Genomic DNA, 72,089 nt, shown 5'->3' with positions numbered 1-72,089 from the left:
AAGCCTCTCTTTCTTTATTACTTCATGTCGATTTCAACAATGACCAAAACTATGTTTGTCAACTCTCAACAACTCGTATTCATCATACTCTTTATATGTGAAGTCATTACTCACCATAAGATCAATATATGAACCTTTTTATTTCTTTTTTATTCTTTCTTTTATTTAACTCCCTCAAGATCATAGTAAGAAAGCAAAGCCCTTAACTCAAAACTACTCTTTATTATATATCTCACAGACTCGATTACATAGAGGGAACACAAAGAAAAATTCAAAGCTAGATCATACCAGAAACTTTATTCTACTAGATAAATATATAACCAAAATGATCGAACTAAGAAAAGCAATAAAGATAGAGATGTGATGGTGATACGATACCGGGGCACTCTGTTGGGGAACGTAGCATGCAATTTCAAAAAAAATCCTACGATCACGTAAAATCTATCTAGGAGATGCACAGAAATGAGAGGGGGAGAGTGTGTCCACGTACCATCTTAGACCAAAAGCGGAAGCATTAGGTTAACGCGGTTAATGTAGTCGAACGTCTTCGTGATCCAACCGATCAAGCACCGAACGTACGGCACCTCCGAGTTCTGCACATGTACAACTCGATGACGTCCCTCAAACTCTTGATCCAGCAAAGTGTCAAGGGAGAGTTTCGTCAGCACGACGGTGTGGTGACGGTGATGGTGATGTGATCCACGCAGGGCTTCTCCTAAGCACTATGAGAATTGTTGGGGAACGTAGTAATTTCAAAAAAATTCCTACGCACACGCAAGATCATGGTGATGAATAGCAACGAGAAGGGGAGAGTGTGATCTACGTACCTTTGTAGATTGACAACGGAAGCGTTTGGTTGATGTAGTCGTACGTCTCCACGGCCCGACCGATCAAGCACCGAAACTACGGCACCTCCGAGTTCTAGCACACGTTCAGCTCGATGACGATCCCCGGACTCTGATCCAGCAAAGTGTGGGGGAACAGTTCCGTCAGCACGACGGCGTGGTGACGATCTTGATGTACTACCGTCGCAGGGCTTCGCCTAAGAACCGCTACAATATTATCGAGGACTATGGTGGAAGGATGCACCGCACACGGCTAAGAATATGATCACGTGGATCAACTTGTGTGTCTAGGGGTGCCCTCTGCCTCCGTATATAAAGGATCAAAGGGGGGGTGCGGCCGGCCAGGAGAGGGCGCGCCAGGAGGAGTCCTACTCCCTCCGGGAGTAGGATTCCCCCCCTTCCTAGTTGGAATAGGATTCGGGAGGGGGGAAAGAGGAGAGAGAGAAGGAAGGGGGGCGCCGCCCCCCTCTCCTTGTCCTATTTGGACTAGGGGGGGAGGGGCGCGCGGCCCAGCCCTGGCCACCTCTCCTCTCTTCCACTAAGGCCCACTAAGGCCCATATACCTCCCGGGGGGTTCCGGTAACCTCCCGGTACTCCGGTAAAATCCCGATTTCACCCGGAACACTTCCGATATCCAAATATAGGCTTCCAATATATCAATCTTTATGTCTCGACCATTTCGAGACTCCTCGTCATGTCCCCGATCCCATCCGGGACTCCGAACTCCTTCGGTACATCAAAACTCATAAACTCATAATATAACTGTCATCGAAACCTTAAGCGTGCGGACCCTACGGGTTCGAGAACAATGTAGACATGACCGAGACACGTCTCCGGTCAATAACCAATAGCGGAAACTGGATGCTCATATTGGCTCCTACATATTCTACGAAGATCTTTATCGGTCAGACCGCATAACAACATACGTTGTTCCCTTTGTCATCGGTATGTTACTTGCCCGAGATTCGATCGTTGGTATCTCAATACCTAGTTCAATCTCGTTACCGGCAAGTCTCTTTACTCGTTCCGTAATACATCATCTCGCAACTAACTCATGAGTTGCAATGCTTGCAAGGCTTATGTGATGTGCATTACCGAGAGGGCCCAGAGATACCTCTCCGACAATCGGAGTGACAAATCCTAATCTCGAAATACGCCAACCCAACATGTACCTTTGGAGACACCTGTAGAGTACCTTTATAATCACCCATTTACGTTGTGACGTTTGGTAGCACACAAAGTGTTCCTCCGGCAAACGGGAGTTGCATAATCTCATAGTCATAGGAACATGTATAAGTCATGAAGAAAGCAATAGCAACATACTAAACGATCGGGTGCTAAGCTAATGGAATGGGTCATGTCAATCAGATCATTCACCTAATGATGTGATCCCGTTAATCAAATAACAACTCTTTGTCCATGGTTAGGAAACATAACCATCTTTGGTTAACGAGCTAGTCAAGTAGAGGCATACTAGTGACACTCTGTTTGTCTATGTATTCACACATGTATTATGTTTCCCGTTAATACAATTCTAGCATGAATAATAAACATTTATCATGATATAAGGAAATAAATAATAACTTTATTATTGCCTCTAGGGCATATTTCCTTCAGTCTCCCACTTGCACTAGAGTCAATAATCTAGTTCACATCACCATGTGATTTAACACTAATAGTTCACATCTTTATGTGATTAGTTCACATCTTCATGTGACCAACACCCAAAGGGTTTACTAGATTCAGTAATCTAGTTCACATCGCTATGCGATTAACACCCAAAGAGTACTAAGGTGTGATCATGTTTTGCTTGTGAGAGAAGTTTAGTCAACGGGTCTACCACATTCAGATCCGTATGTATTTTGCAAATTTCTATGTCAACAATGCTCTGCACAGAGCTACTCTAGCTAATTGCTCCCACTTTCAATATATATCCAGATTGAGACTTAGAGTCATCTGGATTAGTGTCAAAACTTGCCTCGATGTAACCCTTTACGACGAACCTTTTTGTCACCTCCATAATTGAGAAACATATCCTTATTCCACTAAGGATAATTTTGACCGTTGTCCAGTGATCTACTCCTAGATCACTATTGTACTACCTTGCCAAAATCAGTGTAGGGTATACAATAGATCTGGTACATAGCATGGCATACTTTATAGAACCTATGGCTGAGGCATAGGGAATGACTTTCATTCTCTTTCTATCTTTTGTCGTGGTCGGGTTTTGAGTCTTACTCAATTTCACACCTTGTAACACAGACAAGAACTCTTTCTTTGACTGTTCTATTTTGAACTACTTCAAAATCTTGTCAAGGTATGTACTCATTGAAAAAAACTTATCAAGCGTCTTGATCTATCTCTATAGATCTTGATGTTCAATATATCATCAGCTTCACCGAGGTCTTTCTTTGGAAAATTCCTTTCAAACACTCCTTTATGCTTTGCAGAATAATTCTACATTATTTCCGATCAACAATATGTCATTCACATATACTTATCAGAAATGTTGTAGTGCTCCCACTCACTTTCTTGTAAATACAGGCTTCATCGCAAGTCTGTATAAAACTATATGCTTAGATCAACTTATCAAAGCGTATATTCCAACTCTGAGATGCTTGCACCAGTCCATAGATGGATCGCTGGAGCTTGCATATTTTGTTTGCACCTTTAGGATTGACAAAACCTTCTGGTTGTATCATATACAACTCTTCTTTAATAAATCTATTAAGGAATGCAGTTTTGTTTATCCATTTGCCAGATTTCATAAAATGCGGCAATTGCTAACATGATTCGGACAGACTTAAGCATAGATACGAGTGAGAAACTCTCATCGTAGTCAACACCTTGAACTTGTCGAAAACCTTTTGCGACAATTCTAGCTTTGTAGATAGTAACACTACTATCAGCGTCCGTCTTCCTCTTGAAGATCCATTTATTCTCAATTGCTTGCCGATCATCGGGCAAGTCAACCAAAGTCCATACTTTGTTCTCGTACATGGATCCCATCTCAGATTTCATGGCCTCAAGCCATTTTGCGGAATCTGGGCTCACCATCGCTTCTTCATAGTTCGTAGGTTCGTCACGGTCAAGTAGCATGACCTCCAGAACAGGATTGCCGTACAACTCTGGTGCGGATCTCACTCTGGTTTACCTATGAGATTCGGTAGTAACTTGATCTGAAGTTACATGATCATCATCATTAGCTTCCTCACTAATTGGTGTAGTAGTCACAGGAACAGGTTTCTGTGATGAACTACTTTCCAATAAGGGAGAAGGTACAATTACCTTATCAAGTTCTACTTTCCTCCCACTAACTTCTTTCGAGAGAACCTCCTTCTCTAGAAAGGATCCATTCTTAGCAACGAATGTCTTGCCTTTGGATCTGTGATAGAAGGTGTACCCAACAGTAACTTTTTGGGTATCCTATGAAGACACACTTTTCCGATTTGGGTTTGAGCTTATCAGGATGAAACTTTTTCACATAAGCATTGCAACCCCAAACTTTAAGAAACGACAACTTTGGTTTCTTGCCAAACCATAGTTCATACGGTGTCGTCTCAACAGATTTAGGTGGTGCCCTTTTAACGTGAATGCAGCTGTCTCTAATGCATAACCCCAAAACAATAGTGGTAGATCGGTAAGAGACATCATAGATTGCACTATGTCCAATAAAGTACGGTTATGACGTTCGGACACACCATTATGCTGTGGTGTTCCATGTGGCATGAGTTTGTGAAACTATTCCACATTGTTTTAATTGAAGACCAAACTCGTAACTCAAATATTTGTCTCCGCGATCAGATCGTAGAAACTTTATTTTCTTGTCACGATGATTTTCTGCTTCACTCTGAAATTCTTTGAACTTTTCAAATGTTTCAGACTTATGTTTCATCAAGTAGATATACCCATACCTACTCAAATCATCTGTGAAGTTCAGAAAATAACGATATTTGCCGTGAGCCTTAACACTCATCGGACCGCATACATCAGTATGTATTATTTCCAATAAGTCAGTTGCTCGCTCCGGAGAACGGAGTCTTAGCCATCTTGCCCATGAGGCATGGTTCGCAAGCATCAAGTGATTCATAATCAAGTGATTCCAAAATCCCATCAGCATGGAGTTTCTTCATGCGCTTTACACCAATATGACCTAAACGGCAGTGCTACAAATAAGTTGCACTATCATTATTAACTTTGCATCTTTTGGTTTCAATATTATGATTATGTGTATCACTACGATCGAGATCCAACAAACTATTTTCATTGGGTGTGTAACCATATAAGGTTTTATTCATGTAAACAGAACAACAATTTATTCTCTTACTTAAATGAATAACCGTATTACAATAAACATGATCAAATCATATTCATGCTTAACGCAAACACCAAATAACACTTATTCAGGTTCAACACTAATCCCGAAAGTATAGGGAGTGTGCGATGATGATCATATCAATCTTGGAACCACTTCCAACACACATCGTCACTTCACCCTTAACTAGTCTCTGTTTATTCTGCAACTCCCGTTTCGAGTTACTAATCTTAGCAACTGAACTAGTATCAAATACTGAGGGGTTGCTATAAACACTAGTAAAGTACACATCAATAACATGTATATCAAATATACTTATGTTCACTTTGCCATCCTTCTTATCTGCCAATCACTTGGGGTAGTTCCGCTTCCAGTGACCAATCCCTTTGCAGTAGAAACACTTAGTCTCAGGCTTAGGACCAGACTTGGGCTTCTTCACTTGAGCAGCAACTTGCTTGTTGTTCTTCTTGAAGTTCCCCTTCTTCCCTCTGCCCTTTTCTTGAAACTAGTGGTCTTGTCTACCATCAACACTTGATGTTTTTCTCGATTTCTATCTTCGTCAATTTCCGCATTACGAAGAGCTTGGGAATCGTTTCCGTTATCCCTTGCATATCATAGTTCATCACGAAGTTCTACTAACTTGGTGATGGTATCTAGAGAATTCTGTCAATCACTATCTTATCTGGAAGATTAACTCCCACTTGATTCAAGCGATTGTAGTACTCAAACAATCTGGGCACATGCTCACTAGTTGAGCGATTCTCCTGCATCTTTTAGCTATATAACTTGTTGGAGACTTCATATCTCTCAACTCGGGTATTTGCTTGAAATATTAACTTCAACTCCTGGAACATCTCATATGCTCCATGACGTTCAAAATGTCTTTGAAGTCCCGATTCTAAGCCATTAAGAATGGTGCACTAAACTATCAAGTAGTCATCATATTGAGCTAGCCAAATGTTCATAACGTCTGCATCTACTCCTGCAATAGGTCCGTCACCTAGCGGTGCATCAAGGACATAATTCTTCTGTGCAGCAATGAGGATAAACCTCAGATCACGGATCCAATCCGCATCATTGCTACTAACATCTTTCAACACAATTTTCTCTAGGAACATATCAAAATAAACACAGGGAAGCAACAACGCAAGCTATTGATCTACAACATAATTTGCAAAATACTACCAGGACTAAGTTCATGATAAATTTAAGTTCAATTAATCATATTACTTAAGAACTCCCACTTAGATAGACATCCCTCTAATCCTCTAAGTGATTACGTGATCCAAATCAACTAAACCATGTCCGATCATCACGTGAGATGGAGTAGTTTCATTGGTGAACATCACTATGTTGATCATTCACGCTTGACCTTTCGGTCTCCGTGTTCCGAGGCCATATCTGTATATGCTTGGCTCGTCAAGTATAACCTGAGTATTCTGCGTGTGCAACTGTTTTGCACCCGTTGTATTTGAACGTAGAGCCTATCACACCCGATCATCACGTGGTGTCTCAGCACGAAGAACTTTCGCAACGGTGCATACTCAGGGAGAACACTTCTTATTAATTAGTGAGAGATCATCTTATAATGCTACCGTCAATCTAAGCAAGATAAGATGCATAAAAGATAAACATCACATGCAATCAATATAAGTGATATGATATGGCCATCATCATCTTGTGCTTGTGATCTCCATCTTCGAAGCACCGTCGTGATCACCATCGTCATCGGCGCGACACCTTGATCTCCATCGTAGCATCATTGTCGTCTCGCCAATCTTATGCTTCCACGACTATCGCTACCGCTTAGTGATAAAGTAAAGCATTACAGCGCGATTGCATTGCATACAATAAAGCGACAACCATATGGCTCCTGCCAGTTGCCGATAACTCGGTTACAAAACATGATCATCTCATACAATAAAATTTAGCATCATGTCTTGACCATATCACATCACAACATGCCCTGCAAAAACAAGTTAGACGTCCTCTACTTTGTTGTTGCAAGTTTTACGTGGCTGCTACGGGCTTAAGCAAGAACCAATCTTACCTACGCATCAAAACCACAACGATAGTTTGTCAAGTTGGTGCTGTTTTAACCTTCGCAAGGACCGGGCGTAGCCACACTCGGTTCAACTAAAGTTGGAGAAACTGTCACCCGCTAGCCACCTTTGTGCAAAGCACGTTGGGAGAACCGGTCTCCCGTAAGCGTACGCATAATGTCGGTCCGGGCCGCTTCGTCCAACAATACCGCCGAACCAAAGTATGACATGCTGGTAAGCAGTATGACTTATATCGCCCACAACTCACTTGTGTTCTACTCGTGCATATAACATCAACACATAAAACCTAGGCTCGGATGCCACTGTTGGGGAACGTAGTAATTTCAAAAAAATTCCTATGCACATGCAAGATCATGGTGATGCATAGCAACGAGAAGGGGAGAGTGTGATCTACGTACCTTTGTAGATCGACAACGGAAGCGTTTGGTTGATGTAGTCGTACGTCTCCACGGCCCGACCGATCAAGCACCAAAACTACGGCACCTCCGAGTTCTAGCACACGTTCAGCTCGATGACGATCCCCGGACTCCGATCCAGCAAAGTGTCGGGGAAGAGTTCCGTCAGCACGACGGCGTGGTGACGATCTTGATGTACTACCGTCGCAGGGCTTCGCCTAAGCACCGCTACAATATTATCGAGGACTATGGTGGAAGGGGGCACCGCACACGGCTAAGAATATGATCACGTGGATCAACTTGTGTCAAGGGGTGCCCCCTGCCCCCGTATATAAAGGATCAAGGGGAGGAGGCCGGCTGGCCTCTATGGCGCGCCAAGGAGGAGTCCTCCTCCTAGTAGGAGTAGGACTCCTACTAGGAGGGGGAAAGAAGTGGGGAGGGAGAAGGAAAGGGGGGCGCCGCCCCCCTCTCCTAGTCCAATTTGGACCAGGGGGGAGGAGGCGCGCGGCCCACCTTTGGCTGCCCCTCTCTCTCTCCACTAAGGCCCATATGGACCATTACTTCTCCCGGGGGGGTTCCGGTAACCCTCCGGCTCTCCGGTTTTCTCCGAAATCACCCGGAACACTTCCGGTGTCCGAATATAGCCATCCAATATATCAATCTTTATGTCTCGACCATTTCGAGACTCCTAGTCATGTCCGTGATCACATCCGGGACTCCGAACTAACTTCGGTACATCAAAACTCATAAACTCATAATATAACTATCATCGAAACCTTAAGCGTGCGGACCCTACGGGTTCGAGAACAATGTAGACATGACCGAGACACGTCTCCGGTCAATAACCAATAGCGGAACCTGGATGCTCATATTGGCTCCTACATATTCTACGAAGATCTTTATCGGTCAGACCGCATAACAACATACGTTGTTCCCTTTGTCATCGGTATGTTACTTGCCCGAGATTCGATCGTTGGTATCTCAATACCTAGTTCAATCTCATTACCGGCAAGTCTCTTTACTCATTCCGTAATACATCATCTCGCAACTAACTCATTAGTTGCAATGCTTGCAAGGCTTATGTGATGTGCATTACCGAGAGGGCCCAGAGATACCTCTCCGACAATCAGAGTGACAAATCCTAATCTCGAAATACGCCAACCCAACATGTACCTTTGGAGACACCTGTAGAGTACCTTTATAATCACCCATTTACGTTGTGACGTTTGGTAGCACACAAAGTGTTCCTCCGGCAAACGGGAGTTGCATAATCTCATAGTAATAGGAACATGTATAAGTCATGAAGAAAGCAATAGCAACATACTAAACGATCGGGTGCTAAGCTAATGGAATGGGTCATGTCAATCAGATCATTCACCTAATGATGTGATACCGTTAATCAAATAACAACTCTTTGTCCATGGTTAGGAAACATAACCATCTTTGATTAACGAGCTAGTCAAGTAGAGGCATACTAGTGACACTCTGTTTGTCTATGTATTCACACATGTATTATGTTTCCGGTTAATACAATTCTAGCATGAATAATAAACATTTATCATGATATAAGGAAATAAATAATAACTTTATTATTGCCTCTAGGGCATATTTCCTTCAAGAATATGACCGAAGGAGTAAACCGTGCAGCGAGATGCCGCACACGGCTTGGAACAATTTGTGTGTTCTAGCGGTGCCCCCCCCCCACATATATATATATATATAGGTGGGAGAGGGAGAGGGGCTGCAAGGGGCGCCCCAAGTATGAGTAATCCTACTTGGGCGCCTCCTCCAAGTCGACCTCCCCTTTCCATATCCATCGGAGGGGGAAGGAAAGAGAGGGAGGAGGGGAAGGAAAGGGGGAGGCCGAATCCTCCCCTTTCCTTCTCCCTTCCCTTCCTTTCCTTCTCCTCCTATTCAGCCTATAGGGGGAGCACCAGCACCTTTTGGGGCTGGTCTATCCGACTCTTGGCCCATTAGGCCCATATAGCTTGCCGGGGGTTGCCCGGAACCCCTTCTCGTGACCCGATACGTACCCGGTACCCCCAGAACACTTTCGGTGTCCGAATACTATCGTCCTATATATGAATCTTTACCTCTCGACCATTTCGAGACTCCTCGTCATGTCCGTGATCTCATCCGGTACTCTGAACAACATTCGGTCACCAAATCACATAACTCATATAATACAAAATCATCACCGAACGTTAAGCGTGCGGACCCTATGGGTTCGAGAACTTTGTAGAAATGACCAGTCAATAACTAACAGTGGAACCTGGATGCTCATATTGGTTCCCACATATTCTACGAAGATCTTTATCGGTCGTACCGTAATGACAACATACGTTATTCCCTTTATCATCAGTATGTTACTTGTCCGAGATTCGATCGTCTGTATCTTCATACCTAGTTCAATCTCGTTATCGGCAAGTCTCTTTGCTCGTTCTGTAATACATGATCCTGCAACTAACTCATTAGTCACATTGCCTGCAAGGCTTATTATGATATGCATTACCGAGAGGGCCCAGAGATACCTCTCCGATACTCAGAGTGACAAATCCTAATCTCGATCTATGCCAACCCAACAAACACCTTCGGAGATACCTGTAGAGCATCTTTATAATCACCCAGTTACGTTGTGATGTTTGATAGCACACAAGGTATTCCTCCTGTATCTGGGAGTTGCATAATCTCATAGTCGAAGGAATATGTATTTGACATGAAGAAAACAATAGCAATAAAATTGAACGATCATAATGCTAATCTAACGGATTGGTCTTGTCCATCACATCATTCTCCTAATGATGTGATCCCGTTCATCAAATGACAGCACAGGTCTATGGTCAGAAAACTTAACCATCTTTCATAAACGAGCTAGTCTAGTAGAGGCTTACTAGGGACACAGTGTTTTGTCTATGTATCCACACATGTATCAAGTTTCCGGTTAATACAATTCTAGCATGAATAATAAACATTTATCATGATATAAGTAAATATAAAACAACAACTTTATTATTGCCTCTAGGGCATATTTCCTTCACACTCCCCCAAGCTTGATAGTTGCCAAGGGGAGTGCCCATACCCATGTATTTAGATCTCTTTCTTCGGGGATGTTGATGAAGGAGTTGTTGATGAAGTAGGTTTGTCATCCATCTTCCAAGGCATAGGCTCACCATCATAGAAGGATGATCGAGTCTCCGGGATCCTCAAATCTACAGCCAAACTCATCCTCTTGAATCTATATTCATACTCACAGTTTTGGTTTTGCACGTCATAGATCTGGGCTTGGAGATGCTCGATTTTCTCATGAATCCTGAAGATGGCCTCCTCAATGCTCTTGGGATCCATCTTGTGCTTGTTGGTGAACTCCGCGATCATCATGTGATTTGCGTTGATTCCACGTTCCACCATCCCTTGGCACTTGAAAACTTGTTGCTCCATTGCTTCGAGCCTCATCTCCATGCTTCATGTCTTTTTCGGCCCCTCAACATCGCGGATGTGCAGCATCCCCTCACGCAACTCAATGGCTTGAGGGTGTCGCAGCACCTCCGCAAGGTAGGGTTTGATGACCTTCTCGAAAAACTTGTCCTTGGGGGCGCTTGGAGACGTCATGATGATCTAGATCTGTCAGAAAAGCAGCTCGAAACAAAAACATGAGATATTGTCGTGGTACGGTGGTCAAAACCTTCAGGAGATTATATAATGAAATTTTACCAACCATAAGAAGTATTGTGCAAGAAAACGGAGTCCGGAGGGCACGTGAGGTGGCCACAAGGATGGGGGGCGCGCCCAGCGCCCTCCCCCCTTATGGTGGCCTCGTGTCTCTTTCGGGCTACTTTTAATTTTCCTAATTTTTTAAATATTCCAAAACGTGGAAAAATATCATTGGAAATGTTTTGGACCCGGTTTACTTACCGTACCACATACCTATTCTTTTTCGGAGTCTGAAACGTTCTGGAAAGTGTCCCTTATGTACTCCTCCAGTGTTACGGTATTAATTATATTGGTCTCAATATTTATGGGAGTACCTGAGATATAATTATATTGATTTTTATGGCACCGGAACGATAGACCTCCTCGATAATGTAAGGACCTTTCCATTTAGAGAGAAGCTTTCCTGCAAAAAAAATCTTAAACGAGAGTTGTATAGCAGAACATTATCACCTACATTAAACTCACGCTTTCGTATCCTTTTATCTGCCATCTTTCAACTTTTTTCTTTAAACAACTTGGCATTCTCATAGGCTTGGGTTCTCCATTCATCAAGTGAGCTAATGTCAAATAATAACCTCTTCTCACCGGCAAGTTTGAAATCATAATTGAGCTCTTTAATAGCCCAATATGCCTTATGTTCTAGTTCAAGAGGCAAGTGACATGCTTTTCCATAAACCATTTAATATGGAGACATATCCATGGGATTCTTATAAGCAGTTCTATAAACCCATAATGCATCATCAAGTTTCTTAGACCAATTCTTTCTAGATCTATTAACAATCTTTTGCAAAATTAATTTAAGCTCTCTATTACTCAATTCTACTTGACCACTAGACTAAGGATGATAAGGAGATGCAATTCTATGGTTAACAACATATTTAGCAAGCGTTTTACGGAAAGCACCATGAATAAAATGTGAACCACCATCAGTCATTAAATATCTAGGGACTCCAAACCTCGGAAAAATAACTTCTTTAAGCATCTTAATAGAAGTGTTATGATCAGCACTACTAGTTGGAATAACTTCTACCCATTTAGTAATGTAATCAACATCAACTAAAATATGTGCATACCCATTAGAGGAAGGAAAATGTCCCATATAATCAAAGTCTCAAACATCAAATGGTTCAATAACAAGTGAATAGTTCATAGGCATTTCCCGACATGTACTAATATTACCAATTCTCTGGCATTCATCAGAAGACAAGACAAACTTACGAGCATCTTTAAAGAGAGTGGGCCAATAGAAACCGGATTGCAATACCTTATGTGCAGTTCTATCTCCAGCGTGGTGTCTTTCGTAAGACTCGGAGTTACACTTGCATAGGATTTGTTCCTGTTCATGCTTAGGTACACAACGTCTAATAACACCGTCTACTCCTTCTTTATAAAGGTGTGGGCAATCCCAAAAGTAATGTCTTAAATCATAGAATTTTTTTTCTGGTATGTGAAAAACAATTTATCAATTCCCACCGTCTACTCCTTCAGACCTTATATTGGAATCGTTATTAAAACTAGACAATTACTTTTTCTTTGGAATCAACCTTTTCTTTTGGAATCAACAATCAAGAACATTTTTCTTTTGTAGCAAGGTGGCCCAATCCTTTTTGTAGCAAAGGACAAGCCTGGACGAACTCTTATATAAAGCAAAGCGCTCCTAAGGACACATGAGAATTGTTATCAATCTAGTTTTCATCATGCTCATATGATTCATGTTCGTTACTTTGATAATTTGATATGTGGGTTGACCGGTGCTTGGGTAATGCCATTCCTTGAACAAGCCTCCTACTTATGATTAACCCCGCTCGCAAGCATCCGCAACTATGAAAGAAGTGTTAAGGTAAACCTAACCATAGCGTGAAACATATGGATCCAAATCAACCCCTTACAAAGCAACGCATAACCTAGGGTTGAAGCTTCTGTCACTCTAGTAACCCATCATCTACTTATTACTTCCCAATGCCTTCACCTAGGCCCAAATAATGGTGAAGTGTCATGTAGTCGACGTTCACATAACATCACTAGAGGAGAGATAACATACATCTCATCAAAATATTGAATGAATACCAAATTCACATGATTACTTATAACAAGACTTCTCCCATGTCCTCAGGAACAAACGTAACTACTCACAAAACATATTTATGATCAAGATCAGAGGAGTATTAATTACCATTAAGAATCTAAAAATATAATCTTCCATCGGATAAACCAACTAGCATCAACTAAAAAGAGTAATCAACACCACTAGCAACCCACAGGTACCAATCTAAGGTTTTGGGACCAAGATCGAATACAAGAGATGAACTATGGTTTGAGAGGAGATGGTGCTGGTGAAGATGTTGATGGAGATTGACCCCCTCTCGATGAGAGGATCGATGGTGATGACGATGGCAACGATTTCCCCTTTCTGGAGGGATGTTTCTCCAGCAGAACAGCTCCGCAGGAGCCTAGATTGATTCTACCCAGGTTCCGCCTCGAGACGGAGGCGATTCATCCCAAAAGCTTCCTTTTGATTTTTTTTCCAGGTCAAAACACACCATATAGGCAAAGATGGGCACCGAAGTCATACCAGGGGGCCCACAAGGTCGGGTGGCGCGCCCAGGGGGTAGGGCGCGCTCTGCACCCTTGTGGCTGGCTGGTGGCCCCCCTCTGGTTCTTTCTTCGCTCAATATTTTTTATATATTCCAAAAACTTGCTCTGTGAAGTTTCAGGACTTTTGGATTTGCGCAAAATAGGTCTCTAATATGTGCTCCTTTTTCAGTCCAGAATTCCAGATGCCGGCATTCTCCTCTTCATGTAAATCTTATAAAAAAGAGAGAAAATGCATAAGTATTATGATATAACGTGTAATAACTGTCCATAATGCATTAAATATTAATATAAAAGCATGATGCAAAATGAACGTATCAGGAGGCTCTGCCAAGTGGTGGCAAGGGCGACCACCTCGCGCTTCAGTTCCATGGAAAGGCTCTCCCACAGAGCTTCGCCGCCTGCAATCATGGCCAATGCAGTGCAAGGAAAGAAGATGGGAAGCGGCTTGTGTTGTGGCATGAAATTTGCCGGGTGTGGCCGCCTTTAAATAACAGATTTCGGTGAGGTCAGGCGTCTGGATACATCAATGCGCACCGTCGGAGTGGGTTTCTCGACCGGCGAACCTGCTGAATGACGACATACGGGCGGATGGGGCATTCAACGGGCGTGGTAGATATCCGTCCCATCTCGTCCAGTAATGTGTCTCCGGCAGAACAGGCGCGGACACCGGAGCCGCGTCGCGGGCAACGCCCTCGGCCAGCGTGCCACTTTAATGGCGGAGGCAGTGAGAGGTCCGTCCACTCTGAGCCGTCTTCAATGTGGAGCGGCGCGCTCTACAGCAGCACGAATGCGGGCGACTAGCGCCGGACGGAAATGCGCGCGAGCGAGGGAGAAGGGGGTTTGGAGGGCCAGGATAGTCAGGAGCGGACGTGGTTGCTGTCTGGAGGCCCGCAAAGCCCTCACATTTACCTTCGATTTACGAGAAAAAATATGTTCAGAGTATGCAGACGGTTTGAGAATCGATGTTGGAGATACCCTTGAGCTTTGACCTAAGTAGGTCCAGAAGTTTGGTCATCTGAAGGGAGCACGAGACGTTTTGCCAAGCCGACCTCCAAGTCCGAGAGACCCAGATGACGGACGCGGTTTCTTAGTACAGACAACGGTCGTCCGGCTAAAACGAGGTCAGCTCGGAATATGTAGCCGTGTAGCCGTTGTGTCCTCGCCCTCCGCCGGCCGCCAACTGCAGGGAAGCAGTCAAGGAGTGGCTGATCAACTGCCTTGGTCGTTGCAGAGAGTGAGAGTGGGTTGGTGTTTGCAGGCGCATCGTGTGAGTTGGTATATTTTATTTTATATTTTTAAAATTGAAGGAGTTCAATTTTATTCCCTCAAAATTAACTCCCAATAAATCTAAGTCCCGTGTGGAAGCTGTTGAAATATATTATTATTAGTGCCTCTCGTTGTCCCTTCTAGTTTTTGAAGCAACTAGCTACAGAATGAATTTATTGTAATGAAGACGTCTCACCGTGTCAAAACAATATTAGAAAAGCGCATCGATCTCACGTTTAAGACCTAAAAGAGACTAGATGTGAAAATAGTGTTGAAACATATTGCCCACCTCTCTTCATCAACTCAGACTTTCAAGTAACTGGTTGGAGTATGGATTCAATTCAATATAAACCTCTCTCATTCCTTTTTTTTGGGTGCCTCTCTCCTTCCTTGCCGAGCGTGAACTAAGCTAGGTCGCTCGTCTGCAGCCCGGACTCGCCCATCTCCGGCTACACCCCTGCCGCCGCCTTCTAGCTCGTCAAAGATGCCAACCCGAGCCATGTCATCCCCTACCGCCTTCTTCTCTTCTCCCCTCCAAGCTCCCACACATCAATCACATCGTCTCACCCTACAAGCCCAACTTCTACCTGCGGGATTTGATCATGTTCTTCCTCAACAACGACAACATCGCCATGGACCTGGATGTGGCGTCTCCGGTGACAGAGAGGTGGGCATGGAGGTGCGGTCCGCAGAAGGTTGGAGGCGCCGTCAGGTAGGAGCTTTGCGATGACGAACGACATTGAGGGTGTGTGGGGTCACGTCGATTGGTTTGAGAGAATTTGGGAAGCCTGCATATTCTGCTCGAATTTGAGCAAAGATGGTTGGATTGATGAGTAACCTTCCAAATTTTGAGGAGTTAAAGGATTTGAGGGAACGTCTAGGTGGGATTTAATTACCCAAACCAAAATTCAAGGAGTTATAGGAATTTGAGTGAAGGGCTAGAAGTGCTCCTGAGCCATCACCGACACTGCTAATCCCGTGTCGCAGCTGCTCTGCTTTGAACACCACTGATCAATCTTTTCAGGTGTGTGTTTGCGCTTGTCGCTCTCCGCGTGAGCTCTAGCACTATTTCACCATGTTTCTCGAACATCAGTTAGGCCTTAAACATATTTGGAGCCTAATTTGTATCTTGCAAGTATATTCTGCTCTCATTCACTAAAAAACATCAATTAGACCCGGGGCATATTTGGAGCCTAGTTTGTTTCTTATAGTTTAATTTTGTCCTCGCTCACTAGAAAAAAGGAATCGGTAAATGTACTCGTAAGGTTGGGATTTTGAAATTTTCATTTAGGTGGACAAATAATTCACCTATTTCATAGCAACTTTGGCAGTCTTTGAGGCAAAACTCGCCATGGTGCTTATCTTGCTTTGAGTTCACGTGGGATTCCTTGTTACTTCTTATAGCTCTTATATGTTTGTGGTTATATTAGCAGCTTTGACCTCTATGATTGAGATTACCGAGGGACTCTAATACCAGTCTTTGTGCAATTTTAGGGTCACCCGCCAATGTGTTTCACTAATCTTTCCCACTTTTCTCATAAGGCGGCCATCTTACTTTTCCGGTCTCCATTAGTAATTGGTGGTACCATGCTCCATCTTCCTCACCTCAAACCCGAGTTTGGAGAAAAGGAGAAGGCGGTAGAGGCACATGTGTGTTTGTTGTGTGGCCACAAATGGCTCGAGGGGTGGTCGTGGCTGCAAGCTGACAAGAAGCCATCTAGTTTGTGCAGGTGACGTGATATAGGCCCAGTTCTTTTGCCAGAATCCGGGGATTCTCCCAGAATCTGACCCCTACCCAGCTTCTCCCAGAATCTATGAGCCCCATTCGTTTTACAATCCTATCTAATTAGATCCTAACTAGATAGGATATGAAAACAAATGAGGCTCAAAGATTCTAGGAGAAGCTGGGTAGGGGTTGGATTGTGGGAGAATCCTAAGATTCTGGCAAAACAACTGGGCCCTAGTTAGGTTGGACGGTGGCTCCACGCAATGTATTGCTTTATATCATGGAAAAGGGGAGGAGGGTGGAGAGGCAGTGGTGACAACATGCGAGGACAGGAGAACGTTATGTGGCGAAGACGAAGTATGGTTCATAAAAGAAGAGTACTTGGAGTATTTTCTTGATTAGATTGCTTGCGGTGGAATCAACCCATCCTATTGAAGTCTTAGACTTGGAACGGGTACTCACATATTTTCTGGATGGGTGTGGCTAGGTCTCACTCGGCTGAGATTTAACCAAGTTTAAGTCAAGTGACATGACATGCAATAGAGAGAAATAAAAACCTGATTCTTTTGCTCAAATCTCAATGTAGATCTCACGGATATTGCATGGATTGAGACTACGTTAAGTCTTAGTTGACTGAGACTTAGCAAGACTGTTTCTGGATTTTTTTTCAGCCTATTTGATGCTATTTTTCAATGGTATGACATGCTCCTTGAGTACAATCTGTTTGTGGTGACTTCCCAGAATCCGCCGTTTCGATCTCTCAAAGATGCTCACAATAGTAGGTTGTGCTTGCGTATATGTTCATAGGGTTTGGCACACGTGTTTGTTGTGAGTGTGCGTCTATACTGTGTTTCTAAAGGAAATATGAAATGATGAATCTAGATCTAAATACTATGCATACATATGCAACTTGTTCAATTTTTAAGCAAGATTTTTGTGGCTTTAGAAATGACAAATCCAATTAAAACCTTGTCCGGCTCCCATGAATTGAGTCCATACTCCAAGAACTGAAATGCATTCCACAAATTTGAGCACAAGAATTGAAACCATAAATTTACTACATACAATTACATGGGACCCACTTGCACGAGTTGATCTGGGAATAAGCTCAAGTTGCTCCTCGGTAAGTAGACAATGCCCATCAAAATTTTGAATTATTTTCATGGAAACTTTATAGCGTGAACACAACCTTGAACTTTTAAATACCAAAGTTCTACGAAAATTTGGACGTCGATTTACTTTTACAGTTGGATCCCCATCCGAACAACATTAGCCAAATTTCAACTGATTTTGAGCAATATTTTATGTGTGAAAACGATATTAAATTCAAAGCACAAAAAATAATACTCCCTCGTTAGCTAATTAATTGGATCGGAGGAAGTAGATTGATTAACTTTTACTTCCGTTTGACATCCAAACATACTATATGTATGGGAATGTTAACTGAAATATTTTGCATCTAATTCAAATGATATGAGAATGGGATTTAGAATCTAACTGAATGAGTTCAGTTCATTTTGGGGTGACAAACGACGTGCAAACAAATATACGTGGAGTTCAGTGAAAACATTAGTAACGTCACTCAAAAACATGCAAAACTTTGAATTAAAAAACTTCATGTAAAAATCAGTTATTTTTGTCATGATATTACACCTTACACAACTCAAACACCCAAATAAAAACAGATGCCACGAGTCATCACTCTGTGTGTACGGGTACGGTCAAATGAAAGAATCAACCAGGTCAACACAAGGAACAAACTTGAGCTTGCAGCGCTCAAGCATCAGACCGTCGTCCATCGCCTAGAACCGGCGGCCGCTGTACCCGCTCGCCTTCTGCCGCCGCTCGGACCGCGCCCGCAGCACGCACAGCTGCGCCTCCCACACGTCCCTCGCGAACCCATCCGCCGGCGGCCTCGCCTCAGCCCGGCCCGTCCTCAGCTCAGCGTCGTACCGCACCCTCGTAGCCGGGTCGGACAGCGTCTCGTAGGCGCGGCGGAGCTCGACGAAGAGCTCCGTGGACTCGGCCCTGCGCGACGGCGGGCACACGTCGGGGTGGTACTGCAGCGCCAGCCGCCGGTACGCGCGCTTGACCTCCTCCTCGCCCACGCCCGCCGAGTGCTCCAGCGACAGCACCTTGTAGTAGTCCGTGGCCCTGCCCGCCGGGCGGCGGACGCCAGCGCTCGCAGCCGCGGCCGCCTTGACAGTGCGGCGGCTCCTCCGGCCAAAGACGGCACCGCCGCTAACACTGACCGTGGCGTTCATGGCTGGTCGAACGTTCCAAGAAAGAAAGAAGTCCTTGCAGGCGGTGTAGAGCGAGGTGCGTACTGGCGGTGACGAAGAACAAAATGTACGGACCATGTATATATAGGCCGGACCGGAGCGGCGCGCCGGAGGACGAGACAAATAGTAAGGAGGTGCGCGGTCGGCCGGTGCGGTAACGCGTTTTAGGTTTGGGTAAATTGGTGGTGAAGGTATACCGTATACGGATGCGCCATTTGGACGGAGACAAAGAGAGTGCGCGTGCGGAAGGTGGCGGTCGACCCGGCCGCACGTAGATTCGCCTGTTTCCGCCGTCTGAGGTTTGACCGTGTGGCTGTTACAGGAGATCATAGTTTATGATGATGGAAGATTCTCCTCCTCACAGACCCGTACGTGCAAATGGTGCAAGAAATTAAAAATCCAGGCGAGCGACAGCTCTGATTAGTTGGTTAATTAATCCGCTCCGGCAATGGGAATAGTTCACGCGCTATTCCTTGTTTCTCTCGGAGCATTGTCTTGGGTGTCATGGCAAATATTATCAATACCTGATGTGCGTAAGCGCATAGCTAAGTTTCACCGTGCTTCCCTCCGTGCTCAAGCCATGCGCTATGCAGCTGTGCCCATACTTTCCTCCTGGCCCTGATGCCACGAGGGAGGGTGGAGCTCCAGTGCAGCGTCCGTGGTACCCAACCATGGAGGGTTCGTCCGACAAAGTGGCTCACCAAGATTCCATCAACAAAACATCCTTAAATATTATGAATGTAACTTCAAATAAACTAACAGCATAGACATATATGCAGCTAATCGATCCAATGTCGCATGCAACTAATTTGACCAATGGCATAGCGAATAACGAACGATACAAAATGGAGCAAAAAATGTACCGTGTCAATAAAGGACTGTGGGGCTTTGCCCTACAGGAAATAGTCAAAAAAAAAAGGTATCATGTCCTACTATGACATTCAGTTGAACATGACATGTGCAGACCTGGCGCCGCCGCTGCCCGTGCTTGTCCACGCCCATTGGAGCTGCGGCGAGTCACACACCTTCTCCGACCCCTCTATTTGCATAAATCCCTCTGGAATCACCCATCCAGACGTCGAATCGTCATTGGTCACGGGTGGTGCAGATGAAGGCTTCCTTGTCGGCGGAAGGGCGGACACGCGCGGGGTGGCCGGGCGCAGCGAAAGGGACACATCCTCCTTGACGTCCACAAGCTCCTTGGCCGGAACATCCTTCGTCGCTGCTTCCCGCTTGCGCAACTTCCTTCGCCACCGCTTCCCGCTTGCGCTGCTTCCTTTGCCCATGCAGCTCATCCTCATGCACGATGACGATGCATCTTCCGTGCCAACGATGGTGATGGGGTACCCAATGGTGACATCTATGGTGGCGGACGGACTGAGCTACAGTGACATAACTGCAGGTGCAGTTGGGTCACTGGCATGTGGGCCAGATGCCTGTTGGGCCCACATGTCAGTGACCCAACTGCACCTACAGGATGGGGAGCAAGGGTGGAGGACAACTATGACTCAGATGCGAGACATGGAGGACAGATGATGAGGAGGGCAATGGACTTGGTCAATTTGGTGAAATTTGAGGTGGGTTTGGTCTATCTTGTCTGGCATGACGGATGGGGCCGGTTGCGTCCGGCCCTCCTCATATTTGTCCCAGATACGAGCTGGATATAAGGGGTGCGATCAGTTCAGACGTATAGGGCCGATTTGAGGGGACCGGATGGACCACCATTTCATGATCGATCACTGACTCAGCCATCCGTCTGGACATATAAGGAACGTTTAAGGAGCTGACTGTAGATGCTATTACTGGCTTATGCGTTTGTAGTACTTAGCACGTTCACATAAATACCGTTCCTATGCCTAGTACACACTTGCTTGTTTACCTAAGCTCAACTCTGGGCGGGCTGGACCAGCCAAAATGAAAGAAATAGCCTGTGGGCCGGTGTTCTAAGGCCCAGCAGTAAAAAAGGTTGTGGACAAATTTTAAAATATTGGGCTGTCCATGGCCCATCCGGCCTTGCTTTAGTTCCACCATTGTGTACCAATACGAATCACCCCTCAAAAAAAAACCAATACGAATCAATACTGCAATTGTTGTCAACGTGATTTATTTATGGATTAAATCAATCAGAAATTCGCTTATTTATCAAACAAAAGTGAACTTTTTGGGGGAGAACTTCAGCTTTATTGATTAAACAACGACATTATACAAAGTTCCGCAGATACAATCCGAAACAGAACGTAAAACACTAGAACTAATAGAGTGCATAGGTGATTTAGCAAACAAATGAGCTTGACATTTAAGTGCACACGAAACATGTTTGAATATCACCGAGTCAAATAGCGCAGAAACACACTTGATATCAGCAACAAGTGAGCCAACAAGGGAATGATCAAAGCAATCAGAGACAAAGATCACATGAGAGACATGTTCATCTACTGACAACTGAACAGCACACCTCAGGGCCATGGCTTCAACCATTTCAGGCTCCAACTCTGTAAAGATCGCCTCGCTGCATGCCACCACGCATCGGTGAGCATGGTCATGCCCATAAGCCTAATACCCGATTTATTCAGCTTAGTGAAAATGGCAGCATCAGAATTAAAGGAGTGAATTGCAAGAAACCACCATATTTGAAGCTTCTCTTGCAGAAAACAACCTGGTCGCTAATCTTTTACAAAAGCCATCGCGCATTCAGTAAAAGTTTTGCAGAGTGCACTGAACCTGTCATTTGGCGCGGTTGAGGGTGTTTCCGACAGGTGGGCCCAAAATCTCTGACGTGTCCTAACGGACGCGCGGACGGCACCGTTTCCTTAAGACCGACGCACTCGGGTCGCGAGAGACAGACCGCCCGCGCCCGACCACATCTCGCTCGCTCTCTCTGCTCTCATGCTCGCTCGCTCCCCTCTCTCTTGCTCCTCTCCTCTCCGACCGCCGCCGGCAGCCATGGTGTCCTGGAGCGACAGCGAGAGCACTGAGGGCTCCGCCGCGCAGTACATCTCCTTCGACGACTCCCCTATCAAGGTCAGAACCTTCTATTGCTCATTTGTGTTATATGGTTTCTAGGGTTCAACATTTGCTCAATTTGAACAAGTTTTTGTTGGATTTCTCAGATCCCAGCTACAACTGATGAGCCGTCGTTCGAGGGTCTTGCTGACGACTTGAATGTGATTTGTGAGCATGAATATCCAGGGAGGAAATATGTTGCATTTGAGGGGATAAATACTGGGAGGAGGTTCATTGCCTGTGCCACTGAAGTAAGTTTTAAGTTGTGACTTTGCAGCATTCCAATTCTTGTTCTAGGGTTTGTAGGTATTGTTCATGTTCTAGGGTTCATAGTTATTATTCATGTTATAGGGTTCATAGTTACTGAATTTAGTTCTAGGGTTCATAGGTACTGTTCTTAGTTGTTGTAAGTGCATCTAGTGCCACCCCTAGTTGGTTTTGGAGTATTGACGACAAACCTGGTTGAGGGACTAATGTGTTTGTGAGAATTGTAGGATAACACAGGTAGAAGTCCCTCATTGATTCGGTTTTCCTACCAGAGATGACCCCTAAAAATGCATGAAGACATTGAAGTCAAAGGTGGTATGTGAAGACATTCACATTGAAGACTATGACAAGAGAAGACATCGCGTGAAGACTATGGAGCACGAAGACTTAGCAGTTTCGTCGTTCTTTTTCTTCTTTGTTGAGTCATAGGAACAACCGTACTGTTAAGTGGGGTCCAAGAGAACCAGTCAGAATGACTGAAGTGATGCTTAACCAAAATCCTATGTCTTCGAGTGAAGACTATGAGAGCAAATCTTATTCAGAGTTGGATAAGTCAGCTTTGCTTGTAGCCCAAGTAAAGTTGTCGTGTGTGCTTGAAATCTGACCGTTGGAACACGTGTCAGTTCCTTAGTGACCCAGGGTCATTTCGGGAAAATCAGGTCGGGTCGCCTTGTGGCTATAAATAGCCCACCCCCTACAACCATAAACGGTTGGCTGCTCAGCGTTAGTGCACGGCTTTTGTCGTTTGAGAGCAACCCACCTCGAAGTCTTTGAGAGAGAATTCCTTGCGAGGATAAAGCCCTAAACACCCAGAGCCAAAGAGTGTTAGGCATCACTTAAGTCTTCTTGTCTGTGTGATCTGAAGACTTATTACACTTGAGGACTATGAATCCTCCAGCCGGTTAGGCGTCGCGTTCTGAGCATCCAAGAGTCATTGTGGATCACCTGTGAACGAAGTCTGTGAAGGTTTGGAAGTCTACCTTGAAGACTTACCAGAGTGATTGGGCGAGGACTGGGTGTCCTTAGCTCAAGGGGAATAAGGTGAAGACACGGTCTTCTTAGTTGAATCTCAGCCTCCCTAACCAGACGTACAGTTGTCACAGCAACTGGAACTGGTCCAACAAATCATTGTCTTCAATGAGTCACTGGTTTCATCATTCCCATTCCTTTACTTACTGTTGGCTCTGGTGAAGTCATTGTATGGTTGCATTATCTTTTGTCTTCACTGAGTGACCGCTTGTTCTGATTGGCTTCACACTATCTTCCTACCTGATCTATACTGCCTAGCTGCTATTAGTCGTTGTGCTTTCACTTCATTGAATACTTGACTATGGCTTGCTTAGTGTAGTCTACCTTCCGCTGCATGGTAATAGGTTTATTTCTATCGTTTGTCTTCGGAACTTCCATGCTTTGAAGACTTCCATAAAAATCGCCTATTCACCCCCCTCTAGTCGATCACTAGCACTTTCAATTGGTATCAGAGCAAGGTACTCCCTTGTTCTGTGTGATTCGGTTTAACCACCTGGAGTTTTAGCTATGTCGACTGCAGGGATAATCAAAGTCTCCGCTGCGTGCCCAGTCTTCGATGGAACTAAATATTGTTGGGTAACGTAGTAATTTCAAAAAATTTCCTACGCACACGCAAGATCATGGTGATGCATAGCAACGAGAGGGGAGAGTGTGATCTACGTACCCTTGTAGATCAACAACGGAAGCGTTTAGCACAACGTGGTTGATGTACTCGTACGTCTTCACGGCCCGACCGATCAAGCACCGAAACTACGGCACCTCCGAGTTCTAGCACACGTTCAGCTCGATGACGATCCCCGGACTCCGATCCAGCAAAGTGTCGGGGAAGAGTTCCGTCAGCACGACAGCGTGGTGACGATCTTGATGTACTACCGTCGCAGGGCTTCGCCTAAGCACCACTACAATATTATCGAGGACTATGGTGGAAGGGGGCACCGCACACGGCTAAGAATATGATCACGTGGATCAACTTGTGTGTCTAGGGGTGCCCTCTGCCTCCGTATATAAAGGATCAAAGGGGGGTGCGGCCGGCCAGGAGAGGGCGCGCCAGGAGGAGTCCTACTCCCTCCGGGAGTAGGATTCCCCCCCTTCCTAGTTGGAATAGGATTCGGGAGGGGGGAAAGAGGAGAGAGAGAAGGAAGGGGGGCGCCGCCCCCCTCTCCTTGTCCTATTTGGACTAGGGGGGGAGGGGCGCGCGGCCCAGCCCTGGCCACCTCTCCTCTCTTCCACTAAGGCCCACTAAGGCCCATATACCTCCCGGGGGGTTCCGGTAACCTCCCGGTACTCCGGTAAAATCCCGATTTCACCCGGAACACTTCCGATATCCAAATATAGGCTTCCAATATATCAATCTTTATGTCTCGACCATTTCGAGACTCCTCGTCATGTCCCCGATCCCATCCGGGACTCCGAACTCCTTCGGTACATCAAAACTCATAAACTCATAATATAACTGTCATCGAAACCTTAAGCGTGCGGACCCTACGGGTTCGAGAACAATGTAGACATGACCGAGACACGTCTCCGGTCAATAACCAATAGCGGAACCTGGATGCTCATATTGGCTCCTACATATTCTACGAAGATCTTTATTGGTCAGACCGCATAACAACATACGTTGTTCCCTTTGTCATCGGTATGTTACTTGCCCGAGATTCGATCGTCGGTATCTTAATACCTAGTTCAATATCGTTACCAGCAAGTCTCTTTACTCGTTCCGTAATACATCATCTCACAACTAACTCATTAGTTGCAATGCTTGCAAGGCTTATGTGATGTGTATTACCGAGAGGGCCCAGAGATACCTCTCCGACAATCGGAGTGACAAATCCTAATCTCGAAATACGCCAACCCAACATGTACCTTTGGAGACACCTGTAGAGCACCTTTATAATCACCCAGTTACATTGTGACGTTTGGTAGCACACAAAGTGTTCCTCCGGTAAACGGGAGTTGCATAATCTCATAGTCATAGGAACATGTATAAGTCATGAAGAAAGCAATAGCAACATACTAAACGATCGGGTGCTAAGCTAATGGAATGGGTCATGTCAATCAGATCATTCACCTAATGATGTGATCCCGTTAATCAAATAACAACTCTTTGTCCATGGTTAGGAAACATAACCATCTTTGATTAACGAGCTAGTCTAGTAGAGGCATACTAGTGACACTCTGTTTGTCTATGTATTCACACATGTATTATGTTTCCGGTTAATACAATTCTAGCATGAATAATAAACATTTATCATGATATAAGGAAATAAATAATAACTTTATTATTGCCTCTAGGGCATATTTCCTTCAAATATCCCTACTAGAAGAATAAGATGCGCATGCATCTTGAAGCCATTGATGTCGACCTATGGTATATCGTCAAGAATGGCGTTCCCAAGGCTGGTGAAGGTGTCACCGCTGCTGTTGTCAAGAAGTTCTTTCAATTGGACTCCACTGCCAAGAACATCATCTGTGGTCATCTGACCAAAGGACAGTATGGCCGTGTGAGTGCTTTGGAAACATCCAAGCTAGTCTGGGACTGGCTCTCCAAGGTCAACGAAGGCGTCTCAACCCAGAGAGATCAAAGAATCAGTGTCCTTCGCAACCTCTTCAACCGCTTCAAGAGAAATGACAATGAGAATGTCAAGCTCATGTTTGATCGACTCACTGACATCACAAATGAGCTTCAAGCCCTCGGCGCTACTGAGATCACCAAGCATGAAGTCATCAAAGCACTCCTGAGATCACTTGACAGCTCGTTTGACACCCTAGCCCTGATGATTCAAGAATGTCCTGACTTCAAGACACTCGATCCGTCTGACATACTTGAGAGGCCCAACACACATGAGTTTCAGCTTTCTGAGAAAAGAGACATCTATGGTCCCAACTATGGGAAAACTCGTGCCTTGAAGGCAAAAGTTGTCTCCTCATCTGAAGAAGAATCTGACAGCAGTTCTGATGATCCTGAAGACATTGGAAAGGAGCTTGCTATGCTTGTGAAGAAGTTCCAAAAATTCACCAAGAAGAAACGCTTCAGAAAGTCTTCACGATCAAGCTCAAGGAATGATGAAGCTTCTGCTCATGACTACAAGAAGAGAACATGCCACAAGTGCAAGAAACCTGGCCACTACATCTCTGAGTGTCCGCAGTGGGACAATGAGAACAAGAAGAAGAAGAAGAAGAAGAGCAAGGAGTATGATTCTGATGACAAGAAGAAGAAGAAATACTCAAAGTCTTCTTCCAAGTCTTCCTCAAAGTCTTCATCACACAAGAAGAGCTCATCTAGCAAGGCTCGTGCATTTGTTGGCAAGGAAATGGATTCAGAGGAGGAGTCCGCTTCTGAGGAGGTGGAGGTGGAGTCTGAGGAGGAGTCCGATTATGGCATTGCAAGTCTGGCTACAGCATACGTTGCCAAGTCCATCTTCAACACTGAAGACAATGACTTCATCACCAACACCGATGCAAATGACAAGGACTACTCCGCTCCCACCTACTGCTTCATGGCACGCGGTGCCAAGGTAAACACACGCACTACTCACTATCAAACATCCAGTGAAGATGACTCTGATTGTGGTTCCAAACCTAGCTACAAAACACTTGCTAAAATTGCAACTGAACAACAGAAAGCAATGGAACATATTAAAAAACTATTAGACAAAAGCGATGACCTGTTGGACGCTGAAATGACTCGATCTCAGTCCTTAATTGAAGACATAAAAAATCTTCATGTTAAGTATGAGGAACTTGAAAGTCGTCATGAAACGCTCTCAACAACTCATGAAAAGCTTTCCTATGATTATCTTCAAAGGAAGAAAGATCTTGAGAAATTGAGAGCGGCTCATGAAGATCTTCAAAAGGAAAACGAGTCACTTCGCGCCAAACAGATCAGTTTCGCTCAGGAAGGATTTGAACCACCATGTCTTAAATGCATTGAGCGTGACAACGCTACTTCTATTGCTGGGTGTTCTACTGCTGCTACTATTGCAATATCTTCAACTGTTGATGTGGTAACTAACCCCTCTGCTGAGGATACCACTGCTATTGCTGATGAAAATGCAAGGTTGAAGACATTGCTTGAAACCGGGATGTACAAAAGTCTCAAAGGGCATCAGACACTATGTGATGTTCTCAAAAGGCAGATCCTGAACCGAAACCCTAGGAAAGAGGGTCTTGGGTTTGACAGGAAAATGAATGTTGATGGCTCTTACTGGAAACCTGAGCAGTACCCCAAAACCACATGGGTTGCTGCAAAGGAACCCTCAGTGGATCCATCCACCCTGTCAGGCTTCAATTGTGCTAATCCCATTGTTATTGATGAATCCTTTGATGCAAACTATAAACTGTTTAAGAATCAGAATGGTGAAGTGTTTGCTAGGTATATTGGTACTAACTGCAGGAATGGGCCACCTATGAAGAAAGTCCGGGTGCCGAAAAGGTTGCTGGAGAATCTTCCTGTGAATGTCGTCATGACACCACAAGTGAAGAAGACAAACCCCAGACCACAGGCTTCATATGGTCCAAAGGCTTCATACAGACAAAGGACTCACCTGAGTCGCACTAATGCAAATGTTTTGCAGGGAAGCCATACTCAGGCCTATGAATATGAGCGTGTTTCATCAAACTGCCATGTTCATAAGACCAAGAACTACTCTGCTTATTCTTATGAGTACTATTGTCCACTAGCAAGACTTTTTGCCAGGGCTCCAAAGCCAAAGTTCTCAGATGCTGCACTTAGACTCATTGCTTCGAAGCCACCCTTGAAGATGTGGGTGGCTAAGAAAGCTTAACTCTCTTTTGCAGGGAATGGTCTCCAGCTGAGAATCAAATTCGTCTGAAGCTATTGCTGGGGACCTTAAACATCTTGTAGGGCGCAAGATCAAATGCCGAAATGGTCTTATTATGTATTTTGTTCCTGAGTCGCTTGCTACTTGCCCTATTGTAAGTGCATCTAGTGCCACCCCTAGTTGGTTTTGGAGTATTGACGACAAACCTAGTTGAGGGACTAATGTGTTTGTGAGAATTGTAGGATAACACAGGTAGAAGTCCCTCATTGATTCGGTTTTCCTACCAGAGACGACCCCTAAAAATGTATGAAGACATTGAAGTCAAAGGTGGTAAGTGAAGACATTCACCTTGAAGACTATGACAAGAGAAGACATCGCATGAAGACTATGGAGCGCGAAAACTTAGATCTTTCGTAGTTCCTTTTTCTTCTTTGTTGAGTCATAGGAACCACTGTACTGTTAAGTGGGGTCCAAGAAAACCAGTCAGAATGACTGAAGTGATGCTTAATCAAAATCCTATGTCTTCGAGTGAAGACTATGAGAGCGAATCTTGTTCAAAGTTGGACAAGTCAGCTTTGCTTGTAGCCCAAGTAAAGTTACCGTGTGTGTTTGAAATCTGACCGTTGGAACATGTGTCAGTTCCTTAGTGACCCAGGGTCATTTCGGACAAATCAGGTCGGGTTGCCTAGTGGCTATAAATAGCCCACCCCCTACAACCATAAACGGTTGGCTGCTCAGAGTTAAAGTACGGCTTTTGTCGTTTGAGAGCAACCCACCTCGAAGCCTTTAAGAGAGAATTCCTTGAGAGGATAAAGCCCTAACCACCCAGAGCCAAAGAATGTTAGGGATCACTTAAGTCTTCTTGTCTGTGTGATCTGAAGACTTATTACACTTGAGGACTGTGAATCCTCCAGCCGGTTAGGCGTCGCGTTCTGAGCATCCAAGAGTCATTGTGGATCACCGGTGAACGAAGTCTATGAAGGTTTGGAAGTCTACCTTGAAGACTTACCAGAGTAATTGGGCGGGGACTGGGTGTCCTTAGCTCAAGGGGAATAAGGTGAAGACGAGGTCTTTTGAGTTGAATCTCGACCTCCCTAACCAGACGTACAGTTGTCACAGCAACTGGAACTGGTCCAACAAATCATTGTCTTCAACGAGTCACTGGTTTCATCCTTCCCTTCTCTTTACTTACTGTTGGTTCTTGTGAAGTCATTGTACGATAGCATCACCATTCGACTTCACTAAGTGATTACGACTACTGATTGGCTTCTCAACATCTTCCTACCTGATCCTTACTGCCTAGCTGCTATTTGTCATTGTGCTTTAACTTCATTGAATACATGACTATGGTTTGCCTAGTGTAGTCTACCTTCCACTGCATGATAATAGGTTTATTTCTATCGTTTGTCTTCGAAACTTATATGCTTTGAAGACTTTCATAAAAATCGCCTATTCACCCCCCCTCTAGTCGATCACTAGCACTTTGAATTGGTATCAGAGCAAGGTACTCCCTTGTTCTGTGTGATTCGGTTTAACCACCTGGAGTTTTAGCTACGTCGACTGCAGGGATAATTAAAGTCTCCGCTGCGTGCCCCGTCTTTGATGGAACTGAATATCCCTACTGGAAGAATAAGATGCGCATGCATCTTGAAGCCATTGATGTCGATCTATGGTATGTCGTCAAGAACGGCGTTCCCAAGGCTGGAGAAGGTGTCACTGCCGCTGATGTCAAGAAGTTCGTTCAACTGGACTCTACTGCCAAGAATATCATCTATGGTCATCTGACCAAAGGACAGTATGGCCGCGTGAGTGCTTTGGAAACATCTAAGCTAGTCTGGGACTGGCTATCCAAGGTCAACGAAGGCGTCTCAACCCAGAGGGATCAGAGAATCAGTGTCCTTCGCAACCTCTTCAACCGCTTCAAGAGAAATGACAATGAGAATGTCCAGCTCACATTTGATCGACTCACTGACATCACAAATGAGCTTCAAGCCCTCGGCGCTACTGAGATCACCAAGCATGAAGTCGTCAAGACACTCCTGAGATCACTTGACAGTTCGTTTGACACCCTAGCCCTAATGATTCAAGAACGTCCTGATTTCAAGACACTCGATCCGTCTGACATACTTGAAAGGCTCAACACACACGAGTTTCTGCTTTCTGAGAAAAGAGACATCTATGGTCCCAACTATGGGCAAACTCGTGCCTTGAAGGCAAAGGCTGTCTCCTCATCTGAAGAAGAGTCTGACAGCAGTTCTGATGATCCAGAAGACATTGGAAGGGAGCTTGCTATGCTTGTGAAGAAGTTCCAAAAATTCACCAAGAAGAAAGGCTTCAGAAAGTCTTCACGATCAAGCTCAATGAATAATGAAGCTTCTGCTCATGACTACAAGAAGAGAACATGTCACAAGTGCAAGAAACCTGGCCACTACATCTCTGAGAGTCCACAGTGGGACAATGAGAACAAGAAGAAGAAGAAGAGCAAGGAGTATGACTCTGACGACAAGAAGAAGAGCAAGGAGTATGACTCTGACGACAAGAAGAAGAAGAAATAGTCAAAATCTTCTTCCAAGTCTTCCTCCAAGTCTTCATCACACAAGAAGAGCTCATCTTGCAAGGCACGTGCGTTTGTTGGCAAGGAAATGGACTCTGAGGATGAGTCCGCTTCTGAGGAGGCGGAGGTGGAGTCTGAGGAGGAGTTCGATTCTGGCGTTGCAAGTCTGGCTACAGCATACGTTGCCAAGTCCATCTTCAACACTGAAGACAATGACTTCATCACCGACACCGATTCAAATGACAAGGACTACTCTGCTCCCACCTACTGCTTCATGGCACGCGGTGCCAAGGTAAACACACGCACTACTCACTATCAAACATCCAGTGAAGATGACTCTGATTGTGGTTCCAAACCTAGCTACAAAACACTTGCTAAAATTGCAACTGAACAACAGAAAGCTATGGAACATATTAAAATACTATTAGACAAAAGCGATGACCTGTTAGACGCTGAAATGACTCGATCTCAGTCCTTAATTGAAGACATAAAAAATCTTCATGTTAAGTATGAGGAACTTGAAAGTCGTCATGAAACGCTCTCAACAACTCATGAAAAGCTTTCCTATGATTATCTTCAAAGGAAGCAAGATCTTGAGAAATTGAGAGCGGCTCATGAAGATCTTCAAAAGGAAAACAAGTCACTTCGCACCAAACAGATCAGTTTCGCTCAGGAAGGATTTGAACCACCATGTCTTAAATGCATTGAGCGTGACAACGCTACTTCTATTGCTAGGTGTTCTACTGCTGCTACTATTGCAATATCTTCAACTGTTGATGTGGTAACTAACCCCTCTGCTGAGGACACCACTGCTATTGCTGATGAAAATGCTAGGTTGAAGACATTGCTTGAAACAGGGATGTACAAAAGTCTCAAAGGGCATCAGACACTATGTGATGTCCTCAAAAGGGAGATTCTGAACTGAAACCCTAGGAAAGAGGGTGTTGGGTTCGTAAGGAAAATGAATGATGATGGCTCTTACTGGAAACCTGAGCAGTACCCCAAAACCACATGGGTTGCTGCAAAGGAACCTTCAGCAGATCCATCCACCCTATCTGGCTTCACTTGTGCTAACCCCATTGTTATTGATGAATCCTTTGATGCAAACTATAAACTGTTTAAGAATCAGAATGGTGAAGTGTTTGCCAGGTACATTGGTACTAACTGCAGGAATGGACCGCCTATGAAGAAGATCTGGGTGCCGAAAAGGTGTTTGGAGAATCTTCCTGTGAATGTCATCATGACACCACAGGTGAAGAAGACAAACCCCAGACCACAGGCTTCATACGGTCCAAAGGCTTCATACAGACAGTGGACTCACCTGAGTCATACTAACGCAAATGTTTTGCAGGGAAGCCATACTCAGGCCTATGAATATGAGTGCGGTTCATCAAACCGCCATGTTCATAAGACCAAGAACTATTCTGCTTATTCTTATGAATACTATTGTTCACCTGCAATATTTTTTGCTAGGGCTCCAAAGCCAAAGTTCTCAGATGTTGCACTTAGACTTATTGCTTAGAAGCCACCCCTGAAGATGTGGGTGGCTAAGAAAGCTTAACTCTATTTTGTAGGGAAAGGTCTCCAGCCGAAAACCAAAATCGTCTGACACTATTGCTGGGGACCTTAAACATCTTGTAGGGCGCAAGATCAAATGCCCAAATGGTCTTACTATGTACTTTGTTTCTGAATCGCTTGCAACTTGCCCTATCAGTCCTAATCTCGATCTAAGCTTTAATAATCCACTGGTTCGTCAAATGTTTTTGCTTCACAATTCTATTCGTGCAGCCTATCCCCCTAACTGCACTGTAGGGTACGACACGAGCTGCTTCAGAATGGATTATTGATAGTGGGTGTACAAATCACATGACTGGCAAGCGAAGCCTTCTCATGGACTCAACTTTACGTCCATCAGACAAAAGTCACATCACATTTTCTGACACTGGTAAAAGCAAGGTATTGGGTCTAGGTAGAGTTGCAATCTCAAAGGATCAACACATGGATAAAGGCATGCTTGTTGAATCCCTTGGTTTCAACTTAATGTCTGTCTCAATGCTTTGTGATTTAAACATGATTGTGATGTTTGTAAAATACCATTGCCTTGTACTAATGGAATCTGACAAGTCTCTAGTGTTTGAAGGGTATCGAAAAGATGATTTGTATGTTGTAGATTTCTCAGCAGGACCACAACTTGCAGTATGTCTTCTAGCAAAAGCTTCTGAATGCTAGCTCTGGCATCGAAGGCTAGGGCATGCTGGCATGAGGAACCTCCACACCCTTGCAAGGAAGAAGCATGTCATAGGCATCGAGGGCGTCAAGTTCAAGAAGGATCACTTATGCGGTGCCTGTGAAGCAGGAAAGATGATGAGGGTCAAGCATCCCTCGAAGACAGTCATGATAACGACTCAACCCTTTGAATTGCTACACATGGATCTTTTCGGTCCCACTCATTACTCAACTCTTACTACTACTGCTTGTCTCTATGGCTTTGTCATTGTTGATGATTATTCAAGATACACTTGGGTGCATATAATCCTTTACAAGACTGAAGTGCAGGATGTCTTCAGACGTTTCGCCAATCGAGCAATGAACAACTATGGCGCCAAGATAAAGCACATCAGAAGTGACAATGGCACTGAATTCAAGAACACTGGCCTAGATACATATCTTGATACTTTGGGCATCACACACGAATTCTCAGCTCCGTACACGCCACAGCAGAATGGCATCGTTGAACGCAAGAATAGAACACTTATTGAGGTGGCTCGGACGATGCTTGATGAATACAAGACTCCAAGAAAATTCTGGCCTCAAGCCATTGACACTGCATGCCATATCATCAACCGTGTTTATCTTCACAAGCTTCTGAACAAGACATCCTATGAGCTCCTTACTGGCAAGAAGCCAAATGTCAGTTACTTCATAGTATTTGGCGCCAAGTGCTGGATCAAGGATCCACATCACACTTCAAAATTTGCACCAAAAGCACATGAGGGTTTTATGCTTGGATATGGAAAGGATTCACACTCCTACAGAGTCTTCAATCTCTTTCATTACAAAGTGGTTGAAATAGTGGATGTGCGGTTCGATGAAACGAACGGCTCACAAAGAGAGCACTGCTTCTGTTCCTGCGCCTGCTGCGGGTCCTCAGTTTGACTATCATATTGAGCATAGGCCTCAGGTACAGAAGCCAATGCCAAGGTTGCCCAGGTTTCCAGGTCCTGCATCAACACCTGGATCCTTCAATGTCAACGGCTTCAAAGCAGACAACACCTTCTTCAATAGCTCCAAGAACCCCTACTTAAGGGAACGAATATCTTCTGATCGGTTCTGGAGCTATCCGCAGCGAAGCTATTACTCCTGCATTCTGTACAATCAAGTTCACATCTTCCCACATATGCGTCTTGACACCGAAGCAATAGCTGGTCTGCCCTATTTGGAAGAAGCTCTGGATTGCTTCAAAGAGGTTGGATTGTTGCCTTTCGTCACCGACCAAGAGCACTGGAACAAAGAGTTGCTGCTCCAATTTTATGCCACACTTCACATACGTGGTTACAACAGAGATCCGAAGACTTGGGTCCTTGAGTGGATGACAGGAAATGTTCATCACGAAGCCAAAGCCTTTGATATCATTGAGAACACTGGTATGCCCACTCCTGGAGATCTCTATGAACCTGGCTGTCAGCTTCACAGTGAAGCTATGGAGAGCATCTTTCAGAAGCCTGAACCGAACATGAGTCAGATGCTCAGTATGATGAAGCCTTTGACACAAGACGCTGCATATCCTAAGGAGTTCTTTGTTGAAGACCTAGAGTATCTGCCAAGGACTATCTATCACATTATAAGGCAAACTCTCTGGCCCATCAAAGGACATTCTCCACATGCAAAGCTGGAAGGTGCAATGAAGACTTTGGTCTTCTATATTCTTCATGGCAAATGCTTCAATGCACAAGACTTCTTCATCCGCCAACTTGCTGCATCAGGATCTGATCTTTTTGGCTTGAAGTTCTACGCTCCATGGATAATGCGGCTGATTAAACTCCACTCAGCTATCTCATATCAGCCATCTGCTCGCAATCATCGGATCTTTCTGCCTGATGTGGATATGTCCGTTGAAGCCATTTATCTAGAGCCTGCCAAGGAACCTCTTAGTCTTCAGAATGTGGAGCATCAAAGTTTCACTCAAAACATTGAAGGAGTTGAAGCAGTCACTCGTGTTTATCCTCTGGCTGGTACTACACGTGCACCTCATCGTGCCCTTACTGAAGCCACTAAAAGCACTATTGCCCAACGACCCAAGAAGCGATCTCGTGTTCTCAATGACCGAGAGCTTCTGGTTGCTCTTCATCAGAAACAGGATAGGCATCATGACTGGCTGAAGCGCCAAATGCAAAGCCTCTTGGTGGATGTCAACCGCATTCGCAATCTTGCCACCAAGAATGCCTTTGTTGCCCATGAAACCTGTCGGCGTACATGGAAAGGGATGATGCTTATGTGTTCTGAGGATGATCTTCAAGAGGATGGCTTCTCTGAACGTTTCAAGTTTGACTCCACACCTCCCCGAAGGGCTGTGCTGCGACGAACTCCATCTCTTGAAGACTCTGAGTTCTCTTCCTCTGCGGCAACTGTGAATGCCAGAGTGATCGAGGACGAAGATGATGCCACTTCACCGCCCCCTACTTCTGCACGCCTCGACACTGCCCCAAGTTCTTCTGCACCGCCGAACACCACCGACGACCCTGCTGCTTCACCTACTCTTCATGGGAACGAGTAGATGCTCTATGTCTTCAAACCTTTTTGGTCCTCACTGACAAAAGGGGGAGAAGCATATGAGTTTGATAGTCTTCAAGCGGGTCCATATGGGCGATTACTTTATGTTTTGCCTAGTGTTTACAACTCTCGTTTTGATACATTTGGTTCTTTCAGTTGTAACACTTAAACTCGATGGTCGTCTGCTACTTATTTTCTATTTTGTGATGCGATGATAAATTCCACATGTGCGACGATAAATTCCGCACTTAGAAGATTTTGCAAACGTTCATTTTCATTATGCATGTCATTATCTTCACATACCTTTCATGCATGATGAATTGTCATCATAAGTTGAAGAGGATCTCCACAAGTACAACCTGCCATGTGCATTTGCATTCCAAAAGCAAATTACTTATATGCACATCTTCAGGGGGAGCCCTTGCAACTTATGAAGACAATTCCTTATCCTTTACAATTTCACATATTATATTCCCCGTTGAAAACTTCAACTAGTTTGTCATCAATCACCAAAAAGGGGGAGATTGTAAGTGCATCTAGTGCCACCCCTAGTTGGTTTTGGAGTATTGACGACAAACCTAGTTGAGGGACTAATGTGTTTGTGAGAATTGCAGGATAACACAGGTAGAAGTCCCTCATTGATTCGGTTTTCCTACCAGAGATGACCCCTAAAAATGTATGAAGACATTGAAGTCAAAGGTGGTAAGTGAAGACATTCACCTTGAAGACTATGACAAGAGAAGACATCGCATGAAGACTATGGAGCGCGAAGACTTAGATCTTTCATAGTTCCTTTTTCTTCTTTGTTGAGTCATAGGAACCACCGTACTGTTAAGTGGGGTCCAAGAAAACCAGTCAGAATGACTGAAGTGATGCTTAATCAAAATCCTATGTCTTCGAGTGAAGACTATGAGAGCGAATCTTGTTCAAAGTTGGATAAGTCAGCTTTGATTGTAGCCCAAGTAAAGTTGCCGTGTGTGTTTGAAATCTGACTGTTGGAACATGTGTCAGTCGGGTTGCCTAGTGGCTATAAATAGCCCACCCCCTACAACCATAAACGGTTGGCTGCTCAGAGTTAAAGTACGGCTTTTGTCGTTTGAGAGCAACCCACCTCGAAGCCTTTAAGAGAGAATTCCTTGAGAGGATAAAGCCCTAACCACCCAGAGCCAAAGAGTGTTAGGCATCACTTACGTCTTCTTGTCTGTGTGATCTGAAGACTTATTACACTTGAGGACTGTGAATCCTCCAGCCGGTTAGGCGTCGCATTCTAAGCATCCAAGAGTCATTGTGGATCACCGGTGAATGAAGTCTGTGAAGGTTTGGAAGTCTAGCTTGAAGACTTACCAGAGTAATTGGGAGGGGACTGGGTGTCCATAGCTCAAGGGGAATAAGGTGAAGACGAGGTCTTCTGAGTTGAATCTCAGCCTCCCTAACTAGATGTACAGTTGTCACAGCAACTGGAACTGGTCCAACAAATCATTGTCTTCAACGAGTCACTGGTTTCATCCTTCCCTTTACTTACTGTTGGTTCTTGTGAAGTCATTGTACGATAGCATCACCATTCGACTTCACTAAGTGATTACGAGTATTGATTGGCTTCTCAACATCTTCCTACCTGATCCTTACTGCCTAGCTGCTATTTTTCATTGTGCTTTCACTTCATTGAATACATGACTATGGTTTGCCTAGTGTAGTCTACCTTCCAATGCATGATAATAGGTTTATTTCTATCGTTTGTCTTCGAAACTTACGTGCTTTGAAGACTTTCATAAAAATCGCCTATTCACCCCCCCGCCCTCTAGTCGATCACTAGAACTTTCACCTATCAGTCCTAACCTCGATCTAAGCTTTCATAATCCACTTGCTCGTCAAATGTTTATGCTTCACAATTCTCTTCGTGAAGCCTATCCCCCTGACTGCACTGTAGGGTATGACACCAGCTGCTTCAGAATGGATTATTGATAGTGGGTGTACTAATCACATGACTGGCAAGCGAAGTCTTCTCATGGACTCAACTTTACGTCCATCTGACAAAAGTCACATCACATTTGCTGACACTGGTAAAAGCAAGGTATTGGGTCTAGGTAGAGTTGCAATCTCAAGGGATCAACACATGGATAAAGTGATGCTTGTTGAATCCCTTGGTTTCAACTTAATGTCTATCTCAATGCTTTGCGATTTAAACATGATTGTGATATTTGGAAAATATCGTTGCCTTGTTCTAATGGAATCTGACAAGTCTCTAGTCTTTGAAGGGTATCGGAAAGATGATTTGCACGTGGTAGATTTCTCAGCAGGACCACAACTTGCCGTATGTCTTCTAGCAAAAGCTTCTGAATGCTGACTCTGCTATCGGAGGCTAGGGCATGCTGGCATGAGGAACCTGCACACTCTTGCAAGGAAGAAGCATGTCATAGGCATCGAGGGCGTCAAGTTCAAGTAGGATCACTTATGCGGTGCCTATGAAGCAGGAAAGATGACGAGGGCCAAGCATCCCTTGAAGACAATCATGACAACGACTCAACCCTTCGAACTGTTCCACATGGACCTTTTCGGTCCCACTCATTACTCAACTCTTACTACTACTACTTGTCTCTATGGCTTTGTCATTGTTGATGATTATTCAAGATATACTTGGGTGCATATAATCCTCTACAAGACTAAAGTGCAGGATGTCTTCAGACGCTTCGCCAATCGAGCCATGAACAACTATGGTGTCAAGATCAAGCACATCAGAAGTGACAATGGCACTGAATTCAAGAACACTAGCCTAGACACTTATCTTGATACTTTGGGCATCGCACATGAATTCTCAGCTCCGTACATGCCGCAGTAGAATGGCGTCGTGGAACGCAAGAACAGAACACTTATTGAGATGGCCCGGACGATGCTCGATGATAACAAGACTCCAAGAAAGTTCTGGCCTAAAGCCATTGATACTGCATGTCATATCATCAACCGTGTTTATCTTCACAAGCTTCTGAACAAGACATCCTATGATCTCCTTACTGGCAAGAAGCCAAATGTCAGTTACTTCAGAGTATTTGGTGCCAAGTGCTGGATCAAGGATCCACATCACACTTCAAAATTTGCACGTAAAGCACATGAAGGTTTTATGCTTGGATATGGAAAGGATTCGCACTTCTACAGAGTCTTCAACCTCTTTCACTATAAAGTGGTTGAAACTGTGGATGTGCGGTTCGATGAGACTAACGGCTCGCAAAGAGAGAACCTGCCAAATGTGCTAGATGAAGTTCCATCCAGTGAATCAATCAAACTTATGGGAACTAGAGAAATCATACCTTCTGAAGCTCAACCTGAAGAAGAACTTATCATCACCGCACCTGATCAACCTGAAGACAATGCTCAGCCTGACGACAATCCCTCTAACAATAACAATGATCAGCAAGAGCAAAATCTTTGTCCTGTACATCCTTGTGTTGCAAATGAAGTGTAGATTGAGAGAATAATCGATAGCATCAATGCACCAGGTCCACTCACTCGTTCAAGGGTAACACAGCTAGCAAATTTCTGTGGGCACTTCACATTCGTCTCAATAACAGAACCCAAGAAAGTTGAAGAAGCCTTCATGGAACCTGAATGGATTCAAGCTATGCAAGAAGAGCTTCAACAGTTTGAGCTGAATAATGTATGGGAACTGGTTAAGCGTCCTGATCCTCGGAAGCACAATATAATAGGCACCAAATGGATATATCGCAACAAGCAAGATGAGCATGGTCAAGTTATCAGAAACAAAGCTTGTCTTGTTGCTCAAGGATACAGTCAAGTTGAAGGGATTGACTTCGATGAAACATTTGCTCCTGTGGCTAGACTTGAAGACATAAGCATACTGCTGGCCTATGCAAATCATCACAACATACTTCTATATCAAATGGATGTGAAGAGCGCTTTTCTCAATGGCAAGATTGAAGAAGAAGTGTATGTTGCACAACCGCCTGGCTTTGAAGATCCAAAACATCCTGACATGGTGTACAAGCTCAACAAGGCACTGTATGGCCTCAAACAAGCCCCTCGGGCTTGGTATGACACACTCAAAGACTTCCTGAAGAGCAAAGGCTTCAAACCTGGTTCCCTGGATCCTACTCTCTTCACGAAGACATATGATGGTGAACTGTTTGTGTGCCAAATATATGTGGATGACATTATCTTCGGCTGCACTAACCAGAAATACAGTGAAGAGTTTGGATATACGATGCAAGAGCAATATCAGATGCCCATGATGGGTGAGCTGAAGTTCTTCCTTGGTCTTCAAATACGTCAGCAACGCAACAACATCTTTATATCTCAAGAGAAGTATCTCAAAGATTGCCTGAAGAAGTTTGGTATGCAAGACCGCAAAGGCTTCACGACGCCAATGCCAGCCAAACATCATCTGGGTCCCGACGACAATGGTAAAGAGTTCGATCAAAAGGTAGACCGCTCCATGATTGGTTCTTTACTTTATCTATGTGCATCTAGGCCAGATATTATGCTTAGTGTTTGCATGTGTGCTCGATTCCAAGCGGCACCAAAGGAATCGCATCACTTAGCTATGAAGCGAGTTCTTCGATATTTGGCTTACACCCCAACTCTAGGATTATGGTATCCAAAGGGCTCAGAGTTTGATCTGGTTGGATTCTCGGATGCTGATTATGCTGGTGACAAGGTGGATCGCAAGTCTACATCAGGCACATGTCATTTTCTGGGACGGTCACTTGTATGTTGGTCTTCAAAGAAGCAGAACTGTGTATCTCTCTCCACTGCTGAATCTGAATACATTGCTGCTGGATCTTGCTGCGCTCAGCTTCTATGGAGGAAGCAAACACTCAAAGATTATGGCATCCATCTGAAGCAAGTGCCACTCTACTGCGACAATGAGAGCGTCATCAAGATTGCCAACAACCCAGTTCAGCACTCAAAGACAAAGCACATTGAAAATCGTCATCACTTTCTCAGAGATCATGTAATGAAGGAAGATATTGATATCATACATGTCAACACTGAAGAGCAATTGGCAGATATCTTCACCAAGCCCTTGGATGAGAAGAGGTTTTGCAAGTTAGGGTGTGAGCTAAATATCTTGGAATCCTCAAATGTCCTGTGATCAGGCACACATCCTAACACTTAAGCATGTTGATGACTTAGATGTGCAACACACGAAGTAAAGTATATCTTCAATCAATGAAGACTTACATTCTGAGTGTGAATATATTAACATGGAATTTGACTTCGGAGCGCCACGATAATTGTGCGCCGTTTCTGGGTCTAATACTTCCTATACGGTGGGTAACGCCACCACCAAAATTCTTCCCTTTGAAGTGTTTTTCTCATGGCGTTACATTTGCAAAGTCTTCGCATTTTGTTTGTCTTCAATGTTAACATGGCATCATGTTTATCTTCAATTTGGTTTCTGTCCTCTACAACATTCACTTATAGCTATGTCTTCACGTTGAATCTTTTGACCTAAGTGAATGTGATCGGACCCTAACCCCTCTATGCTTCTATCTTAAGTCTATCTATCCAAATCATATGCATTCAATTGACACTGTCAAACTGTCTTCTCTGCGTCCTTGTCAGCAGAAGACACAGAGACAAACATTAATCTGTTTTTCAATGCTAAATCCTTCAAACTGAAACCCGGAGAAGTGGGAATGACCACCCGACAATCCAGGCGTGTGTGGAAACATGGAACAACCTCCGATGTGTTGCATGATAGCCATGTGTCCTTCAGATGTGAATCGTCAGGGGCACCTGTGTAATATCACTGTGCCGTCCCTATCCCTATAAATACATGCCTCACCATAGTCATTATCCTTTCTTCCACTCTCGCACAAACCCTAGCGCCACTGCTAGCCCTCGACGACACCGGCAACGAAGCGCTTAGCTGCCGTGACCTCACCGGCGCCGTCTTCACACTGGCCGCGGACATCGTCTTCTCCGCCGTCGCCGTAGGTGTCCTCCGTCGCCAAGTTAGGGCACGGAAGATCAAACTGCTCGGCCTCCTCTCCCACTCCGTCTAGCAGTTCTTCGTGTGGTAAATAAAACCTCCTTTTTACGGCCCCTTTGATCCTATAGATTCATCATTTTCTACCACAAGCAGTTTCTATTCACACAAGTTGAATCTATTTCATACTGCATCTCATAATATGCTTAGTATGTTCACTTATGCTTCACAAAGTAGTTAGATTCCTCACTTGTACTTATTCATGGATTCGTACAAATCTGGAACCAACTCTCTATCTATGAGTGAATGTCTTCGCACTTTGAGGTCAATGTATTCTAAACTGATTTATCTTCAAAATCTTCTGAGAATGCATATGACCTCTTCTTGAAAGTGCTAGTGATCGACTAGAGGGGGGTGAATAGACGATTTTTATGAAAGTCTTCAAAACATATAAGTTTCGAACACAAACGATAGAAATAAACCTATTACCATGCAGTGGAAGGTAAACTACACTAGGCAAACCATAGTCAAGTATTCAATGAAGTGAAAGCACAATGACTAATAGCAGCTAGGCAGTAAGGATCAGGTAGGAAGATATTGTGAAGCCAATCAGAACAAGTAATCACTCAGTGAAGCCAAATGGTGATTCAATCGTACAATGACTTCACAAGGACCAAGAGTAAGTAAAGGGAAGGGAGGGATGAAACCAGTGACTCGTTGAAGACAATGATTTGTTGGACCAGTTCCAGTTGCTGTGACAACTGTACGTCTGATTAGGGAGGCTGAGATTCAACTCAGAAGACCCCATCTTCACCTTATTCCCCTTGAGCTAAGGACACCCAGTCCTTGCCCAATCACTCTGGTAAGTCTTCAAGGTAGACTTCCAAACCTTCACAGACTTCGTTCACCGGCGATCCACAATGACTCTTGGATGCTTAGAACGTGACGCCTAACCGGCTGGAGGATTCATAGTCCTCAAGTGTAATAAGTCTTCAGATCACACAGACAGGAAGACTTAAGTGATGCCTAACACTCTTTGGCTCTGGGTGTTTAGGGCTTTATCCTCGCAAGGAATTCTCTCTCAAAGGCTTCAAGGTGGGTTGCTCTCAAACGACAAAAGCCGTACTCAAACTCTGAGCAGCCAACCGTTTATGGTTGTAGGGGTGGGCTATTTATAGCCACTAGGCAACCCGACCTGATTTGTCCGAAATGACCCTGGGTCACTAAGGAACTGACACGTGTTCCAACTGTCAGATTTCAAACACACACGGCAACTTTACTTGGGCTACAAGCAAAGCTGACTTATCCACTCTGGATAAGATTTTCTCTCATAGTCTTCACTCGAAGACATAGGATTTTGGTTAAGCATCACTTCAGTCATTCTGACTGGTTCTCTTGGACCCCACTTAACAGTACGGTGGTTCCTATGACTCAACAAAGAAAAACACAGAACAGCGAAACTGCTAAGTCTTCGCGCTCCATAGTCTTCATGTGATGTCTTCTCTTGTCATAGTCTTCAATGTGAATGTCTTCACATACCACCTTTGACTTCAATGTCTTCATACATTTTTAGGGGTCATCTCTGGTAGGAAAACCAAATCAATGAGGAACTTCTACCTGTGTTATCCTGCAATTCTCACAAACACATTAGTCCCTCAAATAGGTTTGTCGTCAATACTCCAAAACCAACTAGGGGTGGCACTAGATGCACTTACAATCTCCCCCTTTTTGGTGATTGATGACAAACTAGTTGAAGTTTTCAACGGGGAATAAAATATGTGAAATTGTAAAGGATAGGTCATTGTATTCATAAGTGGCAAAGGCTCCCCCTGAAGATGTGCATATAAGTAATTTGCTTTTGGTATGCAAATGCACATGGCAGGTTGTACTTGTGGAGATCCTCTTCAACTTATGATGACAATTCATCATGCATGAAAAAGTATGTGAAGATAATGACATGCATAATGAAAAATGGGCATCTGCAAAATGATCTAAGTGCGGAATTTATCGTCGCACATGCGGAATTTATCATCGCATGACAGAATAGAAAATAAGTAGCAGATGACCATCGAGTTTTAAGTGTTACAACTCAAAGAACCAAATGTATCAAAACGAGAGTTGTAAACACTAGGCAAAATATAAAGCAACCGCCCATATGGACCCGCTTGAAGACTATCAAACTCATATGCTTCTCCCCCTTTTGTCAGTAAGGACCAAAAAGGTTTGAAGACATAGAGCGTCTACTCGTTCCCATGAGGAGTAGGTGAAGCAGCAAGGTCGTCAGTGTTGTTAGGCGGTGCAGACGAACTCGGGGCAGTGTCGATGCATGCAGAAGTGGGAGGCGGTGAAGTAGCATCGTCTTCGTCATCGATCACTCTGGCATTCATAGTTTCCGCGGAGGAAGAGAACTCAGAGTCTTCAAGAGACTGAGTTCGTCGCAACACAGTCCTTCTTGGAGGTGTGGAGTCAAACTTGAAGCGTTCAGAGAAGCCATCCTCTTGAAGATCATTCTCAGAGCACATAAGCGTCAGTCCTTTCCATGTACGCCGACAGGTTTCATGGGCAACAAAGGCATTCTTGGTGGCAAGATTGCGAATCCTGTTTACGTCCACCAAGAGGCTTTGCATTTGGCGCTTCAACCAGTCATGATGCCTATCCTGTTTCTGATGAAGGGCAACCAGAAGCTCTCGGTCATTGAGAACACGAGATCGCTTCTTGGGCCGTTGGGCAATGGTGCTTTCAGTGGCTTCAGTGAGGGCACGATGAGGTGCATGTGTAGTACTAGCCAGAGGATAAACACGAGTGACTGCTTCAACTCCTTCAATGTTCTAAGTGAAACTTTAATGCTCCACATTCTGAATACTAAGAGGTTCCTTGGCAGGCTCTAGATAAATGGCTTCAACGGACATATCCACATCAGGCAGAAAGATCCGATGATTGCGAGCAGATGGCTGATATGAGATAGCTGAGTGGAGTTTAATCAGCCGCATTATCCATGGAGCGTAGAACTTCAAGCCAAAAAGATCAGATCCTGATGCAGCAAGTTGGAGGATGAAGAAGTCTTGTGCATTGAAGCATTTGCCATGAAGAATATAGAAGACCAAAGTCTTCATTGCACCTTCCAGCTTTGCATGTGGAGAATGTCCTTTGATGGGACAGAGAGTTCACCTTTTAATGTCATAGATAGTCCTTGGCAGATACTCCAGGTCTTCAACAAAGAACTCCTTAGGATATGCAGCGTCTTGTGGCAAAGGCTTCATCATACTAAGCATCTGACTCATGTTCGGTTCAGGCTTCTGAAAGATGCTCTCCATAGCTTCACTGTGAAGCTGACAACCAGGTTCATAAAGATCTCCAGGAGTGGGCAGACCAGTGAGCTCAATGATATCAAAGGCTTTGGCTTCGTGATGAACATTTCTGGTCATCCACTCAAGGACCCAAGTCTTCGGATCTCTGTTGTAGCCACGAATGTGAAGAGTGGCATAGAATTGGAGCAGCAATTCTTCGTTCCAGTGCTCTTTGTCGGTGACGAACGGCAACAATCCAGAATCTTTGAAGCAATCCAGAGCTTTTTCCAAGCAAGGCAGACCAGTTATGGCTTCAGTGTCAAGACGCATATGAGGGAAAATATGACCTTGATTGTACAGAATGCATGAGTAATAACTTCATTGCGGATAGCTCCAGAACCGATTAGAAGATATTCTTTCCCTTGAGTAGGGGTTCTTGGCGCTATTGAAGAAGGTGTTGTCTGCTTTGAAGCTGTTGACATTAAAATATCCGGGTGCCGATGCAGGACCTGGAAACCTGGGCAACCTTGGCATTGGCTTCTGTACTGAGGCCTGTGCTCAACGTGATAGTCAAACTGAGGACCAGCAGTAGGCGCAGGAACAGGAGCGGTTGCATCATTGGCTTCATTGACTTCTGGCACATTGGTTGGTGCAGGCTCCACATTTGCTTGAGCCACGACTACGTCATTGGCTTCATTTGTGTTGGTGGTGGCAGCCTCAAGATTCTCAGCCTCCACTTGATGAGCTGGAGGGTCGGGCATAGACATGTTCTCCTCGAGAACAACTTCTTCAGTAATGGGGGGAGTAGGGACACGTTCTTCTTCTTGTGTGTCGTCGGCTGATGCAGCCGGAATGTCTTCAGCAGATTTAGCCTCAGACTCGGAGACATTCACAGTAGGAGTGGCATCTTGAAACACTTGACGTGCAACAGATTGGTGAGGCACTTCTCCTTCTGGAACGATCGAAAGAGAGACTTGAGGCCTTGGTCCTTTGCAAAGCCTGCGTAACGCTGGCGACGCCTTTGAAGATGGAGTTGGCTGGGCCTCAAGGTCATCTTCTTCTTCTTCTTGCTGGGGTGGTGTGACTTGTTGTTGTGGGTGATCATCCCATGATGCATCCTGAGCAATTGGCGTCAAAGGACGACCAATGCTGATGAGTTCGCTGTGCGTAAGCACAGGCGATGATACCAGTTGGTGCTCAATCTGAGGAAGAACTACATCATCTTCAACATTGTCATGGTGACCAATGTCTTCAGCAGCGGTGGGATCAACTGCTGGAATGTCTTCAGCTTCATGAGCCTGTGTGGAAGCAGGCTCATGGACAATCAGTTGGCGCTCTTGATGTTCAGCTGCAGGGCGAACCATTGAGATAGGTTCAACAACTAAGGGCTTTGTGGGAGTAGCCCGATCCTTCTTGGTTTTGCGCTTCTTCTTGGAGGCGGCAGCATCAGAGGCTTCAGGATGTTTCCTCTTTCTGGCTTCAGCCTCAGCAGTCCTCGTCTTCTTCAGTTCTGAAGTGGTTGACCTGACCTTTGGCTTCGAGCCAGTCATGCTGGCTGGGATGACAATGGGATGTGCTTCCTGCCTTGGTGCTTTGGGTTCGGCCACAGCTGGCTTCTTCTTCTTCTTTGCAACCATCCTAGGATCGATGCCAGGACGACCAAGAGCCTTACGCTTCTCAGCCTCATTGTAGGCTTGCACACACTTGTCAGCCAGACTCTTCATGCGTTCACGAGAACCTTGAGCTTCTTCATGCTTCTTGAGAAAGGCTTTTTTGAGCTCGTGCAGCATGATCTTGAAGTTTTTGACCTCTTGCACGCTGAGCTCTGCCATGTGCTTCTTGAACTGAGCTTTCTCATAGTCAATTTTGTGCTTCAGCTCAACTATGCACTGAGCTAGAGCCAGCTCAGAAGCAATGGCACCAGAGAAGGCAACGCTGAGGCCAATTGGAAGTTGCAGATCCTCAAAGCTGAGATTGGGGGTTTCAAACCACTCATCAATGAAGTTGTGGATAATTGCCACATCAAAGAGAGGCAAATCATTGAAGATTTCTGCTTCTTCTTTGCTCTTGATCAGTTGCTCAAGAGCGTCATCTGCAAGATCTTCATCGCTGGACAGATCAATGGCATCATTGCGCAGAATAGCAGCAGCAGTCAGTTCTTGGCTGGTGTGTTGCAAGGGCATCTTTACTCTCGAGGGCTTGGAGATGCGTGACAAATCTTCAGACTGCACACTGTCTTCAGGAGGTGCAGTAGCCAGTGGCTTCACCCGTGAGATTTTTGGTGCCGAGGCAGGCTTTGAAGCTTTAGGCTTCTTCAGTTTCTTTGGCTTCGGCGGTGCAGGCGCTTCATCAGATTCAGCGTCATCCGCAGGCTCATCCACGGCTGTCCCTTGAACCATGATATGAGTGATGAGACCTTCCAGGTTGTAGAAGGGCCCAACAAGATTGGGTTCAGCTTCGCGGGTGCCATCGGCACGGGGAGCAGAAGGACTAGGGTTGAAGTCTAGTCCCAATGACTTCTTGTTTTGCTTAGACAAATTCTTGGCAAACTGGAAGTTGCGTTTGAACAAATTGTTGTCACGACACCATAGCAATGACGATGGGTGTGCATCCGCAGGCTGTGGTCCACGGACCATGCAGGGATAGAAGCCTTGTTCAATGGCTTCATCTCTGGACCTGGGTTGAAGAATTCTGTATAGGATGTCTCCCCATGGTCGCTTGATGGCATTTTTCTCAGCATATTCCTGGGTCACAAACCTGTACTTGAACCATTGTTCTGCCCAATATCTTCGAATCCATTGGATTCGGGTCTTGCGCTGATTGTAATCCTCTTCAGGATCTGTCTTGTAAAGCTCTGAGAGGTCATCAGACAAATCTCTTGACGTTCCCCCACGACGCTGTCTACCACCCTTCCTTACTGATTTCTCTACAGCCATGAACTTCAAACTGAATGGCTTCAACACGTTCAAAGGCTTCAAAGGCTTTCACTTGCTGAACAAACAGGAACTGGCTTCGGGAGAATTTATATGATGCTGTAAGAATTCTGTAAATGAATGCAGACTATGAGAACCAAGGGATTCTCCCACGGACATGTACCTGTGACAGCATTAAGGTGCGAGGGAAGGGGAAGAGGTCATATGCATTCTCAGAAGATTTTGAAGATAAATCAGTTTAGAGGACATTGACCTCATAGTGCGAAGACATTCACTCATAGATAGAGAGTTGGTTCCAGATTTGTACGAATCCACGAATAAGTACAAGTGAGGAATCTAACTACTTTGTGAAGCATAAGTGAACATACTAGGCATATTATGAGATGCAGTATGAAATAGATCCAACTTGTGTGAACAGAAACAGCTTGTGGTAGAAAGTGATGAATCTATAGGATCAAAGGGGCCGTAAAAAGGAAGTTTTATTTACCACACGAAGAACTCCTAGACGGAGAGGGAGATGAGGCCGAGCAGTTCGATCGTCCGTGCCCTAACTTGGCGACGGAGGACACCTATGGCGACGGCGGAGAGGACGATGTCCGCGGCCGGCGTGAAGACGGCGTCGGAGAGGTCGCGGCAGCTAAGCGCTTCGTCGCCGGTGTCGTTGAGGGCTAGCGGTGGCGCTAGGGTTTGTGCGAGAGTGGAAGAAAGGATAATGACTGTGGTGAGGCATGTATTTATAGGGACAGGGACGGCACAGTGTTATTACACAGGTGCCCCTGGCGATTCACATCTGAAGGACACATGGCCATCATGCAACATATCAGAGGTTGTTCCACGTTCCCACGCACGCCTGGATTGTCGGGTGGTCGTTCCCACTTCTCCGGGTTTCAGGTGAAGGAATTAGCATTGAAAGCGGACTTAATGTTTGTCTCTGTATCTTCTGCTGACAAGGACGCAGAGAAGACATTTGACAGTTTCAAGAGAATGCATATGATTTGGAGAGATAGAGTTTGAGATAAAAAGCATAGAGAGGTTAGGGTCCGATCACATTCACTTAGTTCAAAAGATTCAACAAGAAGACATAGCTATAAGTGAATGCTGTAGAGGACAGAACACTAGTATATATATGTGAGAAAGACAATCAAACCAACATAGTGAAGATAATCATGAAGAAAAGTTGAGAATGAAGACAAACAAAATGTGAAGACATAGCAAATGTAACGCATGGGTGAAACACTTCAAACAGAGGAATTTGGTGGTGGCGTTACCCACCGTATAGGAAGTATTAGACCCAGACACGGCGCACAATTATCGTGGCGCTCCGAAGTCAAATTTCACATTAATGTATTCACACTTAGAATGTATGTCTTCATTGATTGAAGATATACTTTACTTCGTGTGTTGCACATCTAAGTCATCAATATGCATAAGTGTTAGGATGTGTGCCTGATCACAGGACATTTGAGGATTCCAAGATATTTAGCTCACACCGTAACTTGCAAAATCTCTTCTCATCCAAGGGCTTGGTGAAGATATCTGCCAATTGCTCTTCAGTGTTGACGTGTATGATATCAATATCTTCCTTCACAACATGATCTCTGAGAAAGTGATGACGAATTTCAATGTGCTCTGTCTTCGAGTGCTGAACTGGGTTGTTGGCAATCTTGATGGCGCTTTCGTTGTCGCAGTAGAGTGGCACTTGCTTCAGATGAATGCCATAGTCTTTGAGTGTTTGCTTCATCCATAGAAGCTGAGCGCGGCAAGATCCAGCAGTAATGTATTCAGATTCAGCAGTGGAGAGAGATACACAGATCTGTTTCTTTGAAGACCAACATACAAGTGATCGTCGTAGAAAATGACATGTGCCTGATGTAGACTTGTGATCCACCTTGTCACCAGCATAATCAGCATCTGAGAATCCAACCAGATCAAACTCTGAGCCCTTTGGATACCATAATCCTAATGTTGGGGTGTGAGCCAAATATCGAAGAATTCGCTTCACAGCTAAGTGATGCGATTCCTTTGGTGCCGCTTGGAATCGAGCACACATGCAAACACTAAGCATAATATCTGGCCTAGATGCACATAGATAAAGTAAAGAACCAATCATGGAGCGGTATACCTTTTGATCAAACTCTTTACCATTGTCGTCGGGACCCAGATGATGTTTAAATCGCAAAGCATTGAAACAGACATTAAATTGAATCCAAGGGATTCAACAAGCATGAGTTTATCCATGTCTTGATCCTTTGAGATTGCAACTCTACCTAGACCCAATACCTTGCTTTTACCAGTGTCAGCAAATGTGATGTGACTTTTGTCAGATGGACGTAGTGTTGAGTCCATAAGAAGGCTTCGCTTGCTAGTCATGTGATTGGTACACCCACTATCAATAATCCATTCTGAAGCAGCTGGTGTTGTACCCTACAGTGCAGTTAGGGGGATAGGCTTCACGAAGAGAATTGTGAAGCAAAAACATTTGACGAACCAGTGGATTATGAAAGCTTAGATTGAGATTTGGACTGATAGGGCGAGTGGCAAGCGATTCAGGAACAAAGTACATAATAAGACCATTTGGGCATTTGATCTTGTGCCCTACAAGATGTTTAAGGTCCCCAGCAATAGCGTCAGACGATTTTGGTTTTCGGCTGGAGACCTTTCCCTGCAAAAGAGAGTTAAGCTTTCTTAGCCACCCACATCTTCAAGGGTGGCTTCGAAGCAATGAGTCTAAGTGCAGAATCTGAGAACTTTGGCTTTGGAGCCCTAGCAAAAAGTCTTGCAGGTGGACAATAGTACTCATAAGAATAAGCAGAATAGTTCTTGGTCTTATGAACATGGCGGTTTGATGAAACGCGCTCATATTCACAGGCCTGAGTATGGTTTCCCTGCAAAACATTTGCGTTAGTGCGACTCAGGTGAGTCCTCTGTCTGTATGAAGTCTTTGGACTGTATGAAGCCTGTGTTCTGGGGTTTGTATTCTTCACCTATGGTGTCATGATGACATTCACAGGAAGATTCTCCAAACACCTTTTCGGCACCCAGATCTTCTTCATAGGCAGTCCATTCCTGCAGTTATTACCAATATACCTGGCAAACACTTCACCATTCTGATTCTTAAACAGTTTATAGTTTGCATCAAAGGATTCATCAATAACAATGTGATTAGCACAAGTGAAGCCAGATAGGGTGGATGGATCCGCTGAAGGTTCCTTTGCAGCAACCCATGTGGTTTTGGGGTACTGCTCAGGTTTCCAGTAAGAGCCATCAGCATTCATTTTCCTTTCTAACCCAACACCCTCTTTCCTAGGGTTTCGGTTCAGGATCTGCCTTTTGAGGACATCACATAGTGTTTGATGCCCTTTGAGACTTTTTTACATCCCTGTTTCAAGCAATGTCTTCAACCTAGCATTCTCATCAGCAATAGCAGTGGTATCCTCAGCAGAGGGGTTAGTTACCACATCAACAGTTGAAGATATTGCAATATTAGCAGCAGTAGAACACTCAGCAATAGAAGTAGCGTTGTCACGCTCAATGCATTTAAGACATGGTGGTTCAAATCCTCCCTGAGCGGAACTGATCTGTTCGGCGTGAAGTGACTCATTTTCCTTTTAAAGATCTTCATGAGCCGCTCTCAATTTCTCAAGATCTTGCTTCCTTTGAAGATAATGATAGGAAAGATTTTCATGAGTTGTTGAGAGCGTTTCATGACGACTTTCAAGTTCCTCATACTTAACGTGAAGATTTTTTATGTCTTCAATTAAGGACTGAGATCGAGTCATTTCAGCGTCTAACAGATCATCGCTTTTGTCTAACAGTTTTTGAATATGTTCCATAGCTTTCTGTTGTTCAGTTGCAATTTTAGCAAGTGTTTTGTAGCTAGGTTTGGAACCACAATCAGAGTCATCTTCACTAGAAGTTTGATAGTGAGGAGTGCGTGTGTTTACCTTGGCACCGCGTGCCATGAAGCAGTAGGTAGGAGCGGAGTAGTCCTTGTCATTTGCATCAGTGTCGGTGATGAAATCATTGTCTTCAGTGTTGAAGATGGACTTGGCAACGTATGCTGTAGCCAGACTCGCAACGCCAGAATCGGACTCCTCCTCAGAAGCGGACTCCTCCTCTGAATCCATTTCCTTGCCAACAAACGCACGTGCCTTGCCAGATGAGCTCTTCTTGTGTGATGAAGACTTTGAGGAAGACTTGGAAGAAGACTTTGAGTATTTCTTCTTCTTCTTATCGTCAGAGTCATATTCCTTGCTCTTCTTGTTCTTGTTGTTCTCATTGTCCCACTGCGGACACTCAGAGATGTAGTGGCCAGGTTTCTTGCACTTGTGGCATGTTCTCTTCTTGTAGTCATGAGCAGAAGCTTCATCATTTCTTGAGCTTGATCGTGAAGACTTTCTGAAGCCTTTCTTCTTGGTGAATTTTTGGAACTTCTTCACAAGCATAGCAAGCTCCTTTCCAATGTCTTCAAGATCATCAGAACTGCTGTCAGATTCTTCTTCAGATGAGGAGACAGCTTTTGCCTTCAAGGCACGAGTTCGCCCATAGTTGGGATCGTAGATGTCTCTTTTCTCAGAAAGCTGAAACTCATGTGTGTTGAGCCTCTCAAGTATGTCAGACGGATCGAGTGTCTTGAAAACAGGACGTTCTTGCATCATCAGGGCTAGGGTGTCAAACGAACTGTCAAGTGATCTCAGGAGTGTCTTGACGACTTCATGCTTGGTGATCTCAGTAGCGCCGAGGGCTTGAAGCTCATTTGTGATGTCAGTGAGTCGATCAAACGTGAGCTGGACATTCTCATTGTTATTTCTCTTGAAGCGGATGAAGAGGTTGCGAAGGACACTGATTCTCTGATCTCTCTGGGTTGAGATGCCTTCGTTGACCTTCGAGAGCCAGTCCCAGACTAGCTTAGATGTTTCCAAAGCACTCACGCGGCCATACTGTCCTTTGGTCAGATGACCACAGATGATATTCTTGGCAGTAGAGTCCAGTTGAACGAACTTCTTGACATCAGCAGCAGTGACCACTTCTCCAGCCTTGGGAACGCCGTTCTTGACGACATACCATAGGTCGACATCAATGGCTTCAAGATGCATGCGCATCTTATTCTTCCAGTAGGGATATTCAGTTCCATCGAAGACGGGGCACGCAGCGGAGACTTTAATTATCCCTGCAGTCGACATAGCTAAAATTCCAGGTGGTTAAACCGAATCACACACAACAAGGGAGTACCTTGCTCTGATACCAATTGATAGTGCTAGTGATCGACTAGAGGGGGGGTGAATAGGCGATTTTTATGAAAGTCTTCAAAACATATAAGTTTCAAAGACAAACGATAGAAATAAACCTATTATCATGCAGCGGATGGTAAACTACACTAGGCAAACCATAGTCAAGTATTCAATGAAGTGAAAGCACAATGACTAATAGCAGCTAGGCAGTAAGGATCAGGTAGGAAGATATTGTGAAGCCAATCAGAACAAGTAATCACTCAGTGAAGCCAAATGGTGATGCAATCGTACAATGACTTCACAAGGACCAACAATAAGTAAAGGGAAGGGAAGGATGAAACCAGTGACTCGTTGAAGACAATGATTTGTTGGACCAGTTCCAGTTGCTGTGACAACTGTGCGTCTGGTTAGGGAGGCTGAGATTCAACTCAGAAGACCCCGTCTTCACCTTATTACCCTTGAGCTAAGGACACCCAGTCCTCGCCCAATCACTCTGGTAAGTCTTCAAGGTAGACTTCCAAACCTTCACAGACTTCATTCACCGGCGATCCACAATGACTCTTGGATGCTCAGAACGCGATGCCTAACCGGCTGGAGGATTCACAGTCCTCAAGTGTAATAAGTCTTCAGATCACACAGACAGGAAGACTTAAGTGATGCCTAACACTCTTTGGCTCTGGGTGTTTAGGGCTTTATCCTCGCAAGGAATTCTCTCTCAAAGGCTTTGAGGTGGGTTGCTCTCAAACGACAAAAGCCGTACTCAAACTCTGAGCAGCGAACCGTTTATGGTTGTAGGGGGTCGGCTATTTATAGCCACTAGGCAACCCGACCTGATTTGTCCGAAATGACCCGGGGTCACTAAGGAACTGACACGTGTTCTAACGGTCAGATTTCAAACACACACGACAACTCTACTTGGGCTACAAGCAAAGCTGACTTATCCACTCTGGACAAGATTTGCTCTCATAGTCTTCACTCGAAGACATAGGATTTTGGTTAAGCATCACTTCAGTCATTCTGACTGGTTCTCTTGGACCCCACATAACAGTACGGTGGTTCCTATGACTCAACAAAGAAAAACAAAGAACAGCGAAACTGCTAAGTCTTCGCGCTCCATAGTCTTCACGCGATGTCTTCTCTTGTCATAGTCTTCAATGTGAATGTCTTCACATACCACCTTTGACTTCAATGTCTTCATACATTTTTAGGGGTCATCTCTGGTAGGAAAACCAAATCAATGAGGGACTTCTACCTGTGTTTTCCTGCAATTCTCACAAACACATTAGTCCCTCAACTAGGTTTGTCGTCAATACTCCAAAACCAACTAGGGGTGGCACTAGATGCACTTACAATCTCCCCCTTTTTGGCTCTGGTGAAGTCATTGTATGATTGCATTATCTTTTGTCTTCACTGAGTGATCGCTTGTTCTGATTGGCTTCACACTATCTTCCTACCTGATCTATACTGCCTAGCTGCTATTAGTCGTTGTGCTTTCACTTCATTGAATACTTGACTATGGCTTGCTTTGTGTAGTCTACCTTCCGCTGCATGGTAATAGGTTTATTTTCATCGTTTGTCTTCGAAACTTCAATGCTTTGAAGACTTTCATAAAAAACGCCTATTCACCCCCCCTCTAGTCGATCACTAGCACTTTCAGTTGTAGTTTTCATAATTAGTCATCATTAAATGAATCTGATTCTGAATCAGCTATTTAACTGAATTTGTAAGTAATGTCTGTAATTTTGAACTGATTTTTTCTATTGTAGGGTGTTGCAAATTCTGGATTAGTGCAGTGGGTAGATGAGCATTGGCCAGAGCATATGCAGAATGCTATTCATAAGCTGTGCTTATGTATGAGGATAGCCAGCATAATAACAAGATGGCATGTCTGGAGCATTCATGCAGTGTACACAATCTCACACGACAGAAAAAAGAGTTGCAGGAGACATATGAGAAGCTTGTTGAATATGTGAACAACCTCTTGGATTATAAGGATAGCCAGCCTGAGGTAAACCAGAAGAATGATGCTAAGAACATTTCAGTGAGTGTGGAAAGCAGCATGACAAAGGATGCCGAGATCAAAAAATTGAAGGCTGTTGTTGACCAGTTAAAGCAAATTCATGTAGCTCAAGCCACTGTCATTAGGAATTTGAAGTTCAACCATCTTAAAGAGAAGGAAAAATTGAGCTCTGATAAGAGGACTTTGGAGATTCGTTATGCTGGCCTGAAGAAATAGAAGGATGACCTGAAGAAAGAGAAGAATCGGGTGGATTGTCGCATTGCTGAGCTGATGAAAGTGAATGAGAAGTTGACCATGGAGAAGAGTACTCTTGCTTCCTGCATTGTTGAGCTCAAGACAGCAGGTGATAGCAACAAGAGGAAGCTTCACCAGATTAAGGCTATTTGTGATGAGGACTAAGTTGTGTTGTTGTCTGACCATGTGTGTCAATGATGTCTTTTGTAGTAGCTATGGAGGAAAGCTTGTAATGTGTTAAGCTTTATTATGGTGAACTCTATTATTTCTGTAGCAATGAACCTTGGATTGTATGTTGTTTGTGATGAATTACCAGTTTCAATTATCAGCTTTAATTAAGTTTAGTTTGTGATGAATTATCAGCTTGGATTAAGTTGAGTTTGTGGTGAATTATTAGTTTCAATTGTTCTTAAATTATTGGCTTGTGATGAATTATCAGTAATGCCCAAATGGATCCATTTAGGGTTTTGTCAACGCCGAGGCACCCTAAATGCCCAAGTGGATCCATTTAGGGTTTTGTCGACGCCGAGGCACCCTAAATTCCCAAGTGGATCCGTTTTGGGGTTTGTCGACGCCGAGGCTCCCTAAATGCCCAAGTGGACCCATTTAGGGTTTTGTCGATGCCGAGGCACCCTAAATGCCCAAGTGGATCCATTTTGGGGTTTCTCGACGCCGAGGCACCCTGACAGTAGTGACATACTTGGAAATGATAACACTGACAGCAAGTAGATAGCAAGCAGAACTGAACATAGATAGCAAGTAGATAGTGAACATAGATAGCAAGTTCATACTGCTGGCATACATAGATAGTACCTGCATACATAGTCTGACATAGATAGAACTGGCATACTAACATACTGACGAAACTGAACTTTTTCTTCTACTCACGAAACTGAAGGCAGCATGTCACTCCTTCTTCAGCATCTTCAGGCGTTGGGAGCGTCGCACATCATTGTTGTTCACCGCCGCCCTCTTCTTCTTGGCCGGCGCTGGCTCCACCACATCTTCACCGCTGCCCTCCTGTTCTTGCTTCATGACGGCGAGCTCTGGGTTATCGGCGACCTCCGGTAGCTTATCCACAGCAATTGGATTGTTCTTCTGCCCCTCCACGGCGTCGAGGACGGGTGCCTGCTACCTCTTGAGCACTGCGTTGGATTTCCCCGAAGAGGAAGGGATGATGCAGCAAAGTAGCGTAAGTATTTCCCTCAGTTTTTGAGAACCAAGGTATCAATCATGTAGGAGGCTACGCTCGAGTCCCTCGTACCTACACAAAAACAATAGCTCAACGCAACCAACACGCTTAGGGGTTGTCAATCCCTTCACGGTCACTTACGAAAGTGAGATCTGATAGAGATGATAAATAATATTTTTTGGTATTTTTGGTATAGAGATGCAAAGTAAATAAAGTAAAAGCAAAGTAAAAGCAAGGCAATAGTAAAGTGATGGAGATTGATATGATGAGAAAGAGACCCGGGGGCCATAGGTCTCACTAGTGGCTTCTCTCAAGAGCATAAGTATTCTACGGTGGGTGAACAAATTACTGTTGAGCAATTGACAGAATTGAGCATAGTTATGAGAATATCTAGGTATGATCATGTATATAGGCATCACGTCCGAGACAAGTAGACCGAAACGATTCTGCATCTACTACTATTACTCCACTCATCAACCGCTATCCAGCATGCATCTAGAGTATTAAGTTAAAAACAGAGTAACGCCTTAAGCAAGATGACATGATGTAGAGGGATAGTTTCATGCAATATCATAAAAACCCCATCTTGTTATCCTTGATGGCAACAATAAAATACGTGCCTTGCTGCCCCTTCTGTCACTGGGAAAGGACACCGCAAGATTGAACCCAAAGCTAAGCACTTCTCCCATGGCAAGAACAACCAATCTAGTAGGCCAAACCAAACTGATAATTCGAAGAGACTTGCAAAGATAACCAATCATACATAAAAGAATTCAGAGAAGATTCAAATATTATTCATAGATAGACTTGATCATAAACCCACAATTCATCGGTCTCAACAAACACACCGCAAAAAGAAGATTACATCAAATAGATCTCCACGAGAGAGGGGGAGAACATTGTATTGAGATCCAAAAAGAGAGAAGAAGCCATCTAGCTACTAGCTATGGACCCGTAGGTCTGAAGTAAACTACTCACACTTCATCGGAGGGGCTTGGATGATGATGTAGAAGCCCTCCATGATCGATGCCTCCTCCGGCGGAGCTCCGGAACAGGCCCCAAGATGGGATCTCGTGGATACAGAAAGTTGCGGCGGTGGAATTAGGTTTTTGGCTCCATCCTCGATCGTTTGGGGGTACGTGGATATATATAGGAGGAAGAAGTATGTCGGTGGAGCTTCGAGGGGCCCACGAGGCAGGGGGCGCGCCCTAGGGGAGGGGGCGCGCCCCCTACCCTCGTGAGCACCTCGTGGCTTTCTTGACGGAGGGTCCAAGTCTCCTGGATCTTATCTGATGAGAAAATCACGTTTCGGAAGGTTTCATTCCGTTTGGACTCTGTTTGATATTCCTTTTCTTCGAAACCCTAAAACAGGCAAAAAACAGCAATTCTGGGCTGGGCCTTCAGTTAATAGGTTAGTCCCAGAAATAATATAAAAGTGGAAAATAAAGCCCAATAATGTCTAAAACAGTAGATAATATAGCATGGAGCAATCAAAAATTATAGATACGTTGGAGACGTATCAAGCATCCCCAAGCTTAATTCCTGCTCGTCTCGAGTAGGTAAATGATAAAAACAGAATTTTTGATGCGGAGTGCTACTTGGCATAATTTTAATGTAATTCTTCTTAATTATGGTATGAATATTCAGATCCGAAAGATTCAAGACAAAAGTTCATATTGGCATAAAAATGATAATACTTCAAGCATACTAACTAAGCAATTATGTCTTCTCAAAATAACATGGCCAAAGAAAGTTCATCCCTGCAAAATCATATAGTTTAGTCATGTTTCATTTTCATCACACAAGAATGCTATCATCATGCACAACCCCGATGACAAGCCAAGCAATTATTTCATACTTTAGTAATCTCAAACCTATAAACTTTCACGCAATATATGAGCGCGAGCTATGGACATAGCACTATGGGTGGAATAAAATATAATGAAGGGGGGTTATGTGGAGAAGACAAAAAAGGAGAAAGTCTCACATCAACGAGGCTAAGAGCATCTCCAGTCGCACCCCCAGAAAGGCCTCCCCAAGCGTTTTTTCGCGTCGGCGCTGAAAAATCGGCCCAGTCGCGCCCCTAGGAGCCCGATTTTCGCCGGCCTGGGCCGAATTTAGCGCCGGCGAACCCAGGCCGAACCCGGTGCGTTGGGAGGCGCTCGGGGGCGCTGGGGCGAGCGGTTTTGGCGCGAAAGAGCCGCGGGCCCGCCGCGTCAGCGACACCGCGCGTCATCTTCCCCGAACGCCTCAGTTTCCCGCGGGGAATCAATGGCAAGGCTGCCGCCGGTCAACCTTACCAGTGATTCCTCACGGGCGGCGCATTCACGGGGCGGCGCGCCGACGCCTCCCCTCCCTCGCACGCGTACACATGGGGCAACGCCGCTATATAAGCCGGTGGCCTCCCTCGCCTCTGGCTACACCAGCCACACCCGCCCTAGCCCGTTGTCGGTGTCAAAACCGGCGGATCTCGGGTAGGGGGTCCCGAACTGTGTGTCTAGGCTGGATGGTAACAGGAGGCAAGGAACACGATGTTTTACCCAGGTTCGGGCCCTCTTGATGGAGGTAAAACCCTACGTCCTGCTTGATTAATATTGATGATATGGGTAGTACAAGAGTAGATCTACCACGAGATCAAGGAGGCTAAACCCTAAAAGCTAGCCTATGGTATGATTGTTGTATGATGAATTTGTCCTATGGACTAAAACCCTCCGGTTTATATAGACACCAGAGAGGGTTAGGGTTACACAAAGTCGGTTACAATGGTAGCAGATCTTGAATATCCGCATCGCCAAGCTTGCCTTCCACGCCAAGGGAAGTCCCATCCGGACACGGGACGAAGTCTTCAATCTTGTATCTTCATAGTCCTGGAGTCCGGCTGAAGGTATAATCCGGCTACCCGAACACCCCCTAATCCAGGACTCCCTCAGTAGCCCCTGAACCAGGCTTCAATGACGACGAGTCCGGCGCGTAGATTGTCTTCGGCATTGCAAGGCGGGTTCCTCCTCCAAATTCTTCATAAAAGTTTGTAAACACCAAGAGTAGTGTCCGGCTCTGCAAAATAAGTTTCCACGTATTGCCACAGAGAGAATAATATTAACACAAATCTAATCTGCTGACGTATTCCGCAGCATGACATCACACTACGACCAAGCCTTTATTCGAATCGTTTTCACTTTTCCACCTCAGCGTGTTTTGCGAGGTGGTTTCCTTGGCATGTCTTGTCAAAGCAGAGATCGTGTCCCCCATTTACGGGATTCTCATCAATACGGATGTGGGTAACCCAACCGCGCCATTTATCATGGCACTTGGGAGGCAAGCGAGTTTTACTAGGCTGGTGGGGACGCATAGTCGCATCCGCTCATATAAGGGGATAAGGATCCACCTTTTTACCTACGCCTTCTTCCTCCTTTGCCTATCCATCTTCTGCGCACCCGAGCTCCAGCGCCCAATCCCGCACTTCCTACCTCAACCTTCTCCAACAATTTCCGGAGCGGGAGGCAAGTGGATGGTCTCCTCCATCACGGAGGGCCATGTCAAAAGGCTAAGGAAGGCCGGATACCTGTCCAAAGACATCGCGCACCGGCTTCCTGAGGAGGGGCAGCTTCTCCCCACCCCAAGGCCCCATGAGAGGGTAGTATTTCTTCCCCACTTCCTCCGTGGACTGGGTTTTCCTCTCCACCCATTTTTCCGTGGGCTCATGTTCTACTATGGCCTAGATTTCCACGATCTGGCCCCGAACTTCATCCTCAATATCTCAGCGTTTATCGTCGTGTGCGAGGCTTTCCTCTGCATCCGCCCCCATTTCGGCCTCTGGCTCAAGACCTTCAACGTCAAGCCAAAGGTGGTGCGCGGCAACCAGGCGGAGTGCGGAGGTGCCATGGCGGGCAAAATAGCCAACGTCCTATGGCTCGAGGGCTCCTTTGTGGAGACCTTGAAGGGGTGGCAGTCAGGGTGGTTTTACATCACCGAGCCACGCGATCCGAAGTGGATCACAGCCCCTGAATTCCGATCCGGACCCCCTACGCGGCTCACGTCCTGGAAGGAGACGGGCTTGTCGTGGGGCGACGAAGAAGAGGTGACCGGACTGCAAAAATGCATCCAGTCCCTAGTGAACAAGCAGCTCAAGCTTGTCAACGTAGTCCAGGTCATGCTCGTCCGCTGGATCCTTCCGTGTCAAGAACGGGACTTCAATTTGTGGGAGTTCAACCCGGCGTAGCACCAAACTCTGAGCGGGCTCTTCGACACGACGTACGAAGATGTCTGGAAGGGGCTAACCAAAGGCGCCGAGGCTCCCACATCCGCCTCCGAAGACCACGGATTCAGCTCGCAGCGTCCTGCTGGCGAGGTAAAATATTTTCATCTTTTACAGGATGTTAAGTTTTCTTCATAGTTTGACTCCATGCGGGATCTAAACTCCCTCACCTTTGACAGGATTGGCAGGCGAAGTCCGGACTGATTAACTGTCCGGCTCCTTTGCCCGAAGACCCAGCCCCTGCTCTCCTAATGAAGCTGCTGGTTCCGGCACCTTATGTGGTGCCGGAGAAGAAGGCCAGGGGGACTCGAAAGAGTTCCCGGCATATGGTGGTGTCGGACTCGTCGTCCGATGAGTCCGAGACGCACTCCTCCTGTGAAGACGAGGAGGAGGAAGAAGAGACCTCTCCCCCTCCAGCGGGGGGAGGAAAGAAGAGGAAGGCCGCCCTAGTAGGGGAGGCCGAAGGGTCCAAGAAGAGGAAAACCCCTCCGCCGGACTACGCCCCTGACGCCGACGAGGACGAAGAGGAGTGGCTGGACAGGGCCAAGCGTCCAGCGAAATCGTAAGTGTTCGGATACCAGAGTAACTCATGATATTCCTTTTGTTTCGCAGCTTTCCCTAATGTTGAATATAATCACGCAGCCCGCCCAAGGATGGGCTCGACGAGTCGTCGAGCGGCTCCCTGGATTCATCGGACGTGAATTCAGTTCCGCCCGCTGCCTCCCCCTGTGCTGCGGATGACGCCGAAGTGGCATCACGACAAGCTCCAGGGCAAGAGGAGGTGATCCAGGAGGAGCCGCGAGGCGACCTCCCGGACTCCAGGAGTAAAGGGGACAAGACTCCCCCCCCAGGGCTCCAAGTCCGGCTTTAGGCCGGACGCCGCGCCGGAATCATCGACGGTTCCGGACCGTGGCAGGCAAACTCCTGCCAAGAGGAGCAAGCCTATTGAGCCAGCATCCTCCGTCCAACCGGAGGCACCGGACAATCTATTGGAGGTGCTTAAGGGCGCCTCCATCGACGAGGAGCACCGTACCATCATGAGTACGGTGGTCCAGAAGGTTCGGTCCGCCAAAAGCGGACTGACTGAAGCTTGTGCTAGCCTTCTAACAGGCTTCGAGGTAAGTAAAAATATGTAAAAATATTACCGCATAGACAGTAGCCCCTGATGCTCTGTTTGGCATTCGGAAAGAAAAGCCGAATAGAGGATCTATTAAATATCGCAGGAGTCTAACTAAAAAGGAGTCAATATACGTATGCAGGCTTCGCTGCTGGCCACCGCTGCACTGACTGCGGAGGTGAGTGCCCTGAAGCAGGGCCTCGAGCGGACCGAGCAAGAGCTCGGCCTTGCCAAACGGCAGCTCGAGGATAAAGAAGGTAAGAGATACCTTACAGAAAAAATGCCTATAAGAAGACGCAATTGCAAAAAATGACAGGAGTATACTGCTTATTGTAGGGGCCACAACTGAGGTGGCGACCCTCAAGCAGGCGCTGTCCGAGGCCAAGAAGAGAGCGGCCATGGACCGCACTGAGCGGGAGAAATTTGAGGCGCAGGTCGGCGAGGTGCAGCAAGAGCTTCAGGCTCTCATGAAAAAACATGAGAGTTTGGAGCTCGACTCGAAGACGCGAGCGTCCGAGCTTGCTGCGGCCCTTAAAACTGCCAAATCTGCCAAGGCCGAAGCCCAGAAGGCCCTCCAGGAATTGGATGTGGTGAAAAATATAGCGGCGGGTAAGGCATTCTCTATGCAAAGCAGACATATAAAAGTAAACTAGTTGTTACTTACCCGAATCCGGAGCTCTCCAGGGGCATTCGCAGATCTTCCCCGCGGCGTATCCGATGCCGCCGCATTCTACCGAGCCGAGGAAGGCAGCTCGACGGAGAAGGTGTTCTGGTCTCAGTACGCTGAGGCCGGACACCCTGTGCCCTTGAGCGACCAGCTGAAGCAGCTGGTCGAGCTCCACAAGGCGGCCGAACAGGCCCTGAAGGGCTTCATAGTTCGGCTGTGGCCTGGAGAGGCCCTGCCTGGGAGCTACTTCGGACTGGTGCGGCGGCTAGTGGAGGCTTGTCCAAGGCTCGAGGTCATCAAGCGCTCCGTCTGCATCGAAGGTGCCCGTAGGGCCCTTGCCCGTGCAAAGGTGCACTGGGTTAGCTGGACGGTGAGAAGCTTGTGAGGGACGGGCCGCCGCCGGGGAAGGAGCATCACAAGCCCGAGAACTATTACAAGGATGTTCTGGCCGGTGCCCGCCTTATGGCGGATGAATGCACCAAGGATGTAATTTTTGAATGAACTCGCTCGTGTTATCCTGTGCGCTGAAAACTTGTTCATATGCGCTAAGCAATGCTTGAATTTAAAATATTACTTTCTGTGCGGCCGTTTATCAAAAAATTGAGAGATGGCCAGTCGTCGGCTTCTGCCCCCATGCCACTAGTGCTGGGGTGTTCGGGATAAACCTGAGCGCTCTTTTTCCCATGATTGGGTCCATCGAGGGAGGCGCTCAGCACAACGAACAAGGCAATCGGACTATAATGCTTGAACACTCTCACTTAGCCATAGAACTCTATAATTTTAAATCTCGGCGAAGCCCCTAGTATTCGGAAGACCGAGTTCGGGGCGCTATCCACGCCTTGGCCGAACAAAGCCGGTTCCTCGCTCGAAGCGGCATAAGTCTTTAAGGACTCGAAAAACCTCTCGAACAGCGACCGGTCTCTCGCCTCATCATGACAGTCAGTTTTAGCTTTCTCTACTGAGGTGCTCAGCCCAGCTCAACTGGGGCACAATCGCAGTAGTTCTCCTAGTGCTACCTTAGCCGATATAGCGGAACGTAAGGCACCAAAACATAGGAGCCGGGCAAACCCAACTATTGACCCAAATCATGATTCGGAGCCGATGCATATAGTGCTATAAGTTCGGGGTGCCGCACTTGTGAAAGTGTACGGACTTCTCACGCCATATTGATGGGTACTGAAGCCCCTAGCGTATTTTGCTGTACCACGGTGTACGGATGCAGCATGTTATTAATAGACAAATATATAAAAAGAGGATAATGCAAAAAAATAGACAAAAAGCTATGCATTGTTTATAGAAAGGTTGCTATGAAAGCGGAACGATACAAATAGTGCGATAAGCAAAATAAATTGGACTATTTAACATGTCCTGGCCAGGGGCAGGCCGCGGAATTGTATTAAAAACAGGTATGCTGCTTGCAATAGAGACTACCTGGAAGTTCCATAATGCGGCGTGGCTTGTTTACGTTCCTGGATCTTGCATCGTTTGTGCGGCAGTTGAATTGCCGAACGGGTCGTCCGAAGTATGGAGTCCTGAGAGTAAGAAAAAAAAAGAAAAAAAGAATCCGGCAGCCCCTGGTGCGGTTTAAGCCGTATTTCGGGCATGCCGTGATAGTGCCCCTTCCCCTGTGCCCATGGTATTTCAAGAGCGTAGTTATGTACGTGAAGCACTGGTTCCGCTATATCGCGAGGGATAGGGTTGGGGCCGCATTGCTACGCTAGCTCAGAACGTGCCAGGCGGTCTTGCGGTAGGGTACTCCGGGCGCGCTTGATAGTGTCCGGCTTTTTGAAGGCTGAACTGGAGAACTGCCTAGAGAGGCTGCTTTGTACTTCTGCTGCGAGCACTGTCGTGTGCTCCTCCGTTCGGAGGGAGCGTTCAGTGTTCCCATTGACCGTGATTACTCCTCTAGGGCCTGGCATCTTGAGCTTGAGGTATGCATAGTGCGGTACCGCATTGAATTTTGCGAATGCGGTTCGCCCGAGCAGTGCGTGATAGCCACTACGGAACGGGACTATGTCGAAGATTAACTCCTCGCTTCGAAAGTTATCCGGAGATCCGAAGACCACTTCCAGTGTGACTGAGCCTGTACAGTTGGCTTCTACACCTGGTATGACGCCTTTAAAGGTCGTTTTGGTGGGCTTGATCCTCGAGGGATCTATGCCCATTTTTCGCACTGTATCCTGGTAAAGCAGGTTCAGGCTGCTGCCGCCGTCCATGAGGACTCTTGTGAGATGAAATCCATCAATGATTGGGTCTAGAACCAATGCGGCGAAGCCGCCGTGGCGGATGCTATTAGGGTGGTCCCTTCGATCAAAGGTGATCGGGCAGGAGGACCATGGGTTGAACTTTGGGGCGACTGGCTCTATCGCATATATGTCCCGTAACGCACGCTTCCGCTCCCTCTTGGGGATGTGGGTTGCGTATATCATGTTCACCGTCCGCACTTGCGGGGGAAATCCCTTCTGTCCACTGTTGTTCGGCGGCCTGGGCTCCTCCTCGTCATCGCTATGCAGCCCCTTGTCTTTGTTTTCGACTCTTAACTTGCCTGCCTGCTTGAACACCCAACAGTCCCTGTTGGTGTGATTGGCTGGCTTTTCGGGGGTGCCATGTATCTGGCACAAGCGGTCGAGTATTTGGTCCAAACTGGATAGGCCCTGAGTATTTCTTTTGAATGGCTTTTTCCGTTGACCGGATTTGTAGCCTCGGAATCCGGCATTAACTGTCGTATCCTCGTTGCTGTCGCTGTTAACGCGGCGCTTTTGTTTGTTCTGACGCGACCTGTCACTTTTTTCCTTGGTATTCGAATTACCAGGGTTCTTGGTTAAGTTGTTGCTGCGAGGTAGCCAGCTGTCTTCTCCTGCGCAAAAGCGGGTCATGAGTGTCGTGAGGGCTGCCATAGATTTCGGCTTTTCCTGTCCCAGGTGCCGGGCAAGCCACTCGTCGTGGATATTATGCTTGAAGGCCGCTAAGGCCTCTGTGTCCGGACAGTCGACTATCTGGTTTTTCTTTGTTAGGAACCGTGTCCAGAATTGCCTGGCCGATTTCTCTGGCTGCTGAATTATGTGGCTTAGGTCATCGGCGTCCGGTGGTCGCACATAAGTGCCCTGGAAGTTGTCAAGGAATGCGGCTTCCAGGTCCTCCCAAGAACCGATTGAGTCTGCTGGCAAGCTGTTAAGCCAATGCCGGGCCGGTCCCTTAAGTTTGAGTGGGAGGTATTTGATGGCGTGTAGATCATCACCGCGGGCCATGTGGATATGAAGGAGATAATCCTCGATCCATACCGCAGGATCTGTTGTGCCATCGTACGATTCGATGTTTACGGGTTTGAAGCCCTCAGGGATTTTATGATCCATTACTTCATCTGTGAAGCATAGTGGGTGTGCGGCGCCTCTGTATTGGGCTATATCACGACGCAGCTAGATGGAGCTTTGTCTGTTGAGTTCGGCCTGACCGGATTCATTGCATCCGGAGTGACGATCACCGTCACGTGCCGTGGGGCGCCTGCGCGATCCGTATATTGATCTTGTTTGCCTTGCCTTGTCCTCCAGTATGTCGCGCAGGTCGGGCGCATTTTCCCGTGCCTTAGTATGCTTGACGCGGCGCCGGGGCATGGCTTGAGTGGAGGGCCGAGAGGCCTCTCTGTCGCGGCCACGAGGTGGCCGGTCGGCCATGTCATGCGCTGGTGATGTAGGTGCTTCCTCCTCTAGTCGGGGTAGCAGCCTGCGCTTTGGGTAACTCTTGGAGGGGCGTTCGAGTTCATACTCTTCGGCCGCAAGGACTTCAGTCCATCTGTCAGCTAGCAAATCCTGATCAGCTCTAAGTTGTTGCTGCTTTTTCTTGAGGCTGCTTGCCGTGGCCATAAGCCTGCGTTTAAAATGCTCTTGTTCGGCGGGATCCTCTGGCACGACGAACTCGTCGTCGTCGAGGCTTGCCTCATCTTCGGAGGGAGGCGTATAATTATCGTCCTCAACCTCTTGGTCCGCCGCCCTCTCATGAGGGCTGGCTTCTCTGTCCTCCTGTGTTGAATCTTACTGGAGGGGGTGTTCTTCGGCGCTATCCGGAGTAGTATTATCTCCCGTGCCGGAATCACCGTTTTTGCTTTGGCGGGATTTAGAGCGGCGCCGCTGACGTCGGCGCTTGGGCTGTTTCTTAGAGGTATCGTCCCCCGCTGTTCCATCGCCGTCTCCATCCTTTGGAGTGTCCACCATATATATGTCATATGACGAGGTGGCCTTCCAGCGCCCTACAGGTGCTGGTTCTTGTTCGTCTCCTGCATCGTCGTCCATGTCGTCGATGTCTTCGGAGTCGAAGTCAAGCATGTCGATTAAGTCATCGATAGTGGCTACGAAGTGGGTGGTGGGTGGGTTTTGAATTTCTTCATCGTCTGTATCCCAACCTTGCTGACCGTAGTCCGGCCAGGGCTCTCCTGATAAAGAGAGAGACTTTAGAGAATTCAGGATGTCGCCGAAGGGCGAGTGCTGAAAGATGTCCGCGGCGGTGAACTCCATTATCGGCGCCCAATCAGATTCGATCGGCAGGGGCGCGGGGGGCTCGGAGTTCGGAGAGGAATCCGGCTCCTCGGAGTCACAGGCCATGCGGAGTGCGGGGCTGGAGTTCGGCTCGATCGCCTCTGAGATCGCAGCCCCTGAGGCAGCATCCAACCGCTGATCCTCGATCGGTGCAGTAGGCTCCGAATCAATGGTCGGAACCGATGCGTGTGCGGCCTCCAAGGCGCTGTTCGGCGGCAGAGCTATATCATGCCCATCGAGACAGTGCGGCGCGCTTGGCTGTGGGTCGAATCCGTCGAAGATCAAGTCCCCGCGGATGTCAACCGTGTAGTTTAGGCTTCCAAACCTGACCTGATGGCCAGGGGCGTAGCTTTCGATCTGCTCGAGGTGGCCAAGCAAATTGGCCCGCAGCGCGAAGCCGCCGAAGACGAAGATCTGTCCGGGGAGAAAAGTCTCACCCTGGACTGCATCGTTGTTGATGATCGAAGGAGCCATCGAGCCTAAAAGCGATGACACAGAGGAACTCTCAATGAAAGCACCAATGTCGGTGTCAAAACCGGTGGATCTCGGGTAGGGGGTCCTGAACTGTGCATCTAGGCCGGATGGTAACAGGAGGCAAGGAACACGATGTTTTACCCAGGTTCGGGCCCTCTTGATGGAGGTAAAACCCTACGTCCTGCTTGATTAATATTGATGATATGGGTAGTACAAGAGTAGATCTACCACGAGATCAAGGAGGCTAAACCCTAAAAGCTAGCCTATGGTATGATTGTTGTATGATGAAGTTGTCCTACGGACTAAAACCCTCCGGTTTATATAGACACCGGAGAGGGTTAGGATTACACAAAGTCGGTTACAATGGTAGGAGATCTTGAATATCCGCATCGCCAAGCTTGCCTTCCACGCCAAGGAAAGTCCCATCCGGACACGGGACGAAGTCTTCAATCTTGTATCTTCATAGTCCTGGAGTCCGGCTGAAGGTATAGTCCGGCTACCCGAACACCCCCTAATCCAGGACTCCCTCACCCGCCCTCTACCTCTCCCGAGCGCCGCCGCCAAGCCCTGCCTCTCCCGAGTGCCGCCTCTCCCGAGCGCCACCGCCGAGCCCTCCCTCTCCCGATGGCCGAGCGGTTCCCCGATGATGAGGCCGTGGCCAACGGCTTCGGCCGCCGATCACTCCGCGAACAGGAGTCTTGGCTCATGTTCCAGGAGAACATCCCAGCGCCGCCGGACATGCGCGCCGAGCCGACGGGCTGGAAGCTCAGCAACGGGGGAGTGCCCATTCCCCCATTGCCCGACGTCGTGGCCAAACCCGGGTACTTCGCCGAGGAGGTCGACGTCGTGCGCGTCTCCCTCACCGCTGACCAACTCTCCCTCCCCCAGTACGCCGCCGACAACCATGCGGCTTGGGCGGCGTACTTCGAGCGCCGTCAGCAGCGGCGGCTGGCGTCCACCAACGGCGCGGTGGTCGTCGGCGGCATGAAGAACAGCGAGGGGCGCCGCCTGTGGTGGGGCGTCCCCGGCCGCACACTCGAGGGCGTGCTGACGCACCTCGAGGGCGGAAACAACCCGCCGTTGGCGTACCCCCGGCGAGGGCGGCCACCACGGCCACGGCTTACCGCCGACGCGACGGGCAATGGTTTCCCAGGAGGTTCGGCACCTCCTCTTCTTCTTCCTCATCACGCTCTTCTTTGCACTCCTCCGACTCTCCGACGTTGCTCGGCGTCAAGGCCGAGCCCGCGGCGGTGACGCCGCCCGGACGGTGCACTCGTAGCGCCGGCAACGTCATCAACGAGGGCGGCCGGCGCGCCTCCTCGTCGGCTCCTCCTCCGCGCTTCGTCAAGCCCAAGACAGAGCCGGGGCTCGCGCCGGTGAAGACAGAGCCGGGCCTCCTCCCCGCGGTGAAGACGGAGCACGGCGGCGACGTCGAGCTCGATGACGACGCAACCCTGGAATGGGCGCGCGCGGACTCCCTGAAGATGGCGAGGGAGCGCCAGTGCACCGCCCTGAAGTGCTTCGCGCAGCGCCGCCGGGGCCGCGACGAAGGAGGCGTCATCATCATCGAGGACAGCGACGACGACGACGCGCCGCCGCCACCAGCCCGCGTTGGCGACGCCGTTCAGGGGTCCACCAGGGACGGCCGCGTCAAGGAGGAGAAGCCCAACGATGGCGGCGACGACGGCGACTACTCGGCATTCAGCCAGTTTCTTTTTTAGATTAGTTATCTATTTTGCTATGTAATGAAAATCCGCGAACATGTCTAATATATGCCCAAGTTTGCTGAAATTTAGTCGTATTTAGCTGAACTTTGCCGAAATTTGCTATACTTTTTTTTAATCGCGCCTGGGGGCGGCCCTGGGGGCGGCGGCTGGTGATGAATCTATGTACCTAGGGTAGGGTCGTGGACCTGTCCAAACTGACCTACCCAAGGACACCTCCAGAAGAAATCACTTTTCAATCGACTTGGCGGTGTTTCACTTGACGGACTCGAAGACACTCGACCAAGAAGCAACCACTCGACCAAGATCCAACCACCCGACGGCCAGGAGACCTAAAGTCACTCCGCACGCTAACGGTCGGTCATTAAGTAGCTTTTATGGTCATCATAGCACTTTATTAGGGGTGTTACCAGTAACGCCCGACCTTAATGTACTTAAAACCCTGCATAATTGAGGGCCGGAGGGGTCTGGCGGACTCTATATAAGCCACCCCCTCCTCAGTGTAAAGGGTTCGCACCCCTGTAATTCCTACTCTTGTAATCCAGTCGACCGCCTCCGGGCTCTGAGACGTAGGGCTATTACTTCCTCCGAGAAGGGCCTGAACTCGTAAACCTTGCGTTCTTACAACTTCTCCATAGCTAAGATCTTGCCTCTCCATACTTACCCCCCTACACTACTGTCAGACTTGGAACCACGATAGTTGGCGCCCACCGTGGGGCAAGTGTTTTAGCATTTGTTGGAGGAGTTGCGACCTTTTCCAACCTGAATCATCATGGTTTTCGGCAGAGTTTTGGTGGAGGGCTGCGAGATCTATCTCGGTGCGCTCATGTTCATCGTCGACGACTCTGCTTGGCTCCAGGAGGCTCCGCTCGACGTGGACGCACTCCCTGTTCGCGGGCAACACACTTTAGCGCGTGTGTCCACGGCGTTCTCCTGCGGCAATCGTCGACCCCTACCGGTCGGCTCCTGTGTTGTCCTCCCTCCCCGTTTCCCGTCGGCGCAAGCGCTCCGGTCGGTCGAGACTTCAGCGGTGGGTGAGACACGCGGTGGCACGTCAGTCGGCCACCCCTCAAGTCACGGCGATCGAGCCCGATGAATCCCTCTATGGCCTGTTCGACCTGTCGACTAGCTCCGCAGAGACCGCATCCGAGTGCGTCAGCAGCGATCCGGCGGCGGAGGTTCTGATGGTCGATGGACCGCCCAGTCCTCCCGGTTTTCCCTGCACCGACGGAGGTGCGGGTGGAGGCGACCCGTCGCGTCCCCATGAGGAGTATCTTCCCGAGCCTCTCACGTCGCTGCAGAGAGAAGAACTTCGCCGCCGGAATGTGGATGCACTGCACACTCCTATCGTTGGAGAAACCCCCGAGGCTCACGCCTTGGAAGACGCGCGCCTGGCAAACTTGGCCGAGCGCACTTGACTAGAGAACCTCCAGCAAGAACTCGACGAACGTGTGCGACAACGGGTTCCCGAATCCACTCGACGTCAGCTCTTCCCGCCCCTGCAGGTATATCGAACTCCGATTCATAATTTAGCAGCTGCGGCCCGTATAGCGGAGTCGATTCAGCCTTCCCAGTCGGAGGCTGGCAGAGGCTTGCTGCAGATCAGAGCGTTACTCCGGGCAATAGGAGACCAGAATTCCGTTGTTTCTCAGTCGCGGAACAGGATTCACAGCAGATCCGTTGCTGCGGACACAGTCCAGTCGGCTCACAGCCCGAGATCGCCCCCGAGGCGTGAGGGACGTGGAGACCGGCGTGACCAGTATGGGAACCATGAGCAGTATGATCACCGAGTCGATCATGACGGTCGACGTCGAGTGCCCACGCCTCCCTCGAGGAGCGGGTCGTATGTGCCTTGCCAGCAGGATGACAGGTGCCCTCATAGTGGTGGGCGAAGGATTCCAGTCGACCCCAGAGGGCCAGGCTTTGATGCGAGATCCATTCTCGTCCAAGGTTTGGTCGACAGGAACAGGGCTCACCGAGAAGGTCACGACAGAGATGCACCTACCAGCAGCAGAGTACATGTTTCGGGGCCAGAGTGCTTTAGTAGAGCCATCAGGGCCATTGTGATTCCTCCCAACTTCAGGTTGGCGACTGGAGTCAGTAAGTTCACTGGCGAGTCCAAGCCCGATACTTGGCTTGAGGACTACCGAGTGGCTGTCCATATTGGCGGCGGCAATGATGAAGTGGCCATGAAGCACCTGCCTCTCATGTTGGAGGGCTCGGCCAGAGCGTGGCTAAACCAGTTAGCGCCTAGCAGCATTTACACTTGGGAAGATCTCTCCCGAGTGTTCGTCGCCACATTTGAAGGCACATGCAAGCGACCGGCAGGGCTGACGGAACTGCGGTCTTGCGTGCAGAAGCCGAATGAAACTTTGAGGGATTACATCCAGAGGTGGATCACGTTACATCACTCAGTGGAGAATGTGCCTGACCACCAAGCAGTTTATGCCTTCAAGGAAGGCGTCAAGTACAGAGAACTGAATTTGAAATTCGGTCGAACCAGAGATATGTCCCAGAATTGGATGATGGAGATTGCCACCAAGTATGCTAATGGTGAAGATGAGGATCGACTCAAGAGTGGCAAGCTCAAGTCAGTTGCCCAAGAAACTGGAGGAAATTCCAATCGGAAACAGAAGGGGAAAGCTGAGCCAGCGGCTCCCGGGGAAGCCTTGGCTTTAACACAAGGAAAGTTTAAAGGGAAACCTAAAGGACCTTGGAACCCCAAAAAGGTTAAAGACCAGGACAGAAATGATGTGTTGGACTTACCATGTCTCATCCACACAAAGAAAGATGAAGAGGGTAATTTCATTTACCCGAAACATACCACTCGACAGTGTCGACTCTTGATCCAGCAGTTCCAGGGAAAGCAGCCCAAAGGTA

At 46.6% G+C, this 72,089-nt stretch overlaps 1 protein-coding gene and 1 pseudogene across 1 annotated transcript; one reads left to right on the top strand and one right to left on the bottom strand.

Moving 5' to 3' along the window:
* Positions 1 to 18,535: 18,535 nt before the first annotated feature.
* Positions 18,536 to 19,283, bottom strand: LOC147971544 (chaperone protein dnaJ 20, chloroplastic-like). The gene has a single exon (XM_087522802.1). It carries the CDS (start codon positions 19,274 to 19,276, stop codon positions 18,719 to 18,721), a length of 558 nt encoding a protein of 185 aa, XP_087378928.1. The 5' UTR covers positions 19,277 to 19,283; the 3' UTR covers positions 18,536 to 18,718.
* Positions 19,284 to 22,141: 2,858 nt separating this feature from the next.
* Positions 22,142 to 55,416, top strand: LOC125506084 (uncharacterized; annotated as a pseudogene).
* The last annotated feature ends 16,673 nt before the right edge of the window (positions 55,417 to 72,089 follow it).

The sequence above is a fragment of the Triticum urartu genome, chromosome 5A (assembly GCF_056163025.1).
Source record: "Triticum urartu cultivar PI428250 chromosome 5A, HENAU_Tu73, whole genome shotgun sequence".
In the NCBI taxonomy this organism is placed as follows: Eukaryota; Viridiplantae; Streptophyta; class Magnoliopsida; order Poales; family Poaceae; genus Triticum; species Triticum urartu.
The sequence above is the reverse complement of the archived record's forward strand: the minus strand, read 5'-3'. Positions and strand labels throughout refer to the sequence as shown.

Excerpts from the sequence above, each read along its gene's own strand:
- LOC147971544 (XM_087522802.1), bottom strand. The coding sequence starts at position 19,276 with ATGGTCCGTACATTTTGTTCTTCGTCACCGCCAGTACGCACCTCGCTC.